The 72,089-nt window shown below is 44.4% G+C and overlaps 1 protein-coding gene across 1 annotated transcript; it reads right to left on the minus strand.

The window, feature by feature from the left end:
• Positions 1 to 6,117: 6,117 nt before the first annotated feature.
• On the minus strand, positions 6,118 to 51,531 carry tmem9 (transmembrane protein 9). The gene is made up of 5 exons (XM_055654832.1): positions 51,370 to 51,531; positions 45,332 to 45,423; positions 30,508 to 30,616; positions 29,425 to 29,556; positions 6,118 to 6,572 (listed from the first exon to the last, which is right to left on the minus strand). Exons 1-5 carry the CDS (start codon positions 51,436 to 51,438, stop codon positions 6,429 to 6,431), a joined length of 546 nt encoding a protein of 181 aa, XP_055510807.1. The 5' UTR covers positions 51,439 to 51,531; the 3' UTR covers positions 6,118 to 6,428.
• Between the last annotated feature and the right edge of the window lie 20,558 nt (positions 51,532 to 72,089).

Genomic DNA, 72,089 nt, shown 5'->3' on the forward strand with positions numbered 1-72,089 from the left:
GAACTGTTTTAGAAGAGCGGTGGTTAGACAAGTAATAATTAAAGAGTTATTGCACAAAGTCAACTAATTACAAAAAAAAACCTAACAAAGGCAAGTAAATCCTAAGTTTTTGTTTTACAATGTGTGTCGTTAAACTGGCTTTGAATTGGAGATAGCAATGAAGTGCTGTTTAATTTTGCTCCAGGTTTACTGAACACTTTCTGCAGATGAAGGATAATTTGATTTTCAGAGGCAAATGGGCAGTAGGAATTAAAACTGATCTCACAAATTCTGGTATGAAACAAAAAAAATTGTCACTTGACCCACATGTTAAACGGTTCTGAATGTACAGACTAGGTGCTGGGCTGCCCAGTGTTAGATTTGTTCAGCAACATCTGCAAGTGATGTAAAATAAAGGACCCACTGCATTTCCTCTCTCTCCACTCCCCCCCACCCTAGTCACCCTGCTAGTTCCACTGTTCGCAACCATATATCCATTTGTTATCACCTCTCCCACAGCCAAACCATGGTGCTTTGTGGGCTCCACCTTTCCTTAGTCATCGGTGCCGGCTCTGATTTGTCCTGAACTTTTTCATACCTTTGGTATCCCTTCCACCCCTAATTCTCAGTCTGAAGAAGGGTCTCAATCCGAAATGCCACCTTTTCCTTTCTCTCCAGAGATGCTGCTTGACTTGCGGAATTACTCCAGCATTTTGTGTCTATCTATCTGCAAATGGTGGTTCAGCATGTAACGTCAAAGACATCAGGATGTTTGGCTGTTTAGGTGTGTAATATTGACGGTCTCCAATTGATTTAAAAATATACAGTCATGAGATTGTAAATATAAATTTGGGTCAAAGTTCTCAGCTCATGTTAATCTTGCATTTGAACACAGAGATTCTAGAAGTTCTCACGCCTGCAGTTTTTCACAAAAAATAACAAAGTCCATATTTTAACACTGTGCTCTGAGATATTTTGTTGTAGAATTGAGGTATATGGAAAATAATGTGTGAGCTACCTTACCTTCTTCTTTGCAAAAACATAACAAGAGAAACCAATGATAGCTATGGTAAATAACATTGTCATGTTCACTCGTGTAGGAAGGAACTGCAGATTCTGGTTTACTCCGAAAATAGACACAAAATGCTGGAGTAACTCAGTGGACCAGGCAGCATTTCTGGAGAAAAGGAATAGGTGACGTTTTGGGTTGAGAGCCTTTTTCAGACATCCACCATCTAAAGAAAGGTCACCTATTCCTTTTCTCCAGAGATGCTGCCCGACCCGCTGAGTTATTCCAGCATTTTGAGTCTAGTCCTGATTACTTATTGGTTTTTATAAACAAAGAACAGACAGAACATTACAGCAATGAAGTAAACACATCTCATTTTAAAATGCTCAAAGCCTCTTTAGCGTACCAGCAATTACGCTACTTATTTACAAAGGATTCACCAGGCTCTACCTGGAAGAGTAGGGCTGTAATGTAGTTCAATGTCTTCCAGAATTAAAGTGAGTGCACTGGAAAAGGGTTGAAAATGATGCCTTTTACCTCTCCTTTCCCTTCCCTCACCTCAAAGCAGATTGAAAATGGAAATAGGTTGAAAACTGCCCACCGATTCCTTGGATTTGAATACATGACAAGTATGGTCACAAAACGTGCAACTTTAGCTCCGTGAACACCGTATGATCAAAGAGCTGGAGGATTTGAAGGAAGTAACATTACCAAATTGAGACGAGACTAAAAGATTTAACATATCAAAGTCCTTGGCCATCAGCTCCACAATTCCCCTTGTCAACTAGCTCAAAGGAAATTATTTTGAAAAGACTGAAAATCATTTAACTCACCAGGTTGCTGCCACCAGCATCACTTGTCCTCACCCATGGATCCCAGATCACTCCACTTTCTGCTGGATTACATGGCATGTACGCTACAGATGCAGGCCATTCCGTCTAATCAATCCCCGTCAGTATTTATACTCCACTCTAGCTCCACCTCCCTTTCTCTTTCTCATCTAAATAGTCTTCATTTATTCAAAATCAAACACATTTCTGATGAGTAAAATTATTCTGATGAGTATGAAGTACCTTTGTTGATTTCCAGCTAGGTCTTCGTAGCTAGAATTAACAACCCCACTGAAACTCCTCTCAACACACCAGCACTTTTGGCTTATAAGGGCTGATATGATATTAGATATGGAAACATATCTCCTCTATGTCGGAGTTGTCCATTGTCCATGCTGACCAATATACCCCATCTACGCCAGTTTCATCTATTTGCTTTTGTCCCATATTCCTCTGAACCTTTCTTATTCATGTACCTGTCCAAATGTCTTTTGATTGTTGTTATAGCAACTACTTGAACCATCTCCTCTGGCAGCTCGTTCCATAAACCCACCACCCTCTGCAGAAAATGTTGCCCCTCAAGTTTCCATTAAATCTTTTCCCTTTCACTTTAAACCAATATCCTCCAGTTCTTGATTTCTCTATCCTGGGGAAAATACCGTGCATTCACCTCTCTATTCCCCTCGTGATATTATACACCTCTATCACATGTTCATAAGTCCGAGCAGCAGAATTCGGCCATTTGGCCCATCAAGTCTATTCCACCATTCAATCATGGCTGATTTATCTTTCCCTCTCAACCCTATTCTCCTGCCATGGCCCCATAACCCCTGACATCCTTACTAATCAAGAATAATGACGATTACTCCTTAGCCTCCTGCGTTCCAAGGAATTAAGTCCTAGCCAGCCCAACCTCTCCCCATAGCTCAGGCCCTTGAGTCCTGGCAACATCCTCATAGTCTAGGTTGTCTGAGAGTGCCTTGTTCAACATGAATTATTGAGTTATTAGACTATCCCGTTAAAACGCATTTGGTTAGTTATTTCCCATAGATACTGGCAAGGGAAGACTCTAAAGGACGTGCAATTGAACATCAATAATAAGTGAGCTATTGATTACAATTTTTGCCTTATTTTGCTTATTGTTACAATATCTGCCTACGAATAGCAAATACTGACTATATTTCTCAAACTTTAACCAATAATACTCTATCCAAAACAAACTAACTATGCTGGGGATTCACTACTAACTATGCTGGGGATTCACTATGCTAGTGTGGTAGAAATAAATTGTGCAATAAATCTGCGTATCAAAGTGTGATAACATCAGTAGCGATCATCCACATTAATACACATTCAAAGTGCCACAAGGGGTGGGAGATTGCAACCTTCACGTGGCTCGACAAATGCAATCAACCTGGCGTGCACAATCAAATAAGATCAAATAGACCAAGTAGTCCGACAACTTTAGGCTGTGCACGCCATACGCAAGAAGAAGAAGAAAGTGCCACAAAGCAAAAACGATTGCCTGCTGTCAGGATCATTATAAATTCAGACCTTGTTCCTTGCAGTTTCCACATATTATAAAATAAAAATTAACTTCATCCTATGTTGCACTGGATGTTTGCCAGGAAGAGTATTAAGGCAGAAAGGTACTCGTGACAATAAACCAAACTAAACTAAATAGACCCAAAATGGCCTGGATAGAGTGGATGTGGAGAGGATGTTTCCACGAGTGGGACAGTCTAGGAACAGAGGCCATAGCTTCAGAATTAAAGGATGTTCCTTTGGGAAGGTAAATGAGGAGGAATTTCTTTAGTCAGAGGGTGATGAATCTGTGGAATTCTTTGCCATAGACAGCTGTGGAATAGTCAATAGATATTTTTAAGGCTGAGATTGACAGATTCTTGATTAGTTCGGGTGTCAAGGGTTATGGGGAGAAGGCAGGAGAATGTAGTTGAGAGGCAAAGATAGATTAGCCATGATTGAATGGCAGACTAGACTAGATGGACCGAATGGCCTAATTCTATTCCTTTAATTTATTTTAACGTGAACAGTTCCAAAATGCCTCTTAGTACAATTTCCAGAATGCCTCTTATCTACTATCACAAGGGAAGTCAGTTTGAATTAGCTGTAAAGCACTTAATGCTGTCACCAACACTTTCTCCGGAGGTGATGTTTCAGCAGCAGAACGCTGACAATCGAGCTTTGTGACAATATTATACACTGTATCTTTGTACATGATTGTTGATTGTTTTTATTCAGTTGGCCAATGTTTGGGAATATTTAGAGTTTGCTCGAGGTCAATAGTCCTTTAATCAAAGACAATGACATCTCGCACTGAATGTTGGAACAAAGAACTGCAGGTGGTGGCTTACACAAAAGGACACAAAGTGCTGGAGTACCTCAGCGGGTCTGGCAGCATCTCTGGAAACGTGGATAGGTGATGTTTCGAGGTCGGGACATTTCTTCAGATTTTATCAGTCTGAAGAAGGGTTCCGACTTGGAACGTCAGCTATCCATGTTCTCCAGAGATGCTGCCTGACCCGTTGAGTCACAGTAAGTGTTCATGGTTTGCACTTTAACACAATCAGCCTTGGTTCTCCAAGTTAAATTCCCAAAGAAGCAATATAGTTAAAACGTTTTGAAATCCAACGAATCGAGGATAAAACAAAAGGTTCAAGAGCTTTACAACTGTGCCTTACATTATTAGAAAGAAAATTGCAAGAGAAGCAGGATTGGAGTAAAACATGACCCAACCTGTGGCTTTCGGTTTTAGGGGAACCAGAACCTAGGCTGATGAACAATGGAATGTGAAATACAATTAGAAAACCATCATGGCGAAGGCATTCACTGCTCCAGAGTAAATGTAAACTAAACATTTGCATTATACAGCGATCCAGCTCATTTTCATTTTAGTTTTAGTTTACATAGAAACATAGAAAATAGGTGCAGGAGTAGGCCATTCGGCCCTTTGAGCCTGCACCGCCATTCAATATGATCATGGCTGATCATCCGACAGTATCCTGTACCTGCCTTCTCTCCTTACCCCCTGATCCCCTTAGCCACAAGGGCCACATCTAACTCCCTCTTAAATATAGCCAATGAACTGGCCTCAACTACCCTCTGTGGCAGAGAGTTCCACAGATTCACCACTCCCTGTGTGAAAAATGTTTTTCTCATCTTGGTCCTAAAAGATTTCCCCCTTATCCTTAAACTGTGACCCCTTGTTCTGGACTTCCCCAACATCGGGAACAATCTTCCTGCATCTAGCCTGTCCAACCCCTTAAGAATTTTGTAAGTTTCTATAAGATCCCCCCTCAATCTTCTTTGAGGGGGGGGGGGTTTAGTTTGGTTTAGAGAGTCAGCGCGGAAACAGGCCCTTCGGCCCATTGGGTCTGCGCTGACCAGCGATCCCCGCACACCAACACTGTCCTACACACACTACGGACAATTTTGCAAAGCTAATTAGCCTACAAACCTGTACGTTTTTGGAGTGTGGGAGGAAAGCGGAGCTCCCAGAGAAAACCCACATTGGTCACGGGGAGAACGCACAAACTCTGCACAGACAGCACCCGTTGTCAGGATCGAACCCATGTCTCTGGCGCTGTAAGGCAGCAACTCTACCGAGGCGCCACCGTGCTGCCCCATCTGATATAACCTTCAATTTACTTTAGTTAAGATATTTCCAGTGGGAAGACTAACTGCAATCACAAGTCATCTTACAATGATAACGTTATGGAAGAGAAAGTGGTTTCCCCATTAAAAGCTCCAGGATTATTGAACTGTTTCAAGCAAAACACAAAGTAACTCAGCAGGTCAGGCAGCATCTGTGGATGGAATGTACAGACAATATTTCAGACTGATCCCAACCCGAAGCATCGGCAGTCCATTCCCTCCACAGATGCTGCCTGCCCCGCTGAGTTCCTCCAGCACTTTTTGAGCTTTGCTGAAGGAGCCAGCATCTGCAGTTCTGTGAGTCTCCTCTTAACTGAACCGTTTAACTGGGAGGTGAGTAATATTGGACCAGCATAACATTAAATGAGTGAGTGAGTGGGAGAGATAGACAGATAGATAAAGAGAGATCTGTACACTTACTGCTGTACCTCAGGCCTTCCTTTCCCTGGTCATCGATTACTCTGAGATGTTGTAAGGAAGGACATTGGGAGACAAGATGAAGCAGCCTTCTGGTGGCAATGTGAATGAGTTGAGTGGTGTGGGCAGCACTGTCAGTAGACAGGGATTGCATCGAATAACTCACCCCTTCAGGAGAACAAAAATACAAGGGAGGACTTTGGCAGATTTGTCACTGAAGCTTTTATTCTATATTTTGCTGCCAAAGCTTTCTTATAGGTGCAGACCTTTAATCATTTGAACATTTAATTAGGGAGCCACATTTAAAAGGGTCATTAGGGGAATCACTTTTCAGAGACTCATCCTCAAAGGGAATATACTATGCAAATTATTTAATGCGTGACTTTGATGTTTGGTGCATACAACTGGACGATAAAGCTGGGAGAGAGCATTAAGTTTTCAGAATTAACACCAACTTTCATGCTTCAAAGCTGCGACATGATTAGGCCTGATTCAGAGTGAGTTGAAAGAGGCCCCGTCTAACTCAGCATCTTATGTCGGTCAAAGACGGTCTTCCGCTGCTCCTGCACCTGACGCTTCCATCGCTGCTGTGCTCCCTCCACCCTCTCGAGGACAGTGTTGGCACGAGCTTGTCCATGAGATGGAGTGAATGGCCGGGTGTCCTGGAAGATAGAAGCAAAAAAAAAAAAAATCACTCAGTCTATTTATAACGCTTGTCATTTTAGACGTATCCTTGACACGCTAGAGACCTTCCTTGGTTGTTTAGAAATGAGGAACTGCAGATGCTGGTTTACCAAAGGAAAGGTACAAAGTGCTGGAGTAACTCAGTGGCTCAGGCAGCATCCCTGGAGAACATGGATAGGGCACCAAAGATGGATACAATGTGTTGGAATAACTCAGCGGGTCAGGCAGCATCTCTGGAGAAAAAGGATGGGTGACTTTTCGAGTCGGGACCCATCTTCAAGATCACATACCCATGTTCTCCAGGGAGGCTGCCCGACCGGCTGAATTACTCCAGCTTTTTGTGTTTTCTTATTCCTTCTTTAACGATGAGGCTTATACATTTTAATCTTGTCAACAGATTTTATCTTTCCTATTTAGCTCATCACCTCACATACTTTTTCCCACTTATGTACCTCCATAATTATATAAAAACACAATTAATTGTGCACAATACCAGGATGAATGATAGAAGTGGGACATAGGTTTAAGGTGAGGGGGGAAAGATTTAATAGGAACCCGAGTGGTAACTTTTTTACACAATTTGTGGTGGGTGCATGCAATGAGCTGCCAGAGAAGGTAGTTGAGGCAGGTACTATCGTAAAGTTTAAGAAACATTTAGACCGGTATATGGATAGGATAGATTTAGAGGGATGTGGGCTAAATGCAGGCAGGTGGAACTAGTGTAGATGGGGCATGTTGGCTAGTGTAGGCAAGTTGGGACGAAGGGCCTGTTTCCATGCTTTATGACTCCATATAATTTTACTTTAGATACCCCTAATGAACCTTCCCCGCCCTCACTAAGGCCCTTCACATCAAATGAGAACACATAAAAAGATGTTTTAAGCAAAGGAGAAATGTAGGGAAGGGGTGCGTTTTGAGGGTTGAGAGGGTTGAGGTTATGATTGTGGCAGCTGAAGCACTGCCTCCAACAACTGCCTCCAACAACCAAATGAGGGAATTTGGCAATGAACTGGAACCGAGTGCAATACCCAAGAAAATAAATATTTGGTGTTTAGGGACAGATAGGTCAATCCTTTTGTGATAATTGCTAGAGATTTTTAAGCTCAGAACTACATCCAGTTTACTCATTACTCATTAGCACAGGGAGTGGGAAATACAGGGGCAGTGAAGACTGTATTAAGATACATGAGGCACAGAGCATCTCACATAGTATTTCCGTAGATGATCGGTGATGGTTATGGAATTTAAAATTAGTCATTGAGGAATATCCTGTTAAAGTTTGCGAAATGTCTTTTTTCCTCAAACTTGGCACAATGCTCATGGTCTACTGAGCAGCAGTGATCCTTGCCTTCCTGTAAGCTTTCCACACAAATGCTATCCAAAGAAGATACAAAATGTTGGAGTAACTCAGTGGGACAGGTAGCATCTCTGGAGAGAAGGTGTGGGTGAGGTTTCGGTTTGCGACCCTTCTTCAGACATTTCTTCTGAAGATGGGTCTCCACCCGAAATGTCACCCATTGAGTCTGAAGTCAACCATTGAGTCAGATGGCAAATTCGACATGCCCATCGGCGCCAAAGTCCCGATGAGGTCCAGATCGATTGCCTCTCCTGGCCTGGACACCACATTTTCGGGGAGACTTCCAGGGGGAATTTCAAGTGCGGTCTCGTAATTTTGTCCGGATTAATGGAAATATCGGACCACCGGTTGCCGGAAAATTGGTGCTGGACCTGTTTACAGCGGAGTCAGGGGATATGGGGAGAAGGCAGGAACGAGGTACTGATTGGAGATGATCAGCCATGATCACATTGAATGGCGGTGCTGGCTCGAAGGGCCGAATGGGCTACTCCTGCACCTATTGTCTATTGCCATTTGGGGGAACAGGTTTGTATGTTTCTAAATTCCCCAAGTGATATTTAACTTGGATTACTGACAAATAATATTCTGTTTACAGTTGAAGATCTTCAAGAACCTCCTATTTAAAATATATATATATTTTTTAATCTTTCAGCAAAGCGTGAAGCCAGCTGGCAGTGTAGTGTTTTCATCTTTCCGAATTTTTATTCATTGTGGTTTCCATGGTTTGATAATGTAGTACTCAAATTTCAACAGGCGTACAAAAAAAGGGAACAATATTGATTGTGGTTTGTTGTACTTGTGAAAACTTGCAGGCTTTGGGAATAAAGCTGACAGAGACAGACGTGTTACTGATGTGAAAATATTCAATATATATATGGATATGTACCAGTCTGTGAATGTATACTAACAATATGGACAAATATCGGCTTGTGACAAACTAGAAGGGTAATCAACACTCTGAAACAGAACACAGACGGCACTGGGCCTGTACTCGCTGGAGTTTAGAAGGACGAGGGGACACCTCATTGAAACTTACCAAATAGTGAAAGGCTTGGATAGAGTGGATGTGGAGAGGATGTTTCCACCAGTGGGAGAGTCTAGGACTAGAGGTCATAGCCTCAGATATAAAGGACATTCTTTTAGGAAGGAGATGAGGAGGAATTTCTTTAGAATAGGGTCTCTCTGCAACATTGGCACAGGTTCATGAGCAATGAGATCCTATTTTTCTGAAAGGTAATATCTAACTAAACATGCATTCATTTTAGTAATGTATGAATAGCTTGGAACAGTTACACACAAGTACATATTTTATTGCTTCTGAATGCTCCCTGCGGTATCAATGAGCTAAAAATTGTAATAAGGGACCAGCACAACAATACATAATTCTCTCTGAAATATTAGAACACAGAACAGTACGGCACAGTAACACGTCCTTCTTGTTTGTGCCGAGCATGATGCCGAGTTAAACTACTCTCCTCTGCCTGCATGCGATTCCATATCCCTCCCTTCCCTGCATATTCTTGCCATAGAGGGAATACAGAGAAGGTTCACCAGACTGATTCCTGGGATGTCAGGACTTTCATATGAAGAAAGACTGGATAGACTCGGCTTGTACTCGCTAGAACTTAGAAGATTGAGGGGGGGATCTTATAGAAACTTACAAAATTCTTAAGGGGTTGGACAGGCTAGATGCAGGAAGATTGCTCCCGATGTTGGGGAAGTCTAGAACAAGGGGTCACAGTTTAAGGATAAGGGGGAAATCTTTTAGGACCGAGATGAGGAAAACATTTTTCACACAGAGAGTGGTGAATCTCTGGAATTCTCTGCCACAGAAGGTAGTTGAGGCCAGTTCATTGGCTATATTTAAGAGGGAGTTAGATGTGGCCCTTGTGGCTAAAGGTATCAGGGGGTATGGAGAGAAGGCAGGTACAGGATACTGAGTTGGATGATCGGCCAGGATCATTTTGATTGGCGGTGCAGGCTCGAAGGGCCGAATGCCTCCACCACCACCTCCTACTCCTGCACCTATTTTTTCTATATTTCTATGTTTCTATATCACCATCAGGTGCCTCTCTGCTAAATGCCTCCATTGCATCTCCAAAGCTTCCTGTAATGGGGTGAAACCATCCAAATGCAGGCAAAGTAAATACGTCGTCTTCCTGACTCCTGCACTCAATGCTCTGACCGATGAAGGTAAGGATACAGTACACTTAAGGGCCTGTACCACAGGCTGTATAGTCGTGTGAGGTCTCCTATGGTCATGAGGGGTCTCCAAAGAGTCGTAACGTCTTTCTGGTCGCCGCTGAATTTTCACCATGTTGAAAATTTCGGCGACCTATCACGGGTGCCAGCAGTCGCCTGTAAAGGTCGCTAAGTGGGACAGGCCCTTAACTTTACATTCTATCTCCTTGTGTGGCCACTTTCAGGAAGCTATAGACTAGATCTTCTGCTGGGTTAGCAGTTCTTCTATTGAGAACACTGCATATTGCACGAGTCCTTTTAGGCTCTGGTAGCTAAGGCAATTTAAAATCAGTGAATGACTCAAAGTATTTAATGTAAAGCACCGCAGCATGTCACTGGGCCAAGTAACATTTCTTCAGGCATGGGTGTGGGGAAACAAATTATATGAGGCATCAGTTTCTGTTGCTTAATATCCTATTATCCCAGAGGATTCTGCTTAAGTCTTCACAAAAGAAACCATGTTCAGGTTTTCCCGGTCTCACTAAATTATTATATGAACATAACACAAAAAAACATAACTCTACTTAATGCATTGTTTCTTTCAAGAGTTGGAGCAACATTTACAATCTGAGGATGTCAGTGTGTTTCTTTGCCCAAGAAAATAACACTGCACATCTTTCAGGAATGGTTTAGTTTAGTTTAGAGATACAGCGTGGAACAGGCCCTTCGGCCCAACAAGTCCATGCCGACCAATGATCACCCGTTCACACTAGTTCCATGTTATCCCAGTTTCGCATCCTACACATTGGGGGCAATTTACAGAAGCCAATTAACTTACAAACCTGCACATTTTTGGAATGTGGGAGGAAACCAGAGCACCTGGAGGAAACCCACGCGGTCACAGGGAGAATGTACAAACTCCACATGTATGGCACCCACATACAGGATCGAACCCTCTGCCCCCTTATTCATCACAATTGAATAGCTCCTTTCTTGAAGATCGTCACAATTATAGGATCTTTGAAATCCCCTGGGGTATCTTCCCAGATGCCGATGATAGATCTGTGTGAGAGGTTCTTCACCACTCAGTTTTGGAACTTTATTGAAGATACCATCTGCTCCCAAGACTTTACATTTTAGTCGCACCTGGCCTTTTGTGACATTTTGCTCAAAAATGCAGCGAGTCTAAATCGAATAAACTGCCGTAGAATGGGGTCAAGGGCGCATATATCAGAAAGAACATTGCATTTAAGGAAGTCTTTAGTTTAGTTTAGTTTATTACGTACACGCGTGCACACACACACACACGCAATCCAAATTCCATTTGAAGACAAAGTACTGGAGTATCTGCGTGTCAGGAAGCATCTCTGAAGAACATAGGCAGGCGATGTTTCGGGGCGAGACTCCTCTTCAGACTACTTCTAGTCTACAGAAGGGTGCTGACTCGTAATTTCACCTCGCCATGTTCTCTCGAGCTTCTGCCTGACCCGCCGTGTTCCTCCAGCACTTTATTGTCTTGCTGGGAAACCAGCAATTGCAGTTTCTTATGTCTCCAAATTCCATTTTGCTGAATCGACAATTCCTTTATGAATAATGTCCACCATTTGTCTCTTGGTTCACTCGTTATCAATGCAGTCCATTATCTACGGTTGACTTTGGTCTCCCAAACATTGCTTTATTACTCCCAAGCCCTTTGTAAAAGTAACCTTATTTTGATATCATGAACTTTCTTCACCACAAGGTGCCTTACTGTCTGTTTTGGTCTGTTAGACATCACCAGACGGATTAAGATAGAGCAGCTTGTGTACAAATGACTGCCAATAGCAATAGGTTCAATTCATTGGCTTGCAACACTGCCAATTATTTGCATGTGGGTCAACAGATTAGTGTAGAGTTTCAATTAATTTGTACAAATCTATTAGGGCAGTTTTAGGGCTTTATCAATTGCAGAACTAAATTTATGCAACTGATATTTAATCTTTAGGAATTCTAACTGTAGATTCATATTTCAAATATGTCAAATATAATACATTGCGAATAAAAATGAAAAAAAGGCAAAAGGAGAAAACGTTTACATTTTGGTTTCATATGTTCCTAAGTGATCGGAGCAGGATTAGGCCATTTGGCCCATCAAGTCTACTCCTCCATTCAATCATGGCTGATCTATATCTCCCTCCTAACCCCATTCTCCTGCCTTCTCCCCATAACCCCTGACACCCGTACTAATCATGGCAGTTAGTAGTGTTGTGACACAGACATACAGCCAGTACAGATGCTGCTTCAAAGTTTCAACAATCTGTCTTCGAACCTGATCCCTTTGTGGAGTTTGCATGCTCTTAAAGGAAGAGTGCTTAAACTGCACTAGTTTCTACTCAGGAGTTCCGGCTCCCACCTGGATCCCAAAGACATGTGGGTTGGTAGGATATGTAGGAAAGTATCTCTAGTGCATAAATAAATGATAGAATCTGGGAAGAAGTTGATCAAGGTGTGGGGAGATTAAGTTGGATGGAACATCTGTGGGGTAATGGGATATGTCTTAGTGCTTCCTCCACTGGTGTCTTTGTGTAATTGTCTTTGAGATCTCAATGTTCTTGGCAAGGGCAGCATTTATTGCCTATTTATTGCAAGCTGCCTTTGGAATCAATGTTGTTTTTGCTGAAATCTTGGTGGAGAGTCTATGTAAGGTGGGAACAATGTGGAGAACTGCTGGAGGTAATCAACGAGGAGTCAAGGCACTCATCTCTCCTCCATTCATGCAGGGAGAACTTAGGCATCTCCTTGCATCCGGTTAGTGCAATGATTCAAAAGGTGCAGCGATAGAGTTGCTGCCTTACAGCGCCAGAGACCCGGGTTCGATCCTGACTTCAGGAGGTGTCTGTATGGAGCTTGTACGTTCTCCCTGTGGCGGTGCGGGTTTTCTGCAGGAGCTCTGGTTTCCTCCCACATTCCAAAGACGTGCAGGTTTGTAGGTTAGTTCATTGGCTATCTCCAGTGTGTAGATGTGAAACTGGGATAATATAGAACATGAGGTGATATACAGGTCGAAGGGTCTGTTTCCATGCTGTATCTTTTAACCAAACCAAGCTTTTTAAAGAAAAAGTGAGGTCTGAATCCATTTAAAACACTTCTTCCTTTATTCAGCTCAGTGATCCTCTATTCTTCATCATTCTTATCCCAATGAAAGTCAGAGATTACTACCTGTGATCAGACCTGTAACTGTACAGTTTTTATTTACTTTGGCCGTTATACTTTGTTTCCCTCCCAGTTGACAAGTAACCGAGTTCTTTGACTTCCCCACGCATCTCTGCTCAGCATCTCGGAAGCACCCTGAAACGGTTTCACAGTCACGTTAACGATGTTACATAACTGGAAACGGTTCTAATTTTTAATCATAATACTATAACTTCATTTAGAGACTGCAGAAGATGGAACAGCGAGCAAAAACAAACGCGTTGGAAGATCTCAGCTGGTCGGGCAGCATCTGTGGAGGGAAATGGATATTTTGGGTTGGAACCATTCATCTGACTGAAAGAGTTGAGAGGAGATGGGCAGTGTAGGGAGGTGATGGGGAGGGGTGGGTCAGGACTGGCAAGAGCTGGCCCTAGTCTTGCTGCATGTCTTCAGTCCATTCCCTCCTCAAAGGCTGCCCGACCCGTTGAGTTCCTTCAGCACTTTATGTTTTATCCAATTTCACTGGATTCACGTTCATAGTTCTTCTTAAATAGATTTTAAGATCTATTTAGGTTGCCAGAATCTAATATTAAGGATATTAATATAAGACCCATGCCTGCTCCTATTTTCTTATGTTTTTCAATGTGAACAGGGCTGCAGTTACTGAGCGAACACCATCAAAAATCTCCTTCTCTCTGCATTCACCTCACACGCTTACAGAGATGCAGAAAAAGAGCAATATAAACAAGGTCATTGTCAAGGAGGTGATTAAAACAACTACGCAATTAAAAAATGTCAAAGCCTCATTCAGCTCTGTCTGTGCAAAGCCTGTTGCAGTGTAGAAATGGCTAATACAACATGGTGATTTGTGAACAGCAAGGGTCAAAGATGTGCGGAGAAGGAAAGTAGGGAGGAATTTGTAGACCTCGACGCTTTGCAAAGATCAGAGGCATGTCCATCATTGGCAAGCGTTTCATGCCAAAAGTGTACATGGTGCAATTGCGGGAAAAACGGCTCTCAAACGCACTGCGAGACATGAAGCAGAGAGCGAGCGCGGAGGTTCTGTCAACAGTGACATTCGATAGGAAGTGACATGTGTCAAAGGAGGGGTTTCACGGAACTACATCAAAGGCTGCATTTGAACAGGGCTTTCAACAATGATCATCATACATGCAGTGCATCAATCAATCTAGAACACAGCAGCTTGAAGCTGAAGAAAGTAGTCATTAAATCTGAGACCTGTCATCCAATTTCACACGCAGAGGAACAGAATTCATGAGTCAGGGGAATAACATCACTTTTGAATAGGTACACTAATGGCATTTTTCTTTTTCTTCCCTTTCACAGATGAGTAACAGCGATTAATACCTTCATGGTCCTTCCAAAAACAATTCTTACTACATGGCACCTTAGACCATAAGGCATAGAAACAGAATTAGGCCATTTGGCCCATCCAGTCTCCTCCGCCATTCGATCATGGCTGATCTGTTTTTCCCTCACCACCTCATTTTCCTGCCACCTTCCCGTAATCTTTGAGGTCCTTACTAACCAACAACCTGTCAAACTCTGCTTCAGAAATACCCAATGTCTTGGCCTCCACAGACATTTATGGCAATGAATTCCACAGACTCACCAACCCTGAGAAACCCAGTCTTGAGAAGCTAGAAACGTTACGTGTAACAAAGTGTGGAGTCATACATTTTGGTCCCAGGAATGATTGCGTTACCATATGATGAGCGTTTGATGGTATTGGGCCTGTAATCATTGGGGTTTAGAAGGATGAAGTGGGACCTCATTGAAGCTTACCGAATAGTGAAAGGCCTGGATGGAGTGGAGAGGATGTTTCTAGTACTTTGAGAGTCTGGGAACAGAACCAGAGAATATTCCTTTTGATGGAATATTCAGAATGCAGAGGATAGAGGAAGCTAAAGAACTGTGGAAATAGCAGTATTTTCAAATTTGTGGGCGGCACGGTGGCGCAGCGGTAGAGTTGCTGCCTCACAGCGCCCGTGTTTGATACTGACTGTGGGCGCTGTCTGTACGGAATTTGTATGCGAATGGGCCGATTCAGCCCTTAGAAAGCGGCAAATAACGTCCAGATTACAAAACATGGGGGGGGGGGGGATGTGTCCCCCCTGTCCAACCCAGGATTTCCGCCCCCTGATCTGATCCAGTCATATACTTAGAAGAAATCCTATCGATGCAGCTGTCCAAGTACCAGAATACGTAGAAAACCAGAGCATGATAAGCTGGAACGAGTGTGCTTTTATGAAACAAAGTGATGTAACCACAGAGTAGGCGATGGGGAAAACCCTGGATGCAGTTTGTTTGGATTTTCAAAGAACTGTCAACAAGACACCACATAATAGGTTGCTTTATAAAATGAGACCTCAAAGATTTAATGTTTACATAACAGAGTGGACAGAGGATTGATTAAAGAGCGGAAAACAAAATGATAGGTCTTTTTAATGTGGCAGACTATTAACGGGGTGCCAAAGGAAGCAGTATTGGATTCTCTTATGAATAATTGATACGTTAAATGTGTGCATTGGCAGAATGTAACGTATCCAAGCTTTGTTGCAGGTACAATGCTGGGCGAGAGACCCAGCTGTAACAGGTTAAACATATGGGCAAAGTGACAGCAGAGGGAATAAAATATGGAAAAGTGCGAGTTTGTTGGCTGTAAAGAATGGACATTTTCATTTTTTTAAAGAAGTATATGGAACTGGTGAACATTTATATCCAGAGGGAATAAAATACAATTAAAAAAAAAAAATACTCAGCAGGTCAGGCAGCACCTGTGGAGAAAGGAAACAGTTGATGAAATTTTGTCAGAACTCAATCAGAACAATTTTTCGGCAGAGTTGTTCCAATTATAATGGGGCTGTCCCACTGTACAAGCTATTTCAAGAGTTCTCTCGGGTTTCCTCTGATTCGAACTCGGAGAATTACGGTAATAGCCACTCGTAGGTATTCGGGACTCTTGTGGACATTTTTCAACATGTTGAAAAAGCTTCACCCGTCTTCCCGAGCTTACCGCGTTTTCCGAGTACCTGCCGTTAGCGTTGCGATCCGCTAAGAGACGTCCCAAACTCCGACGTACCCGCAACATACATTCTTACGTGCTTCCACGAGTTTGATTTTTTTAAAACTCGGGAGAGCTCTTGAATGAGCTCGTACAGTGGGACAGCCCCATCAGTTCTGATGAACAATCATAAAACCTGAAATGTTAATTCTGATTCTTTCTTCCTAGATACTGCCTGACCTGCTGAGTCTCCCCCAGCAATTTCAATTTTGTTTCAGATTTTCAGTTGCTGCAGTATTTCTTTCTGATGTGCAAAGGAATCTAGATGTGCTTCAAGGAATAAAGTGTACACACAGGCAGGGCAAGTGAACAAACAGGCAAATAGAACATTTGGATTTAGACAGGCAGGGGGTAGTGTTAAAGGAAGACTTGCTGAGACCTTGTTGAGAGTTTGTTTGGATAATGGTGTGGTTCTGGTCTGTGTAAGTGACAAAGCATGAACTGGCCTTGGAGTCAGTGCAACATAAATTTGTACTATTGATCACAGGGAAGGAGAGTTCTTGAAGATGAGGGAACGGAGAAGATTGTACCTGGCTCACTGTAGTTTGGAGGAATGATAGATGATCTCGTTCCGACAGGGAATGACAAAATAAATGCTGAGAGATTTAATTTTCACCCTCAAAGCTCATTCATTATAAACGCAAACCCATTATTTCATTAGTGCTTCTGCCTATTAGGGTCTGGAAGCTTTGGAGGGTACAGCTGCTGCCTTACAGCCCCAGAGACCCGGGTTGTATCTTGACCTCGGGTGCTGTCTTTACGGAGTTTGCCCCTTCTCCCTGTGACCGTGTGGGTTTTTCTCTGGGTGCCCCAGTTTCCTCCCACACTCCAAAGACGTACAGGTTTGTGGGCTAATTGGCTTCTGTCAATTATCCCTAGTGTGTCGGATAGCGTTAGCAGTCGCTGGTTGGAGCGGACTCGGTGGGCTGACGGGCCTGTGTCTGCACTGTATCTCTAAACAAAACTTTAATTTGGAGCAAAATATTAGCAGCAAGGAAGATTTCAAAACAAAACCAGAGTCCTGCAAATATCCAGTGTGAGATTGAGGCATGAAGCTGCCCGGGCTTGATTTGACTTCTGAGGTTGGTTCCAGACAGGTATAGGGTATTTAAAATGTTTTCTCCATTCTGATTTTGGCATGTTATTATTTATTGCAAAACATGCAATTAGCAATAATTGATACTTTTTGAGTTTGTTTAATATCTGTAATTTGTTTTATCCAGTTGCAACTTCGATATTAACCATTTAATTCAGGAGAAGCTTCATGTTGCCCACTCTGTACATTAGTGTTTCAAAAAAAAATCCAAAGCAGTGTTTAAAAGAAGGAGAAATAAACAAGTTTTTTTATTACCGCCCTGTTTAATCCACTTTTATTTGTCTAGAATGATTTTGGCGATCATGCCTGAAGATGATAAAAGTTGGGAGGGTATTGTAGGATTGGTGTAAATGCGGACTTGATGTTTGGCCTGAACCTGATGGGCCGAAGGGCCTGCTCCTTACTGCATGACTCTTTCAACGCTCGCAACAAAAAAATCCTATTGACTTTCCTGTAATGCCCCGTATATGTCTGTCCTTTCCTCCATTCCTTGAACGTGCAACCAGCTCCCAAATCCAGCGTCAAATACAGGAACCCAGTTCCAATGGCGTCACCATCATCACTGCAGGACCATAACACAGCTCCTGCCAAAATTTAAAAGTGAACCATATGTGGGAAGGAACTGCAGATGCTGGTTTAAACCGAAGATAGACACAAAACATTTTTCATACAGAGAGTGGTGAATCTCTGGAATTCTCTGCCACAGAAGGTAGTTGAGGCCACAGTTCATTGGCTATATTTAAGAGGGTGTTAGATGTGGCCCTTGTGGCTAAAGGGATCAGGGGGTATGGAGAGAAGGCAGGTACAGGATACTGAGCTTGGATGATCAGCCATGATCATATTGAATGGCGGTGCAGGCTCGAAGGGCCGAATGGCCTACTCCTGCACCTATTTTCTATGTTTCTATGTAAAAGCTGGAGTAACTCAGCGGGACAGGCAGCATCTCTGGAGAGGAGGAATGGGTGACATTTCAGATCGAGATCCTTCTTCAGACTGGATCCGATCCGAAACTTCCTCCAATAACAGTGAACCACCCTGTCTCATCAATCTCAACCTCCCCGCAACCTTTGGCATCGTTGACTGCATTAGTTTAGTTTATGTTTGTCACGTGTACTGAGGTACAGTGAAAAGGTTTTGTTTGCGTGCTATCCAGTCAAAGGAAAGACTACACATGACTACAATTAGGCCGTCCACACTGAACACATAACGGGTACAGCATGTGTTGTTCAAATAAAGATTTGACAGAGTGGAACGTTCGTAATGGATGATAGCAGATCCTCTTCTGGGACTGACAAGCGAAGAGTTGCCATGCTTGGGCGCCATCTTGGATCAATCTTTCTTCGCTCGTACATTATTTACCTTTGAGACGCCCCGTAAAATCTATCTCCTGTCAAGCTAATCGGTAGCTGCAATAATATCTCTTTGTCTATCTCAGAGTCCCAACTTTTGTTTTGTTCTTGCAAAGTGCCCGAGGACATTTCAACACATTAAATATACTTAATAAGCAAGAGTTCAATCCGAACTTAATGGAACATTTTGACAGGTTTCACAGACAGGAAGTGTGTGCAGATATTACTTTACTCAGATTAAAATACTTTTTTGTCCTCATGCCCTGCTGGAAACCGCGACATAGATACTTCCTAACATCATGTTCCATGTCTCTGTGCCCATGCTATTTGTCCACAATAATCTGTTACATTTTGGTTTGTCACCAGGAGGAAGCTGTTGGAAGACTTGCCCCAACCCCATAATTCCTTCTTGTCCCTGCTCCTGTCGGGCAACAGGTACCGAAGCTTGAAAGCGCGCACCACCAGACCCAGGTACATCTTCCTCCCCTCTGTAATGAAGCTTCTGAACAGTTCCTTTCATCGGCTTGGGCACTGTTCAATTTACCTCCACCCCATTATGGACATTGGACTTTGTCTCTGGAACTGATGCGCTACAATGCGGAAAGCTCCATATCCTGCACCCTGTATCTTCACCTTTGCTCTACCTATTGTACTTGTGTGTTTGACTTGTGTATTTATGTATATTAATTATCTGCTCCGATTTGATAGCATGCAGAGCATATTTTCTGTACCTCGGTACACAAGACGATAATAATTCTAAACTGGGGACTGAACTGAACTGAATAATTCTAAACAGTGGGAGAGTACCTTGTGTACTCTCAATAAGGGGCATACTTCTTGCGATAACTTCCCCATTACCTTTTGTTGACAATACCCCATTAGTTTATTTTATTTTATTTGGTTTGCTGAGAGCAACACCATTACATAGTTGTAATATATATAAACAGCCCAGAGGGGGAGCTTGTCTGAAGAAGGGTCTCGACCCGAAACGTCACCCATTCCTTCTCCCACTGAGTTACTCCAGCATTTTGTGTCTAACACAGTACAGTTAAGCTTCAAGGTGGAAGTGTGTGGCAGAGATGTGTCAATCTGTCGTTATTCATGCAGAAATACTTGAAGGTGCGTAGGTCAGATTACACTGCCCTATGTTTGGGGTTGTTTGATGTTAGCTTCCGAAGAAAAGCGCAGCAGAGCGGATACAACACGTCCGCTTTTGAACAGTCGTGATCACAAGGCCATCTCCAAACCACATCAACCTGGCACTTGCTTCTGCAAGCTTTCACACTCTCAAAGCACCCATTCTTCCTGCGACCAGGAACTTGCGCAGGATCAGCGCAGCAGAGAACTGTCATTCAAAGGGCAAAACATAATCGCTTTTCAAATTAGGAAACCTCGTTTGGAGTCATCTTCATTGGAGTCAGCCTCATTGGTGACGCTCGGACTATCCTTGATCTGGCTTCACCTTGCACTAAGCGTTATTACTGTGTCATATTACACTGTAAATGGCTCGATGGTAATCATGTATTGTCTTTCTGCTGCCTGGATATCACACAACAAAAGCTGTTCATTGTACCTTGGTACACTGACAATAAACGGAATAGATCTTCAAGCTTGCTATATGCTCATTCATAATTCCTGCCTGCCCATAAAAGGGTCATATAACACTATTCCAAATAACTCCATCTGTGAGATGAAGCCTGGTAGAGTGACGGCTTCACACCTCCAGCCACTTTTTGAGTTTTTCTCAGATCTGTGTGGGATTTGTGTATTCTCCCTGCGATCATGTGACCGGTGTAAATGTATACGATCACAAGGAGAATTCGCCAACCCCACACATCTCCACTCCAGGAATGAGTGGGTTAGCATATGATGAGCGCCTGACAGCACTGGGCCTCTGCTCACTGGAGTTTAGAAGGTTGAGGGGGGACTTTGGCGAAACTTACGGAATAATGAAAGACTGTTTCCACTGGTGGGAGAGTCTAGACACAGAATTAAAGGGAGCTCTTTTAGAAAGGAGGTGAAGAGGGATTTCTTTAGTCAGAGGGAGGTGAAACTGTGGAATTATTTGCCACAGTGGAGGCCCAGTCAGTGGATATTTTTAAGGCAGAGATAGACAAATTTTTGATTAGAACGGGTGTCAAGGGTTATGGGGCGAAGACAGGAAAATGGGATCAGTAGGCAGAGTTCAGCCATGATTGAATGGTGGAGTAGATGCGATGGGCCGAATGGCCTAATGCTACTCCTATAGCTTGTAAACTTGTGATGATAGACACAAAGTGCTGGAGTAACTCGGTGGGTTAGGCAGCTTCTCTGGAGATAAAGGATGGGTGATGTTTCGGGTCGGGACCTTTCTTCAGACTCTCCGAATGTCCATAGTAAAGATGAGGGAACGGGGGCCTGGAAACTGTAGGTCATTACAGAGTCGAAGGGCCTTTGAGATTTCATGAATGTGTCAAAGGACTTGTGAGGTTTGAGAGTTTCATGACGTTGGGATTCTGGGCCTCCATTCCCTCACCTTCATTATGGTCATTCAAAGTCTGAAGAAAGGTCCCGACACGAAACATAGAAAATGGGTGCAGGAGTAGGTGACCTGATGGTGGTGTATACAATTATGAGATGTATAGATACGATACAGTCAGAACCTTTTTTCCCCAGAGTGGAAATGTCAAAGACCAGAGGGCATAGCTTTGAGGTGAGAGAGTAAAAGTTCAAATGAGGATGTACAGGGGAAGTTTCTTTTCAGCAATATAGAAACATAGAAATTAGGTGCAGGAGTAGGCCATTCGGCCCTTCGAGCCTGCACCGCCATTCAATATGATCATGGCTGATCATCCAACTCAGTATCCTGTACCTGCCTTCTCTCCATACCCCCTGATCCCTTTAGCCACAAGTGCCACATCTAACTCCCTCTTAAATATAGCCAATGAACTGGCCTCGACTACCTTCTGTGGCAGAGAATTCCAGAGATTCACCACTCTCTGTGTGAAAAATGTTTTCCTCATCTCGGTCCTAAAGGATTTCCCCCTTATCCTTAAACTGTGACCCCTTGTTCTGGACTTCCCCAACATCGGGAACAATCTTCCTGCATCTAGCCTGTCCAACCCCTTAAGAATTTTGTAAGTTTCTATAAGATCCTCCCTCAATCTTCTAAATTCTAGCGAGTACAAGCCGAGTCTATCCAGTCTTTCTTCATATGAAACGTCCCCATCCTTTTTCTCCAGAGAAGCTGCCTGACCCGCTGAGTTACTCCAGCACTTTTGCATTTATCTTCGGTGTAAACCAGCATCTGCAGTTCCTTCCTCCTCACTGAATGCATTTCCTCATTGGTATAGACTGGCCCACTGATCATTTATCTATGCCACAAAATATTTTCTTTTACACAAAACCCTCATTCTCTCCTTTCTTTCCGATTCACCATGAAACATTAATCTCTAAAGTAAAGTTTCATATTTCCTTCGGAGTTTTTCCGTTGAATAAACAGGAAACACGAACAGTTTTGTCCGTGAATTTGCTCATCTTCACTATTTTAAAAGCTAGTTAAAAAGGTTTTGCATTTGCTCTGTGGTGTTTTGGTTTAGGTCCAGGCTTGAATCTGGAGGTATTCGCAACCTTCACAACAAAAGATGATAAAAGGGAAGACAGTGATCAAAGTGTCAGCGCACCCAAGTAGCAGAAAACTACAAAGGATAGCTGACCGTGAAGATATTAAAACAGTGTTGTAAGGCCGAGTCAAGTCTCCTATGACAAAGGCAAACCGTCAAGACACATTTAGATCTCCGCCCAGCACTCAAGGGATTAATTCGCATCTCATGGCAGGAATGCAATTGTATGATTGAAAATAAACATCCTTCCTCCAATCTGACAGCTCCACAGTTACTCAAGTAGATGTAAACCCCAAAATAATAGAGTTAAAAACGCAACAGTAATTCAATCTCAAAAATACAGAGGAGATGGAAACTGTACAAAGCACTCATCGCATGTTTGTAGCATGCAAGGCTGAGTATACACAGTTAATCATTTAGCAATTATGATTTATGTCACAATTCAAAGAAAGGAGATTTCTGCCTTGAAACCTATTCTCAAGTATCAAGCGGTGCTGGCTCGAAGGGCCGAATGGCCTACTCCTGCACCTATTGTCTATTGTCTATTAGCTACTCACCTGATATGCTACAACTATGCCACTGGACAAGAGACACAATGCACCTTAATATCAGTAGCCTGTTGTCTACTGCTGTTGGGACATGACTGTAAACTGAGTAAAGGGGGAATCAGACACTCAGGGAAACATTGTTTTTATGACAGACCACCCATGCACTTAGACAGCTAGCTTCAAGGCAACATTACACCAAGAATCCAGAAATCAGAGCAGGAAGATTATTAAAGGATTGGACACGCCAGATGTAGGAAACATGTTCCCCATGTTTGGGGAGTCCAGAACCAGGGGCCACAGTTTAAGAATAAGGGGTAGGGCATTTGGAACTGAGATGAGGAAAAAACATTTTTACACAGAAAGTTGTGAATTTGTGGAATTCTCTACCACAGAAGGCAATGGAGGCCGATTCACTGGATGCATTCAAAAGAGAGTTAGATAGAGCTCTTAGGGCTAGCAGAATCAAGAGATATGGGCAGAAGGCAGGAACGGGGTACTGATTGTGGATGATCAGCAATGGTCACATTGAATGGCAGAGCTGGCTTGAATGGCCTACTCCTGCAAGTATTGTCTATGTATCTATGAATCTAGGAGGAGGCCATTTGGCCCCTTGAACCTGTTCTGACAGGCAAAATGATCTGTCTTGATCTGCCCCAGGCCTCACCTCAATAATTCAATCAATGATACTTTATTTGTCATACTTTACCATATTAAACTAAATGTTATCTAAATAATAATTTTATCACGCTAAACTAAATTAAATTAAACATTGATCATTTACCTCCTCTTCTGTGCCAGTTCCACATAGCCCTCAACTCCCCATCTTTCAAAAATATGTTTGTTCTCACTTACAATGCCACCCTCCACAATGATTTAAGTTCCACACCCTCTGAGGTAGGACATTCCAAAGATTCACCACCCTCTGCATTGATTTGAAATAACTTCAATAACTCGAAACAGCGGGGTGATCGGTGCTGGTCGGTGCGTACTAGGTGGGCCGAAGGGCCTGTTTCCGTGCTGTATCTCTAGAGTCTAAAGACATCGCATCTTGAGACCTTTGGTTTTCTCCCCCACTCCAAAGACGTACAGGTTCGTAGGTTAATTGGCTTGGTGTATGTGTAAATTTTTTTTCCTATTGTGTGTATGATAGCGTTAGTGTGCGGGGATCGCTGTTCGGCACGGACTCGGTGGGCCGAAGGGCCTGTTTCCGTCTCTAAACTAATATATTAAACTAAACTAAACCCTACACACAGGCCTAGAACGTCCTCTTGAGCCCCAGACCAATGTTTACATACTCTTCCTCCCACTTCCTGCATCCGTTTTAGATTATCATCAAGAACTCACAGCATATAATTAAAGGCGAGTCTTATAAAATGCTGTGGTTTTCCAGGTAAATAAAGTTTACCATCACTTTAGATGGTTTCTGACATCGGATTATGCTTCTCAGAACAGAGACTATACTGGCACTCAGACTAGTTCTACCTCTTTGAGAAAGTATTTGGAACTTAACTAAGGAAAGCTTTACCCTACATCTTATGAGACAATCTGAAGATTGTAATAAAAAGACTGTTAGGTCCAGTCAGATGTGTTACACACAGTTACGTAGCTTCATGACCTAATGTCAAAATTAAAATTCTATTTATTTTCTAATTGTGATTACTCTCTCCTCTGAATTAATGATAGGAATGCTTCTAATACCATCTTAACACAGGAGTTACGGAGCCAGGCTGTGATCTGTGCACAGTGACTTGTCGATAGGGTTGCCAGCCGTCCCGTATTAGCCGGGACATCCTGTATTTTGGGCTAAATTGGTTTGTCCCATACGGGACCGCCCTTGTCCCGTATTTGGCTGCTACTACTCGGGTCTAGGGGACTGTCGGGTCGGAGCACCGCGTCTGGCCCCGCCTCACCCGTCCCGACGTAGTGCAGCCCATGGAGTGCAGCAGCAGCACCTCGCCCGTGGCCCCGTCGGTCGGCAGCCCGGCCAGCTGTCCGACCTTCGGACCTTCGCTTACCGCTGACACCACCACCTCCAGTTTAAATTCCATTTCGAATATTTTGGAGGACCAAGAAACCAACAACCCCCCCTTCTCATGGCCGATCATCAGGTCATGAGTTGCATGCGGCGCCGGGCTTTGCATGCTACGTTGCGTGCCCGGACCAAAACTCCTCAGCTGGCCCGCCGGCTGGGCTTTGTGTGCAGTCCAGCACCCGGGCCAACTCATCATTCACCCAGACACGGCCAAGTCGGGCAACGAATTTCCGTCGGGAATTTGTCCCTTATTTTGACCTTTGGGAGGGAGAACATTGGCAACCCTACTTGTCAGTGAAAGTTCATGTCTCTTGCCTAACGAGGACACATAGACCTGTTTTTATAGTAACAGAGAGTTTCATGTGTGTATAGTGGAAAATGCTGGAGGCACTCAGTTGGTCAGGCAAGGGCGGCACGGTGGCGCAGCGGTAGAATTGCTGCCTTACAACGCCACAGGCCCGGGTTCGATCCTGACTACGGGTGCTGTCTGCATGGAGTTTGCACGTTCTCCCCTTGACCGCGAGGGTTTGCCCGGGTGTTCCAGCTTCCTCCTCCACTCCAAAGACATACTGGTTTGCAGGTTTATATGGCTTTGGTACCAAAGCCAAATTGTCCCTAGTCTGTAGGATAGTGCTATTGTACGGGGATCGTTGGTCGGCACGGATTCGATGGGCCGAAGGGACTATCTCCGCGCTGTATCTCTAAAACTAAAACTAAAGTAAAACTGCGGAGAACAAATTAGAAGTAATATTTTCTCCACAGATGCTGAATATCTCCAGCATTTTCTATCATTGTTTTAATTTCCAGCATCTGTAGCTATTTACTTTTCAGTCACAAGTGTATAAACCAAGCCATTTCAAAGCAATTCCAAGACTTTGGGTCCATTCTTACCTAATTTTAGTTTAAACTTGGTTTGTAGTTACAGCGTGGAACCAGGCCTCATCGCCGCGACCCTATAGTTCACACTATAGTTCTCTGTTATCCCATTTTCAATTCATACACACTAAGGGCAATTTACAGACGCTAATTAACACATAAACCTGCACGTCTTTGTGGTGCGATAGGAAACTGAATATCCCAGAAAAAAAACCCCATATGGCCACAGGGAGAAGGTGCAAACTCTGCCCAGCCAGCACCTGTAGTCAGGATCAACACTGGATCAATGGCGCTGTGAGCCAAGTTAAACTAATCTCTGCCTTCACGTGATCCACCTCTCTCCGTTATCGGAATATCCATGTTCCTAACTCAAAGTCTTTAAAACCCATTATCTTTGAGTTGAGTTGAGTTCAGTTTGTCACACATACTGAGGTACTGTGAAAAGCTTTTGTTGCGTGCTAACCAGTCAGCAGAAAGACAATACATGATTACAATCGAGCTATTTACAGCGTATAGATGCATGATAAGGGAATAACATTTAGTGTAAGGTAAAGTTCTATCAAAGATAGTCCGAGGGTCTCCAATGAGCTAGATAGTAGTTCAGGATGGCTCTCTGGTTGTTGTTCAGGATGGTAGTTCAGGATGGTTCAGTTGCCTGATGACGGCTCGGAAGGAAGTTCCAGAATTCATTTGCTACCTAAAGGCAAGGCGTCGCCACGGGACCTACCTGTTTTGACAACCTGATGGTTTCTCTTTATGTCCTGAGATCATCCTTAAACAAAGACCTGCAAAGGTTTTTGTTGCCAGTAATGATATCCTGAAATGTCTGACCAAGCGCTGCTCACCGACACCAGACCAGCCTCACACACTGTCATTTCTTACCCCATAATAAGCACTTTGTACTATTTTACATTTCCTCTCAATATCATTAGACCACCTACATTGGCTCTCATCAGCCCTCACACAGACTGGCAGGGATTATTTCACTTAACCTAGTGTTAGAAGCATCCCTACACTGTCACCAGGTAGGAAATAACTGCAATAAATCTATTAAAACAGGAGTGGCAGGAAATGGGGGTAAGCTTTTTAAAAAGTCGTTTGATCTTAACTACACGTTATATTTTTAGATTACACAGTGAATGAACTTGAAGGGATAATTTTAAAAGCTTGAACTATCAACAAGAAAATTCTCAAAGTAAAACTAAAAACAAAATCTCAAAGGCATAGGTGAGCTTTGGGACAATGAGCAAATGTTGCCCAGTTTTGGCAAGTTACACCCATCGGGGAAAAAAAATAGATTAGTACATAAACTCACTTTTATTTGGTGGGCTATCACTTGATCAAAATATTTTTTAATGGCTTTGTGTGATAAATTATGCTTTGTAAGCAAGAGTATGTTGGCAGAGATTTTGCCCCTGGAAAGTGAAGGAGGGTCTCGACCCGAAACGTCATCTATTCCTTTTCTCCAGAGATGCTGCCTGACCCGCTGAGTTACTCCAGCTTTTTGTGCCTGTCTTCACCACAAATATCAACAGGATAAGCATAAGTCATGTTGGTAGATGGAAGAAAGTTATGCCCCTGTCCCACTGAGGAAACCTGAACGGAAACCTCTGGAGACTTTGCACCCCACCCAAGGTTTCAGTGCGGTTCCCGGAGGTTTTTATCAGTCTCCCTACCTGCTTCCACTGCCTGCAGCCTCCGGCAACCACCTGCAACCTCCGGGAACCGCACGGAAACCTTGGGTGGGGCGCAAAGTCTCCAGAGGTTTCTGTTCAGGTTTCCTAAGTGGGACAGGGGCATTAGCTGGGACATTGAAATACTCGATACTTTTTGAATAATGGAAAATGACTCTTAACATTCATTTAGAGTCATAAAGTTCTACGGTGTGGAAAGAGGCCCTTTTGGCCCAACTTACTCAGACACAGACCAACTTGTCCCATCTTCACCTGTCCCATGTCCCACTAAACCTGCCCTATCCATATACTTGTCTAAATGTTTAAGAAGGAACTGCAGATGCTGGAAAATCGAAGGTACACAAAAAAGCTGGAGAAACTCAGCGGGTGCAGCAGCATCTATGGAGCGAAGGAAATAGGCAACGTTTCGGCCCGAAATAGCACAACAGATAGTGTCTCTGCCACATAGCTCCAGCTAGTCAGAGAAAATTGAGAATTAGGGTGAGAGAGACTGGGTTAAGGGGGAATGTGGGGAGAGAGAATACTTTGAGAGGTAAAATGTGCTGAATGCCTCCCCCCAGTGTCACAGAAAAGATGTTGCAATGAGAATACTGTATATAAAGTTACAATCTTTGTCCTGATACTCTGAGGCTGTGCCCTCTTGTCCGAGACTCTGCCACTAGTGGAAATATCCTTTCCACATTCACTATATCCAGGCCTTTTATTACTTTGATAAGTTTCAATGAGATTCGCCCCTCATCCTTCCAAACTCAAGCGAGTACAGACCCAGACCCATCAAACGCTCATCATATGTTAACCCAATCATCTCCGGGACCATATGTAAACCCTTCTCAGGTATATGGCCCAAAACTGCTCACAATACTGCAAATGCAGTTTGATCAGTGCCCTAAAATGCCTCAGCATTACATCCCTGCTTTTATATTCTAGTCCTTTTGAAATGAGTGCTAACATTGCATTTGCCTTCCTTACCACCAATTACCAACCTGCAAGTTAACCTTTTGGGAGTCCTGCACCAGCACTCCCAGGTCCTTTTGCACCTCCAACTTCTGAATCCTCTTCCCATTAACAAAATAGTTTATAACTTATTTCTACGACCAAAGTGCATGTTTGTACACTTTGCTATGCTGTATTCCATCTGCCACATCTTTGCATGAAGAAGTTGCCAGATGAAGTGGTAGAGCTCGGTACAAATCCGATATTTAATAATAATAATAATAATAAACACTTTATTGATCCCCTCAGGGAAATTCAGATGTCCAGAAGCCCTCAACCACCAAAACCCACACATTCAAAACAAACGCAGACAGAAAATACATAAAATACAATGTGGACACGACCTGAGAGCAATAAATACTTAAAAAGATCAATAATTACCAATTAAAAATGCAAAAATGCATCCCCTTACAGCCTAGCGGTCCGAATTATAAAATCTAATGGCTGCAGGGGTGTAGGATCTCCTGAACCGCTCAGTTCTACAGCACAGGGAGAGGAGCCGGTTGTTGTTCCGAGTGCTCTTTTGACTCTTTGACACTTTTGGACAAGAACATGCAAAGTAAAGGCTGAGAGGGATATGGGCCAAATCTGGGCAGGTGGGAGTTGTGTAGATGTGGCATCTCGGTCAGCATGGGCGAGATGGGCTGAAGGGCCTGATTCCCTGCTGCATGACTGTTAACGTTACAAAATTGGATATTAAAATTGTGTTATTAATACTCAGCACAAGGCATTAAAAACCAACCATGGTTACAAATTGAAACACAGGCTCATTTGCAATACTGCATATTAACAGGTATCTGCACATTTGATACAAATCCACCCAACGTTTCCATGCACTTTCCATACCTCAGTGTCTTCTTCATTGTGCAGTGGCTGAGTGTACGAGTCCGGTTTCCGTATTAGTGGATCCACGATCATCAGGAATGCCATGTAGACCAGGAGAGCTCCAACAACAGTCAGGTAGATGATGATTGTTACCTGTGAAATGACAATCGCAGACACATTCCTCATTGGGTTGTAATTATCTGCCTAGTATTTGCTTATTTTATCATTACTTTCTATGAAACAAATGCAACTTCTTTATTTGAAAGTGTTGAAGTACAGGGGCAGAATTAGCTTCCGTTAGAAAATCAGAATATCTGGAACTTTTAAAAGCAATCTTAAGAACAAAAAAAAGTTATATTCTACAGAGATATTATTCTGCATCAGACTCCATTATGCAAGGCTCCAAACACCATCGACCAAATTACTTTTTTTTTAATGCATTTAGTATTTTTTTAAGTGAAGACAGGTTAAAAAAAATGTTTATTTGATTAATATTTTTCCATTTCGGGTTCCTTATTTTTAATGCTCTGGCTCAACTTTTGAAGAGCCAACACTTTCCTTTGCTCAGATCCTCCACTTTATGTATCCCAGAAGTGTTTATATATTTTTTTATTAAGTACTTCTTTTGGGCGGCACGGTGGCGCAGCGGTCGAGTTGCTGCCTTACAGCGCGAGAGACCCGGGTTCGATCCTGACTACGGGTGCTGTCTGTACGGAGTTTGTGCGTTCTCCCGTGACCGCGTGGGTTTTCCCCGGGTGCTCAAGTTTCCTCCCACACTCCAATGGTGTACAGGTTTGCAGGTTAAATGGTTTTGGTCATTATAAAATTGTCCCTAGTATGTAGGATAGTGTGAGAGTATGGAGTGATTGCTGGTCGGTGAGTGAAGGAGAGTTTCATTCAGCCAGCAAAGGTCTGGAGTGTGCTGATAAATTCCTACCCCACTACACACTGTGATTGAAAGCACAAAATATATTCTTAATGCATTCTCACAATCAGCTCAATGTCACCCAAAACAAGTCACATTCATTAGCTACTCTCAGAGTTTCGGGTGGACATTGCATCGATGTTGGAGATGCATCAGAGGGCATCGAGGATTAGGTGTACCTTGATTGTAGTAGTGCTTCTTTCTTCATATTTACACTCGCACAGTAGACAGTAAGCCTCCACATCACGGCCAGGTACTGGCATGGGCTCCACCACGTGCAGGCAGTTACTGAAAACAAACGACACTCAACATGAACGAGTGAGCGTGACTCTCAATAAAGCGCATAACTTTTATAATGCAGTAAGTTCAAAAGGAATCTGTTAAATTGCAAAGTTTCTGTAAATGCAAGGACTTTGGACAGTCATAGACAATAGACAATAGACAATAGGTGCAGGAGTAGGCCATTTGGCCCTTCGAGCCAGCACCGCCATTCAATGTGATCATGGCTGATCATCCCCAATCAGTACCCCGTTCCTGCCTTCTCCCCATATCCCCTGACTCCGCTATATTTAAGAGCCCTATCTAGCTCTCTCTTGAAAGCATCCAGAGAACCTGCCTCCACCGCCCTCTGAGGCAGCGAATTCCACAGACTCACCACTCTCTGTGAGAAAAAGTGTTTCCTCGTCTCCGTTCTAAATGGCTTACTCCCTATTCTTAAACTGTGGCCCCTGGCTCTGGACTCCCCCAACATCGGGAACATGTTTCCTGCCTCCAGCGTGTCCAAGCCCTTAACAATCTTATATGTTTCATAACATTAGATTATTGGTACATGAGTGATAGTGTCCGTTTTGTCGAACATTTGAGCTTGGTCTGCCAAGGGCTACCTGATCTCCTGGTCGCTAACCATTTTAACTCCTCTACAGATTCTCATAGTGACCTTTCTGTCCAGGGACTCCTCCACTGCCAGAGTGAGGCCACACAGCACGTCTTATTCCACTTGGGCAACTTACGATGGCGGGGGGTGGGTGGAGGAAACTGTAACTTCCCTGCACGGGGACCCGACCTTTTCCCTGTCGGGTCTCCGTTGTCGTTGGGGCCTAGCACCCTAGCACCGATTCACTGTGATGGATGTTTGTGTACATTGTGTTGGTGCGTGTCTTGGTTCTTTTCTTGTATGACTGCAGAAACCAAATTTCGTTTGAACCTCATGTAAGGTTCAAATGACAAATAAATGGTATTGTATTGACCAACCGAGTGCCTGTAACAAAAGTCTTGCCTGTGTTCACCGATTACCTGCCACGTTTTATCCTGTCCCTCCTCTCTTCTTGATTTCTTCTACCCTCTTCCCACAACCAGTCTGAAGAATGGTCCCAACCCAAAATGTTACCTATCCATGTTCCCCAGGGATACTGCCAGACATGCCGAGTTACTCAGCACTTTCTGTATTTTCTTTTGTAAACCAACATCTGCAGTTCCTTGTTTCCGTATCAATGGTAGAGGAGATTTCCCCTTATTTCTCCAGTTCTTTTGCAGTGAGTGAAAGTGGATGTGCAAGAGGCTGAGGGGAAGGGATGTGCAATGTGGAGGACTAGAAGAATGTATTGCAACCCATCTTATTCGGCAGCAAACATGGCTGAAGTTAAGGGGCAAAAGCTAAGGGCAAATAGATAAAATAAATGCAATTGAAACCAAAACCAAAGGACCATTCAGTAGGTCAGGCATAATCTATGGATGACTCTATATTAACACATGCTTCTGTTTTCTCCAGAACTGTTGTCTATTCTGCACTGTATATCGCTTGCAATCTCATTTTGCTTTTAAACCAGGTAGGTTGGGAACATAAACCAGGTTCCAAATGCTCCAGAGAATCGTTTCAACTAACTATTGTTTAATAATGAACGTAAAGGATATGGTGCATTAAGTAAACTAAATAACAAAATAAAAGCCAGATATACAATTGATTGTTATAGAAGATCACTTATTTTATGGCTTAATGAAAAATGAAATTATAACCCTGCACTGAAAGAAATAACTACACAAAGGCACTCTCTATCTGCGCCCTGTGGTCACCATATACCCCATATCATCGGCTTGATATTTATGAGAAATTGACTGATTCAATCAAATTCATGAATTATAGGACCATAAGTAGGCCATTTGGCCCATCGAGTCTACTCCGTCAGTCAAACATGGCTGATCTCTCTTTCTCACTCAACCCCATTTTCTTGCCTTCTCCCCATAACCCCTGACACTGGTACTAATCAAGAATCAATCTCCGCCTTAAAAATATCAGTCAACCTGGCCTTCGGTAATGATATATTATTATGCATGAATTAAAATGACAACTTGCACTAAATGGCGCTTGCACCTGTCGAAGATGTTCCACAGGATCATAAGAAATGAAATACTACAGGGTATAAAGAGATGGGAGGGCAAGATGCTTGGTCAAGGTGGGAGTGTCTAAGGCTACCTTAACGGAGGGAAATGGGGGAGCGAAGTAAAGGGATTTAAATTTAAGAGTTGAAGTCCAAGGCAGACAAATAAATAGCTGCCAACAGTGGAGCAGGGAAATTGAGGGCCACTCAAGAATTGGTGCAGGGCATGTCTTGTGAATATAAGTCCCATTCTCTTTAGGCATCATGGTGGCATAACGGTAGAGCTACTGCCTTACAGCGCCAGAGACCCAGGTTCAATCCTGACCATGGGTGCTTGTCTGCACGCAGTTTGTACGTTCTCTCGGTGACCTCTGTGGGTTTTCTTTGAGATCTTCGGTTTCCCCCCTCACTCCAAAGATGTACAGGTTTGTAGGTTAATTGGATTGGTATAAAATGTAAACATTGTCCCTAGTGTTTGTAGGATAGTGTTAGTGTGCGGGGATCGCTGGTCAGTGCAGACTCAGTGAGCCAAAGGGCCTGTTTCCATGCTGTATCTCTAAACTAAACAAAACTAAATATGCTCCAATAAACAAGTCAGTCACTTCCTACACATCCATGCATACATGTTGCCCACATACAACAATTTGATTATTGAAGTTGGGGTGGCCTTGGTTCTGGAGTCGACCCAGGTCATAGGGTCATAGAGTGAAACAGTGTGGCAACAGACCCTCCTTCCCACTTGCCCACACCGGCCAACATGTCCCAGCTACACTAGTCCCACCTGCCCGTGTTTGGTCCATATCCCTCCTAACCTGTGCTATCCATGTACCTTGCGAACTGTTTCTTATATGTTGGGATAGCCCCTGCCTCGACTACCTCCTCTGGCAGCTTGTTCCATACAGCCACCCCCCATTGTATGAAAAGGTTACCCCTCAGATTCCTATTAAATCATTTCCCCTTCACCTTAAACCTATGCCCTATAGTCCTCGACTCACCTACTCTGGGCAAGAGACTCTGTGTATCTATCCGATCTATTCCTATCATGATTTTATACACCGCTATAAAATCACCCCTCAGCCTCCTGCATTCCAAGGAATAGAGTCCCAGCCTACTCAACCTCTCCCTATAGCTCAGACCCTCTAGTCCCGGCAACATCCTCATAAATAGGTCGAACTGTTTTCCATCCAGTCTGCAGATTAACTCCACCTTATTGGGGAATTTGTTGGTGATTAGAGGCATCACGGCATTGAGAAAGATTGAAAGAAGAATTTGGACAATGACTGAGATCAGATTACAATTGTTACGGACCCCATTGATTAGGATCGCACTTTGCTGGCCATCAGTTTAGTTTGTTTATTGCCACGTGTACCAAAGTACAGTGAAAGGCTTTTTGTTGCGTGCTAACCAGTCAGCGGAAAGACTATGCATGATTACAATCGAGCCATCGACATAGTACAGATACATGATCAAGGGAGTAATGCAAATAATGTTTAGTGCAAGGTAAAGCCAGTAAAGTCCGATCAAAGATAGTCCGAGGGTCTCCAATGAGGTAGATAATAGCTCAGGGCTGCTTTTTAGTTGTGGTCAAACAGCAAACTTAAGAATGGAGACCAATTTCTGTGGGCAGCCTCATTTTAAAAGAATGATCCACCATGTATCTTGATTACGTCGACATATATACATCCTGCAGAACAGGACAGAGTTAACGTGCATAGTTTAGTATCGATGGGGACCTGATAGTTTGCATGGACATGGTGTATCATAGGGTCTGTCAAACTCTTCAACTCCACCCACCATTTTGAAGACCCAATCATTTGGAAAGTCAGGTAGACCTCACTCCACAGAACCATCAGGCTCTTGGATACGACACAACACCAACTTTCACCATGAACTTCCATAGACTGTCCTGGGTTGCATGAAGGACTTTGTGTTATGGTGTTCAGTAATTTATTGAATTTTGTTTATTTTATATGATCTGTGTGTATTCCGTTTACAGGCCTTTTATGCTGCAGCAAGTAGGAATTACATTGTTCCGTTGTCGGTGCACCTGGCAATTAAACACTCTTTACTCTTGCTATAATATAGTTGAGTGTTGTGAGTTCCCCTGTGTGTTCTAGACTGCAGCTGGGAAAAGTAGACCCAGGATTCACAAATTGCTCTTGTGCACCATCTACTGGTTGGTAATCGATTAACATACTTGGAGAAGTCATAAATAAAATGTAATACATTTCTCACAAGCATCACTGCAGCTGAAAGTTCAGCCATCTAATGCTGTCGAGCAAGAGCTGGGACTGAAAGCTCAGAAATAATCATCTTGTTTTTAATAATCCATCCCCATTCTATGATCAGCACAGCTCTAAACAATGTACAATACAGGGCCCTCCATAATGTCTGGCACAAAGGCCCTTCATTTATTTATTTGCCTCTGTACTCCACCATTTGAGATTTGTAATAGAAAAGATCACATGTGGTTAAAGTGCACATTGTCAGATTTTATTAAAGGGTATTTTTATACATTTTGGTTTTACCATGTAGAAATTACAGCTGTGTTTATACTTAGTCGCGGCGCTGTTGAATGGCTGCGGCTCGCCTGCAGTCCGTCTGTTTTTATTTTTTTGTGTTATTTATTTTGTCTTGTTTAGTCAAATGTTTGGTTATTAGGTTGTGTTATGTGTGGGGGGCTGAAACAGGGCTCTCTGTCTCTTCCTTCGGGGGAATGCGACTTTTTCTTGTTGTATCCCCCTTCTCTGCCTCCGTCTGCACTGAGGCCTAATGGCAGAGCTGGCTGCCTCCAACCTGCGACCGACCTCGAGGCTCCGGAGGTAGAGCCAGCCAGGACTCACCAACTGTGCCGTCTTCGAGCTGTGGCGGCGTTCGGGCAGCAGCACGGCTCGGCGCTCCGGTGAGGGCAGCCCGGCGCGGGGCTGGAACGGCGCTCCCGTGAGGGCGGCCCGGCTCGGGGCTGGAACGGCGCTCTGGTGGCTGTGGCGGCCTGGCTCGGGGCTGGAATGGAGCTCCCGTGAGGGCGGCCCGGCACGGGGTGGAGACGGTGCTCCGGTGGCTGAGGCGGCGTTCTGGCAGCGGCGACCTGAATCCGGGGCTCGGCCGCGGGCCAGTAGGCGACATCGTTGGAGCTCGCAGGTCACAGGCTGGTGCCTGTTTTCAGCTGTGTCTGCTGGACTGGAGGGCGGCAGCTTCGACCGCCCCGGGCTGCGGAGCTTGAACCGGCCCGTTCGCGGAGCTCGGTGAGCCGCGGGACTAACTTACCATCGCCCGGTGGGGTATCGCCTCAGCGCAGAGGGAGAAGAGGAGGGAAGAGACAGTGAGGAGGTGCCTGGTGAACTCACTGTGGTGGATGTTAATTTGTGTTTATTGTGTGTTTTGTTGTTTAATATTACATGTATGGCTGCAGGCAACGACATTTCGTTCAGACCGAAAGGTCTGAATGACAAATAAAGGATCTAACTCTAAGTCGAAGTCTAAGTCTAGACAGATGGCTTCACAGGCATGTGTAATTGCTCAGATGTGTTTAAATGCAGGTATAAGAAAGCTCTCAGCACCTAGTCTTTCCTCCAGTCTTTCCATCACCTTTTGAAACTTTTATTGCTGTTTATCAACATGAGGACCAGAGTTGTGCCAATGAAAGTCAAAGAAGCCATTATGAGACTGAGAAACAAGAATAAAACTGTTAGAGACATCAGCCAAACCTTAGGCTTACCAAATTCAACTGTTTGGAGCATCATTAAGAAGAAAGAGAGCACTGGTGAGCTTACTAATCGCAAAGGGACTGGCAGGCCAAGGAAGACCTTCACAGCTGATGACAGAAGAATTATCTCTATAATAAAGAAACATCTTTATTATATTGAGTATTATAGAGAGAATTATTAAAGAAAGAACTTTTACTTCTTTAAATTTGTCACTTAGAGTTTTTAAACTGCTGCGCGCTTCGCAGGGCTCCTTGAATTTCTCGAACATGGCGGTGGCGGCGGCAATCGTTATCGGCACACAGGCGCGGGTGAAGGTGTGGGGCAGCGCGGTGGGAAGGTGGCTGTGGCGGCCATTACTCCCTCTGGTAGAGGCCATCTTTGGAGACCTGCCATTCCTCTGTCGATCATGGGGACTCGTGTAATCGTGACGCCTTTTCCTCGCTGTTGATCCCGATCCCACCTGGCAATCTCTGGCCATCATGGGGGGGGGACCTCCTCTCCGTCTCCCCTGCCCGATCGTCTGTCATGCGGGTGGATAGGCATCGCCTCGCGGAAGCCACGATCGGCCGGCCCTCCGAACGGGACATCTATCTATCCATCCATCCATCCATCCATCCATCCATCCATCCATCCATCCATCCATCTATCTATCTATCTATCTATCCATCTATCTATCTATCTATCTATCTATCTATCTATCTATCTATCTATCCATCCATCCATCCATCCATCCATCCATCCATCCATCCATCTATCTATCTATCTATCCATTTTTAGATATTTAATTTATTGGAAGCAATTGTGCAAAGAAACTTGACAGTTTTATAGCTTTGTAACAACTTCAATTTTAACATTTCCAAAAAGTTAAATTGAAAAGCGAGAGGAGAAGAGAGAGAAAAAAGAAGAAGGGAGATATACCCATCAACCCACTCATACGCCTGCTCACTCAGCCCTACGAGTAATTTCCGAATTTGTATTCAACTATTGTGCTGTTCGAGAAAATCAATAAAAGGTGACCATACTTAACAAAATTGTTCCGGTTTATCATTCAAGATAAACCTAATTCTCTCTAGATGTAATGTGTCTGTCTTTTCTGTAATGCACATCTTCGTAGAAGGAACTGCAGCCTTTTTCCAGAATTTAAGTATGAGTTTTTTTGCTGATATTAGACCGTAGCCAACAAAGCATCCCTGAAAAACAGTCAATTTGCTACATGCCTCTGATATTCCCAGTATTATCAGTTTTGAGTCTGGCTCTAATGTGATTTTCAATATATTGGAGAGGATGCTGAATACTTCCGTCCAAAAACTTTCTATTTTTGTACAAAATACAAAACTGTGGGTTTCTGTGGCTTCTTGAAACTGACACTTATCGCAAAGAGGGGAGACGCTGGAGAATATTTTGTTCAGTTTTGTTTTTGAGTAGTATAACCTGTGCAGCACTTTGAACTGCACTAGGCAGTGTCTGGCATTTAAAGGGCAAGTATGGATATATTGTAAGCTTTCGTTCCATAAATCATTTGAGATTGGTTGACCCATCTGATCTTCCCATGCATGCCTGTAATCCGCAGATGATGGGGTGTTGATATTTTGAAATACATTGTAAGTGTAGGATATCAACTTCTCTGTATCTGCTTGTCTATTCAAACACTCACTGAGTTGATCTGGATTTGCAGTGGTGTAGTCTCGCATGCATGTTTTCACATAGTCCCTAACCTGGAGATATCTGAAGAAATTATTAGTATTCAAATCGTATTTCTCCCGCAACTCTTGGAAGGAGGTTGATGTCGGTTTCCAGACATAGAATTTCCCCTCTCAGGTTCACGGTTACTCTGACACCATGTAATGTCTGCTGTATTTTTTTATTTTTTATTTTTTTTTATACACACTTGCACTTCACGACTCTTGCGCACTTTCTTTACTTTCTTTACTTCGATCATTTTCTTAAAGCTCAAAAAAAAAATGAAGCGGTACAAAAAATGTATTAAGATATATGTGTTGTGTAGTATTGTAATTTACCGTACTTCTAATAAAAATAAAATTAAAAAAAAAAAAGTAATGTCTGCTGTATGTCCCTGTTGTGACTAGCACAATGAATACACGTCCGACACTGACGCCATCTTGTAAGAAGCGTTTTATTTCCATCATTGGAATGGGGTTGAGAGGAAATTATAGATCAGCCATGATTGAATGGCAGAGTATACTTGATGGGCCGAACGGCCTAATTCCGCTCCTATAACTTATGAACTTATAATACAGTCAGTGCTGAATAATCATGTCTAAAACATGTCTAAAATAATCATGTCTAAACACAAGGGTAATGCTATAGCATGCAGAATAGTCAGGGGGAGTGCTGTGTCAGATGAAGTATGCAGGGCCAGCATGGTACCCTGCAGAATACCTGTTGACAGGGGGTACTGCATGGAAGTATTCCGGCATACTTTATAATGCAAGAAAAGGACTTTATCACACAGAGTGCAGAGTGCTTGTGGTGAATCAGGGAATATTTAGTTTGACATTTCTGTGTGTAGAGGTTGGCACACAGTAAATATATTCTCCCGGTGATAATATCCATGATCTCTCAGTGGATCAATGCTGGAAGCTGTGATCAGCCAGTGTCCACGCCAGCTTTTTTTACATGGACTGCACAATAACTGTATTGCAAGTTTTACTTCAAGTGTCATAATGTCATTGAAAATACTTAACGAGCAGCAGACAGTTAATTTTGCAGCGATGCTGTGAAAGGTCATCAGGCTGAACCACGAACCTCTCTGCATGGATGTTACCTGACCCGCTGAGTATTTTCAGCCTCAGACAGGCACAAAATGCTGGAGTAACTCCGCAGGTCAGGCAACATCTCTGGGTCGAGACCCGTCTTCAGACCGATGATCAGACTGAAGCATCACCGATTCCTTTTCTCCAGAGGTGCTGCCTGACCTGCTGAGATACTCCAGCATTTTGTGCCGATCTTTGGTGCAGTTCCTTCCTGCACAGAGTATGTTCAGCCTGTCTTGTTGTTATTTTTCATATCCAACATCTGCAGTTTTCACATTTCATCAATTCTTCATTTTTGAAAACAAGAACCAAGGTTTCCATCCAGTTCATTAAAAACAGCTCAATTCATAAATAGTTTGCTGTATGCCTGTTTCAAAGATTCAGTCCAAGCAGAAATTCACCACAAGGGGCGGGACGGTGGTGCAGCGGGTAGAGCTGCTGCTGCGTCACAGTGCCAGAGACACGGGCCCGATCCTGAGCTCAGGTGCTGTCTGTGTGGCATTTGCACGCACGTTCTCTCTGTGAATGCATGGGTTTCCTCCCACCTCTAATGAACTCCGGGTGTGTAGGTTAATGGGCTTCTGTAAATTCCTAGTGTGTAGGAAGTGGATGAGAAAGTGCGACAACATAGAACTAATGTGAATGGGTGATCGATGGTCAGCATGGACTCAGTGGGCCAAAGGGCCTGTTTCCATGCTGTATCTCTAAACTCCAAACATTGGACTGTTCTTTGCATTTAATAATTTGTGATTACAGGTGCACAACCTTTTATCCGAAAGCCTTGGGACCAGACACTTGTCGGATTTCGGACATTTTCGGATTTCAGAATGGAAGATTTTTAGCGTAGATTAGGTAGGTAGCGCGGGCGGCTTGAAAAGTCTGGAGCTGCTGCCTCCTTCCCGGTGACCGGCAGAATCATTGCATAAATGTTAGTCAGTTAGTTTGGAGGGATTTTATGTGGTGGTGGTGGAGTCGGGGTGAAGGGGGAAACTTTAATTCTTAGTCCCCTACCTGGTCGGCGACTCCCAACCTCGCGGAGCTGGGGGCTCCGTCCGGCCGCGGGCGGCGCCGGTTGGAGCTCCGACGCCGGCAACTCTACCCCTGGCTGCGCGGCTCCAAATCCAGCGACGCTCCGCGAACGTTGGGAGTCGGCGGCCACAGCGCTCCGGAGCTTGCCGCACGGCGACCCGGTAAGGCATTGCCCGCACCCCGCTGGTATCCCAGCGCTGCGAAGCCGGCGACTCCCGACATTCGCGGAGCTGGGGCGTCCGGCCGCAGGCCGCGCTGGATTTGGAGCGCCTCGCAGCCAGGGGTAGAGTTGCCGGGGTCGGAGCTACAACCGGCGTCGCCCACAGCCCCACCGGCCACAGCGCTGCGGAGCTTACTGCACAGCGACCCGGTAAGGCATTGACCGCTCCCCGCCTCTCCGACCAGGTAGGGGACTAAGAATTAAAGTTTACCCCTTCACCCCCCTTCACATAAAAGCCCTCCAAACTAACTGACTAACATTTAAGCAATGGTTTACAGATGTTTAAGCGTCTCCCGGTCTCCAGGGAGGAGGCAGCCGCTACAGTAGTACAGACCTGGGTTGACCGTGGGTCGTTTTGGGTCAAGTTTGGCGCCAAACGCGAGCTTTGGTGCGCAGACGACATCTGGAAAAAATAGCCGGTTTTCGGAGCTTTTCGGTTTCTGGAACACCGGATAAAAGGTTGTGCACCTGTATAACGAAACTGTAGTTTATCCATAGAGTGTCTGCATCTGCAAGTAACCACAAATACCCTATAGGAACATACTAATTAGGAAAGTGCTGATGGGGGGAACACAACCTTCTTGATACATGAGAACAGACTGCCCCAGTAACTAGTGTTCATTGATGTGACAGCTTTGAAGTCTAAGGTGGATGAAAACAGATTTTTTTTTAATTAGCTTTAGAGATGCAGCACGGAAACAGGCCCATCGGCCCACCGATTCTGTGCTGGCCAGCAATTACTGTACACTAGCGCTTTCCTACACACTAGGGACAATTTACAATTCTTTCTGAAGCCAATGAACCTACAAACCTGTTCTTCTTTGGAATGTGGGAGGAAACTGGAGCAGCCAGGGAAAACCTACACGGTCCTTTCCAGAGATGCTGACTGGCCCGCTGAGTTACTCTGGCATTTTGTGTCTATCTTAGGTGTAAACCAGCATCTGGAGTTCCTTCCTGCACATTTATACTGGTACGATATGATACAATATAACGTTATTTATAAGTGAGATTGGTCTGCCAATAGTCAAAAGATACAGTTACAAGGCATTGAAAGTGTAATGTACGTTATAATAATGTTAATAGTATTTAAGTGACCAGTTATTGCATCGCACAACTTGTCTGGTACGTCAGGCAAATTGGTAGTACCCAAAACATGTAGAAAGTGTGGAATCATTGATAATGAGTGGCTAATTGATTAAAGTATGAAGGGTCTCAACCCAAAACGTCACCCATTCCTTCTCTCCTCAGATGCTGCCTGTCCCGCTGAGTTAAGGGCCTGTCCCACGAGCATGCGCCTGCATGCGGCAAGCGCGACCTAACGTGGTCGCTTGAGCCGTACGGCCTCGCGGGGCCGGTCCCACTTTGATCGCCGGAGCCGTATGGAGTTGTGCGGAGCTGGTCCCGACATCGCGCGGGGCTCCGAAAAACTGACAGTGTTCAAAAATTCCGCGCGGCAACGGCAACGGCCCGCAGCCGCCTCGACGCCGCAGCCGCCTCGACGGGCGTGCGCAGCGTCTCGACGACGGACGCAGCGTCTTGACGCCGTACGTCTTGACTTCCCGCGGACTTCGCTCGAACTTCATATCACTCACTCGACCTCCGTGTGGCTCCCGCTTCCGGTTTGGTCGCGCTCTCCGCATGCGGTCGCATGCTCGTGGGACCGGCCCTGTACTCCAGCTTCTTGTGTCTATCCGAGGTTTACACCTTGCAGGCCCTAATAACAATCGGCTTTTTCAGTAGAAATTGGAAAATAATATTCTGGGAATAGAATAGTGTTGCTTTGGACAGATGTCTATTGCACTCTGGTGCGCTGCACTGGTTTCATCCGTCAGACCACACGCAGGGAACTTTAAAAAAAAACGTAAAAACATCAATTAAATGCAAACAAATACAAAACTGTCAGTAAGGAGACCCTTTTATTTTGTTTTTTAAAGACTTTTACGTGTCTGATGTAATGTCATCATTATCTGTGTGATTTACTTCGGCAGCTGCCTGAAGCACTTCAATCAGAAACATGTCAAGTTACAACTGTTTCTGTGGTGTGGTGTAGTTTATGCAGCTTTAATGATTTTACAATGTGAACACCTTTATGTCTTGGACGTTTGTCCAAATAAATGAATGGTATGTATGCTCACACGCAGTATTGGAAATGATCCATGTGATGATATCAAATGGCTCAAACTGGCATGTTGGCCTTCATGTGTCGAAAGGAACTGCAAAGGCTGGTATACACTGTAAATAGACACATAGAGTAACTCAGCGGGTCAGGCAGAACCTCTGGAGAAAAAGTATCGGTGACGTTTCGGGTCTGGACCCTTCTTCAAAGTAGAGGGGTAGGAACCGGAGATAAGAAACGGCCAGAACGATGACCAGTTACTCCTGCACCTTCAGGCTATCGTTGGGGTGGAAGATTGCAACCTTCACGTGGTCCACCCTGTTTCAACTAATGTAATCAACACAACATGCACAAACAAGATAGAAACATAGAAACATAGGTGCAGGAGTAGGCCATTCGGCCCTTCGAGCCTGCACCGCCATTCAATATGATCATGGCTGATCATCCAACTCAGTATCCTGTACCTGCCTTCTCTCCATACCCCCTGATCCCTTTAGCCACAAGGGCCACATCTAACTCCCTCTTAAATATAGCCAATGAACTGGCCTCAACTACCTTCTGTGGCAGAGAGTTCCAGAGATTCACCACTCTCTGTGTGAAAAATGTTTTTCTCATCTCGGTCCTAAAGGATTTCCCCCATATCCTTAAACTGTGATCCCTCGTCCTGGACTTCCCCAACATCGGGAACAATCTTCCTGCATCTAGCCTGTCCAGCCCCTTAAGAATTTTGTAAGTTTCTATAAGATCCCCCCTCAATCTTCTAAATTCTAGCGAGTACAAGCCGAGTCTATCCAGATCAGATAGAACAAGTTGACCTGCAACTTTTGGCTGTGCACGCCATTCGTAAGAAGAAGAAGTCTATCGTTGGTCTTCATATTCTCTTTGGAGATTCCGGTCGTACTTCAGTTTAGCTCATTGGTCAGTACACCTAACCCACTGTAATAGGAGACTACAGGGCTTTTAGCAAAATGGCAGGAATAATTGTTAGTCAGTGGTCTCAAGGAAGGAAACAAAGTGTGTGATGTGCAGACATTCCTCAAAGTTCTGTCTCTGGATCATGGAAAGGCCTAGATAGAGTTGATGTGGAGAGGATGTTTCCACTGTGTTCAAGAAGGAACTGCAGATGCTGGAAAATCGAAGGTACACAAAATTGCTGGAGAAACTCAGCGGGTGCAAACGTTGCCTATTTCCTTCGCTCCATAGATGCTGCTGCACCCGCTGAGTTTCTCCAGCAATTTTGTGTACCTAGGATGTTTCCACTAGTGGGAAGGTCTAAAACCAGAGGGCACAGCATCAGAATGAGAGGGACGCACCTTTAGAAAGATGAGGAGGAATTTCTTTGGTCAGAGGGTGGTGATTTGCCACAGACGGCTTCGGAGGCCAAGACGTTGGGTATTTTTAAAGTGGAGATTGGAAGGGTTTTTGATTAGGAAAGGTGACAAAGGTTATGAGGAGAAGGCAGGTGAATGGGTTTGAGAGGGAAAGATAGATCAGTCGTGATTGAACTTGATGGGCCGAATGGCCTAATTCTGCTCCTATGACGTATTGACATGACTACACTCTACATGCAAGGTCACCCCAGCATATAGAATATGGAATATTACAGGATATAAAAAGGTGTGAGGAAGTATATTGATCCGAAACGTCACTTATCCATGCTGGCCCGAGATGCGGACTGACTTGCTGGGGTACTCCAACACATTGGAGCCTTTTTTTTGTATGGAACAGTAAAGCACATGGACAGGCCCTTCGGTCCACAATGTTTGTGCCAACATAATGCTGCAATAAACCAATCTCACTGGCCTGCGTATCATCCACATCCCTACATTCCCGGCATATCCACGTGATTTCCAGGCAATCTCTGGATTGTAAATCCTCAGAGTGGAAAAGATGCATTTGGGATGGCACTAAACCACTGAGATCATGAGACCAGGAGCATTGTGAACCATTCAGGAACATTAGCAACCTCCGGGAACCGCACGGAAACCTTGGGTGGGGCGCAAAGTCTCCAGAGGTTTCCGTTCAGGTTTCCTAAGTGGGACAGGGGCATTAGACGGCACCTGCGGCTAAATCTTTCACTTTAGATTCAGAACTGTGTTGTCACATGAATCCTCTGTGTCTTTTTTATTTAAAAAAAAATAAAAGATACAATTTTGGGAACTTGGTGTCCCTGCAGCTTGTAGAACCTCGAAACCTTGGGCAATTGAATTGTTACTGTCTTTATTTTTATTTTTAATTTTTACGGAGAGAACAATCTGCGCATGCATGGTATATGTTTTTTTTAAAAAAGCCGACTGACTGCCTACCCTGAGTAATCACTCGTGTCACGTGCCTGGTAACAATAAACCATTGCCATCAGGTTTCATTGTACTTCATGTAGCCCCGTGCTTAAGTTGCCTTCCAACTATCCATCGACAGTCTGCTTCAAGACCATAAGCACCATACTACTCTCTCTGTTTAGATAACTTACAACCCAACGGTATAAGCATTGAATTCCACAATTTTAGATAAACTCTAACAATCCCGCCCTCTCCTTCCCTCCCCTGAACCCCATCCAGACTCACACCTATCTCGCCTCTCCCCCTCGACTCCTTCCTCTAGCTTCACAAATTTCAACTCTTCAATCCTTTTGTCTCACGCCTTCTGTTTTTTTCATCTCTGGCTTATACTTCATCAATCTGCTTCCAGTCAAAAAGCAATAGAATATTTTTGAAATTGTGCTATTTAGAAGCCTGTTCATTTGAAGCATGCAACTTTACTGAGATATTAAGACCAATCTTACCAGTCTTTTTGGGAGATGTTCTTGTTGTAGATGTGGCCGGTCAGGTTCCTGTACGGAGGACAAATGCACTTGCACCTCACATCTCCCGAGCTCTGGAGAAACAAACAGAAATCGTAAGCATTTCCCAACGCTACTCAAACATGACTACTTTCTACATTCCTTAACACTGTCAAAACAGAATCAAGGAAGGATAAACTGCATCGCATGTATGCTACACCTCCAAAGCAGCAACACATACAATAGAATACGGCAGCAACACTAATATAAAGTCCAAGACGAAAGCTCGCAGAAACTTACAAAAATCAAAAGCAAACTTTGTGCGGTGTTTCACTTTTGCATCACCTGATGTATTCACGTATGGCATGATTTGTCTGGATAGCAAACCCAAGTTTGTCCATTGCCTCTAGGTACACGCATGAATAATAAACTGATATCACATCCTCAGTCATTTCACCTCATGGAGGTGGTGGCGGCAGGGAAGTGTGTCTGCTCAGTTCATAACAATAACATGATTGAATTCCATAAGCAATCCAGCGTGGACAGAATGGACAGTGGCTACATTCAAGAATAAACTGGTGGGTGACTGAAGAATCAGTCTGAAGAAGGGCCCTGACCCGAAACGTCACCTATCCATCATCTCCAGAGATGCTGCCTGACCCGCTGAGTTACTCCAGCGCTTTGTGTCTATATCTGGTGGGTGACTCCCATTCTGTGCAACATATCTTTAAGCCCCTTTCCTGGTCTCGTTAACCTAAACTCATGCATGAGGAGAACATTGAAGAGTAAGTACAACCTGACAGTATGTTATGGACACACTCCATCACTTTGCTGATGATTAACAGGAGGCCGACTAGGATTTTACTTCGGAGTCACGTGAGTGATGGGGAGAAGGCAGGAGAAAGGGGTTAGGAGGGAGAGATAGATCGGCCATGATTCAATGGCAGAGTAGACTTGATGGGCCAAATGGTCTAATTCTCCTCCTATTACTGATGACCTTATGGCCAGTGCTCAAGATTAACCCTTAAAAGATTTAAAAAAAAACATCACACTTAATTTTGGGCTGGCTTAGTTTGCCTTTTTGTATACCTTTTATTCATTTGTCCCATGTACCTTTTTCATATCTCTAGTTTCCCTCGCCCCTGCCTCTGAAGAAGAGTTCCGCCCCGAAACATCACCTATTCCTTTTGTCCAAAGATGCTGCCTGACCCGTTGAGTTACTCCAGCATTTAGTGTCTATCAAAATGGTAAAGCCAAAACTCACAGCACATTCCATTAGCCTGGAGAAGGCAGGAACGGGGTACTGATTGTGGATGATCAGCCATGATCACAGTGAATGGCGGTGCTGACTCGAAGGGCCGAATGGCCTACTCCTGCATCTATTGTCTAATAGTGAGACAAGAGAACGTAAACTATACATAAACAAGATAGTGATATGCATGCTCTCCCTTAAAGAAACGCAGTCTAACTTGCAAACATTGGATAAACTGGTTCTCTGTTCCATCATGTAGGTACAGTGAGTCTTTGAAATTGAAGAGTATGCAGAAATTCTTCAATTGTGTTTGGTCTCTGTAGGAGCCATAAGAAGAAAATGTCATATGATTTATATGACATGAATGGAACAGCGATTAAGAACGGTAAGTGATGGATTATTTCTTTGCTAAGTAATACTTCAATAAAAGACTAATTCATCAAGAAACAACGTTTGGAAGATTTGTTTTTACTATCGTAAGTGTGTCGTGAGTGCGTAAGCTATACCTCCAACCCATCCCCGAGGAGTAATGGCTATCAAAGTTGGACTTTGAGAACATATAGAAACTGCCATTACAGTCTCTCTCTTAGCTCTGTGATATTTTGCAGAGTTCCCAATCTCTCTTAGTTTCCATCACTTATTTTATAAAGAGGAAAAGATTGGACGTTATTGTTTTCCATCACAGTGAGGAATGTGGGGAATCGCTGTGGTGGATGTTTATGTCAACTTATATGTAGTTATGTGCATTGTTGCTTTTTTATTAGTATGGCTGTGTGATAATTCGCATATCACTGTACCTTAATTGGCACACGTGACAATAAAAGACCTTTGAAACCCTTGACACCTCTGAAACCATTGAAACATTTTTCTGCATCTTTCCTTGCGTACTTTCCCTTTCATCCTCTCTCTGCTCTCTCAGTGTCTTTCTGCCTTTTAAGGACAGCCCAGACCATCACGCAAAGCAACCTTCCTTCCATTGACTACACCCACAACACGCAGCCTAGGCAAGACTACCAGGATAATCAAGGACTAGTCTCACCCCGCTCACTCTTTCTTCTCCCTTCTTCCATCAGGCAAGAGGAACAGAGGAAAACGCATACCTCCATATTTAGGGACAGTTTCTTCCCAGATGTGATCAGGCAACTGAATTGTCCTCTCGCCAACTAGAGAGCGGTCCTGACCTCCCATCTACCTCATTGGAGACCTTCAAACTATCTTTAATCGGACTTTATCTTGCACTAAACGTTATATCCTTTATCGTGTATCTGTACACTGTGGACGTCTAGACTGTAATCATGTATAGTCTTTTCACTGACTGGATAGGGTGCAATGCCAAAGCTTCTCACTGTACCTCAGTGCACATGACGGGGTGGGAGATTGCAACCTTCACGTGGTCCGCCCTGTTTCGACAAATGCAATCAACCCGGCGTGCACAATCAAATAAGATCAAATAGAACAAGTTGTCCGACAACTTTAGGCTGTGCACGCCATACACAAGAAGAAGAAGTGCACATGACCATAATAAAGGAAACTTTGCAGATGGTTGACTATTGCGCGTGCTAATAGCTACATAACCTTCATTTGGGCAGGTGATGATTGTGTAAATATAGCCATCCTTTCTATCCACTCCCTTTCACTGAACTCTTCCCCCCTTCATCATTACCACTTTCCCCCTCCATCTCCCCCACCTATGTCTATCCTAAATCATTGACACTTTCCCTCTTCTCTCCGGTTGCAACTGACATACAAGAGGCAACCATTGGTACCACATGCTTAGTTTTAGTTTAGTTTAGTTTAGAGATACAGCGCGGAAACACCGGGTCCGCACCGGCCAGAGACCCTCGCACATTAACACCACCCTACACCCACTCGGGACAATGTTTACATTTACCAAGCCAATGAACCTACAAACCCATACGCTTTTAGAGTGTGGGAGGGAACCGAAGATCTCGGCGAAAACCCACGTGGTTAACGTACAAACTCCATGCAGACAGCACCCATAGTCAGGATCGAACCCGGGTCTCCAGCGCTGCATTCACTGTAAGGCAACAACTCTCCCGCTGAGCCACTGTGCTTCATTGGTTACATTGCCTCTACAGAAGCTGGATCTGCTTTCATAATTCTGATGGGTTTTATTTTAAAATCAAATCAAATTGAAACAAGATTAAAATATTCCATCCACCGTTCTCTCGATTGGTATTCGCCCGTCTGTCCATTCCCTTATCAGTTTACAGATATTACACATTAGAATTAAGCACAGATTAGACAGGGAGAGGCTGGATAGGAAATTGGATATAAATAGACTTTTCACTTTAAGCTGCACCAGTTTAGTTTTGTTTAGTGTCATCACTGGAGCAAGACAGATATGGCAGATAATATATGTAGATCATTTATGGCAGATATATATGGGGCATATGATTTATAATACATGGCAGATAATTTATGTAGCAACAAGTCCCACAAATAAAAGTGAGATAATGATATGTTAAGTGGAGTTTTTGATGAACCCATATTTGGAAGGATTTTCTTACCTCCAGTTCCCTCCCCTCTACCTTCAGTCTGAAGAAGAGTCCCGGAAGGGGCCGAGGAAGCTGGGTGGGCCAGTGGTGATATTGGCGTAAACTGAAGGGGGAGGGGGGGGGGGGGGGGGGGACACGGGGGCAGCTAAAGGCACCAAGCGGCTGGGACAGGCAGCTGTCTGTCAGACAGTCCGTTATAACTGAAATCCATTATAAATATATAAATTATAAATCTATATCGGTGAGACCAAGCGGAGGTTGGGCGATCGTTTCGCCGAACACCTCCGCTCGGTCCGCAATAACCAAGCTGACCTCCCGGTGGCTCAGCACTTCAACTCCCCCTCCCACTCCGCCTCCGACCTCTCTGTCCTGGGTCTCCTCCATGGCCACAGCGAGCAGCACCGGAAATTGGAGGAACAGCACCTCATATTCCGTTTGGGGAGTCTGCACCCCCGGGGGCATGAACATCGACTTCTCCCAATTCTGTTAGTCCTTGCTGTCTCCTCCCCTTCCTCAGCTCCCTTGCTGTCTCCTCCCACCCTCCAGCCTTCCGGCTACTCCTCCTTTTCCCTTTCTTGTCCCCACCCACCCCCACCCCTGATCAGTCTGAAGAAGGGTTTCGGCCCGAAACGTTGCCTATTTCCTTCGCTCCATAGATGCTGCTGCACCCGCTGAGTTTCTCCAGCTTTTCTGTGTAACCTTCGATTCTCCAGCATCTGCAGTTCCCTCTTAAACTCCATTATAAAGAGGTCCACTAGCACAAGGATTTACTGTACTGAGGTTAATTTCTTGAATCTTTCCAGCATATGGAACTTCAGTCATGATAAAATATTAGTAAAGTTACTGCTATTTTGCTCAGTAAAAGCTAGTAAAGTTAGTACTATTTGCCTCGGCTTAGAGCAGGTGAACATATGAAGTACAGGTATTAGCGATTTTAAAGACATTGATAAGATTCACAAGAGGTAAATCTCGACTGTCTGGTGAGAGCAACAACACTATGGGGGTCTCAAAATTATCAATGAGACAAGACAAAGAAACTATTTCAAGCAGTTCTGGTCGCCCTGATACAGGAAGCATGTGGAGGCTTTGGAAAAGGTACAGAAGAGGTTGGCCAGAAAGCTGAATGGATTGGAAGGTATTGCAGTAGCTATAAGGAGAGGCTGGACAAACTTGGATTATGTTTTTCAAGAACACCAGAGGTTGGGGAGAAACCTGATAGAAGCATATAAAATTATAAGAGGCTTAGCTAGGGTCGACAGTCGGAACCCAGGGTGGAACTATCAAATATACGAGGGTGTAGCCGTCTGACAAGGGCAACATTTGAAGGAGATGTGCAGTGCAAGTCTTTTTTAACAAAGAGATTGGTGGGTGCCTGGAACAAGTTATTGAGGGTGGTGATGAAGGTGCACAAAAATGCTGGAGAAACTCAGTGGGCAACACTGAATCTATGGAGCAAAGGAATAGGCGACGTTTCGGGTCGAGACCCTTCTTCAGACCAGTAATCAGGTGGTGGTGAAGGCAGCGACAATAATGACATTTATGAGGCTTTTGAATCAGTGCATGGCCATGGTGAGATTGGATTATGTATAAGGAGATGAGATTAATTTATTTGGGCATTATTTGGGAATTAAGAATTTAGTGGGGTGATAGATAACGTGAAAATGCTCCGCAGATCTGGTCTTTTAAATAATGAATAGAGGCCAGGAAGACAAAATGACCCGAAATATCACCCATTCCTTCTCTCCAGAGATGCTGCCCGTCCCACTGAGTTACTCCAGCATTTTGAGTCTATGCAAGGCCAAATGACTCTGAATGAAGATAGGTGCACAAATGCATGTTTGAACGTGTCATTTATGTAATAGGGCAGAGTTATTTTATGATATCTTACAGATATAAACCGTCATGCCTGGTGATGGTATTATAATTAAGGTGGTGGTTATGTTCATCTCTAGGTATAAATAGTGAAGGCTGTACGTACTGATCTATGTGTATAATACATGTTTGAACGTGTCATAGGGCAGAATTGTGTAATGGTATCATATTTAAAAAATCATCATACGCAGTGTTACAGCGTTGTTGTCACAGTGGCGGTTGTGTTCATCTCTCGGTATACACAGTGAAGTATGTAGGAAGCAACTGTGGTACAAAGAGTGGAGGCTGTGCTGATGTATAATCACAGAAGGCTGCGTGTGTGTGGGTGTGTGTGTATATATAATTCAGCATCAGTGGGTGACCTGAATCGGGACCTGCGTCTGTTTACTCGGCCTTACCTTTGAGGAATCAGTCACGACCAACACGACCAGCAGGTACAGCACGGTGAGGGAGCTGCTGACCGCCATGGGCTCGGGTCTTGAGGCAGGAGCTGGGGAGAATGGATGGGTGGATAGATGGGGATGGATGGACGTCCACAGCGCAGCAGCTCCTCTCCTCCCGCCCCCTCTCTCCCTCTATTGGTGCCATCCGCTCCACCTGCTCCCTAGATCCGCCTCCTGATTCATCCCCGGAGCTGCCCTTCATCCCTGTGCTTGCTGCACCAACGCCAGCATCTCTGCCGAAGGTAGACGCACAATATAGCTGGAGTCACTCCGCGGGACAGGCAGCATCTCCGGAGAGAAGGGACGGGCGACGTTTCGGGTCGAGACCCTTCTTCAGAATTTATGTCTATGTTTGGTATAAACCGGCAACCCACATTCCTTCTCTCCAGAGATGCTGCCTGTCCCGCTGAGTTACTCTAGCATGTTGTGTCTATCTGCAGTGTAAACCAGCATCTGCAGTTCCTTACCATCAATATCTCTACTTGCGGCCACAAAGAAGCAGGAAATGTTTCACCTATTTGGTCTTTTCTCTAAGATACATCCAACATAAATGCAGATCCACCACACGTCCTTCATTGGAAAAGTCCATTTGTTAGAGGATTATAAATCCATAAGTCCTGGGAGCAGAATTAGGCCCCTGAGGCCCATCGAGTCTAAAGAATAGCCCCCAAATTCTTGAATTGTGGCTTCATTTCTCCTGGCTGAGTTCCTCCAGCTCTTTGTGCCTTTTGCTCAAGATTCCAGGGTCTGCAGTTCCTCGCCTCTCCAAAGTGCAGAATACTGTCGCAGCTACAGAGAAAGTGCAGATAGATCAAAGTGCAAGGTCCATGGCAAGGTAGGTTGGAAGATCGAGAATTCATCCTTTGTGCATGAAGTCCGTTCAAAGCTTGATAATAGACGGCACGGGACGGTAGAGTTGCTGCCTCACAGCGCCAGAGACTTTGGCTTGATACTGACTAGGGTGCTGGCTGTACTGAGTTTGTACTGACTAGAGTGCTAGCATTACTGAGTTGGGATCAAACTAACTATCCTGTCACTTAACACATGTGCATTTGGTTGGGGTGGAGGCAATGTTGGTCAAACAATTTCCTTTACCTGTTCCTAAAGTGCAAAGTAATTGGCAACAACCTTGTTGTACAGAGGGATCCTGGTGTACATACCCATTGCTCCCTGAAAGAGGAAATATGGGTGAATAGGGTGGTAAAGAAGGTGTATAGCATGCTTGCCTTCATCATTCAGGGCAGTGAGTGTACAAGTTGGCAAGTCATGTTGGAGTATCGATTCCAGTTGCCGCTTTACGGAAAGGATAGAAACATAGAAACATAGATAATAGGTGCAGGAGTAGGCCATTCGGCCCTTCGAGCCTGCACCGCCATTCGATATGATCATGGCTGATCATCCAACTCAGTATCCTGTACCTGCCTTCTCTTCATACCCCTTGATCCCTTTAACAACAAGGGCCACATCTAACTTCCTCTTAAATATAGCCAATGAACTGGCCTCAACTACCTTCTGTGGCAGAGAATTCCAGAGATTCACCACTCTCTGTGTGAAAAATGTTTTCCTCATCTCGGTCCTAAAAGATTTCCCCCTTATCCTTAAACCGTGACCCCTTGTTCTGGACTTCCCCAACATCGGGAACAATCTTCCTGCATCTAGCCTGTCCAACCCCTTAAGAATTTTGTAAGTTTCTATAAGATCCCCCCTCAATCTTCTAAATTCTAGCGAGTACAAGCCGAGTCTATCCAGTCTTTCTTCATATGAAAGTCCTGACATCCCAGGAATCAGTCTGGTGAACCGTCTCTGCACTCCCTCTATGGCAAGAATGTCCTTCCTCAGATTAGGAGACCAAAACTGTACGCAATACTCCAGGTGTGGTCTCACCAAGACCCTGTACAACTGCAGTAGAATCTCCCTGTTCCTATACTCAAATCCTTTTGCTATGAATGCTAACATACCATTCGCCTTCTTCACTGCCTGTTGCACCTGCATGCCTACTTTTAATGACTGGTGTACCATGACACCCAGGTCTCGTTGCATCTCCCCCTTTCCTAATCGGCCACCATTCAGATAATAATCTACTTTCCTGTTTTTGCCAACAAAGTGGATAACCTCACATTTATCCACATTATACTGCATCTGCCATGCATTTGCCCACTCACCCAGCCTATCCAAGTCACCTTGCAGCCTCCTAGCATCCTCCTCACAGCTAACACTGCCCCCCAGCTTCGTGTCATCCGCAAACTTGGACATGTTGCATTCAATTCCCTCGTCCAAATCATTAATATATATCGTAAATAGCTGGGTCCCAGCACTGAGCCTTGCGGTACCCCACTAGTCACTGCCTGCCATTGTGAAAAGGACCCATTTACTCCTACTCTTTGCTTCCTGTCTGCCAGCCAGTTCTCTATCCACATCAATACTGAACCCCCAATACCGTGTGCTTTAAATTTGTATACTAATCTCTTATGTGGAACCTTGTCGAAAGCCTTCTGAAAGTCCAGATATAACACATCCACTGGTTCTCCCATATCCACTCTACTAGTTACATCCTCGAAAAATTCTATAAGATTCGTCAGACATGATTCACCTTTCATAAATCCATGCTGACTTTGTCCAATGATTTCACCACTTTCCAAATGTGCTGCTATCCCTTCTTTAATAACTGATTCTAGCAGTTTCCCCACTACCGACGTTACACTAACTGGTCTGTAATTTCCTGTTTTCTCTCTCCCTCCCTTTTTAAAAAGTGGTGTTACATTAGCTACCCTCCAATCCTCAGGAACTACTCCAGAATCTAAAGAGTTTTGAAAAATTATCACTAATAACATATAACATATAACATATAACAATTACAGCACGGAAACAGGCCATCTCGGCCCTACAAGTCCGTTCCGAACAAATGTTTTTTCCCCTTAGTCCCACTTGCCTGCACTCATACCATAACCCTCCATTCCCTTCTCATCCATATGCCTATCCAATTTATTTTTAAATGATACCAATGAACCTGCCTCCACCACTTCCACTGGAAGCTCATTCCACACCGCTACCACTCTCTGAGTAATGCATCCACTATTTCTGGGGCTACTTCCTTAAGTACTCTGGGATGCAGCCTATCTGGCCCTGGGGATTTATCGGCCTTTAATCCATTCAATTTACCTAACACCACTTCCCGGCTAACCTGGATTTCACTTAGTTCCTCCATCTCATTTGACCCCCGGTCCCCTGCTATTTCCGGGAGATTATTTATGTCTTCCTTAGTGAAGACAGAACCAAAGTAGTTATTCAATTGGTCTGCCATGTCCTTGTTCCCCATGATCAATTCACCGGTTTCTGACTGCAAGGGACCTACATTTTTTTAAACTATTTTTTCTCTTCACATATCTATAAAAGCTTTTGCAGTCAGTTTTTATGTTCCCTGCCAGTTTTCTTTCATAATCTATTTTCCCTTTCCTAATTAAGCCCTTTGTCCTCCTCTGCTGGACTCTGAATTTCTCCCAGTTCTCTGGTAGGCTGCTTTTTCTGGTTAATTTGTATGCTTCATCTTTTGTTTTGATACTATCCCTGATTTCCCTTGTTATCCACGGATGCACTACCTTCCCTGATTTATTTTTTTGCCAAACTGGGATGAACAATTGTAGTAGTTCATCCATGCAGTCTTTAAATGCCTTCCATTGCATATCCACCGTCAACCCATTAAGAATCAATTGCCAGTCTATCTTGGCCAATTCACGTCTCATACCCTCAAAGTTACCTTTCTTTAAGTTCAGGACTCTTGTTTCTGAATTAACAATGTCACTCTCCATCCTAATGAAGAACTCAACCATATTATGGTCACTCTTGCCCAAGGGGCCTCGCACAACAAGACTGCTAACTAACCCTTCCTCATTACTCAATACCCAATCTAGAATAGCCTGCTCTCTCGTTGGTTCCTCTACATGTTGGTTTAGAAAACTATCCCGCATACATTCCAAGAAATCCTTTTCCTCAGCACCCTTGCCAATTTGATTCACCCAATCTATATGTAGATTGAAGTCACCCATTATAACTGTTTTACCTTTGTTGCACGCATTTTAATTTCCTGTTTGATGCCATCCTCAACTCCACTACTACTGTTAGGTGGCCTGTACACAACTCCCACTAGCGTTTTCTGCCCCTTAGTGTTTCGCAGCTCTACCCATATCGATTCCACATCCTCCAAGCTAATGTCCTTCCTTTCTATTGCGTTAATCTGCTCTCTAATCAGTAACGCTACCCCACCTCCTTTCCCTTTCTGTCTATCCCTCCTGAATATTGAATATCCCTGGATGTTCAGCTCCCAGCCTTGGTCACCCTGGAGCCATGTCTCCGTGATCCCAACTATATCATAGTCATCAATATCTATCTGCACATTCAACTCATCCACCTTATTACGAATGCTCCTTGCATTGAGACACAAAGCCTTCAGGCTTGTTTTTACAACACTCTTACCCCTTATACAATTATGTTGCAAAGTGGCCCTTTTTGATTTTTGCCCTGGATTTGTCTGCCTGCCACTTTTACTTTTAACCTATTGATGTGGAAGCTTTTGAGAGGGTACACAATATGTCCACCAGGATGTTAGCTGCATTGGAGGGTATCAGCTATAAGAAGAGATTGGAAAAACTTGGATAGACACAAAATGCTGCAGTAATTCAGGGGAACAGGTAGCACCTCTGGAGAGAAGGAATTGGTGATGTTTCGGGTCGAGACCCTTCTTCAGATCATTTTCTTTGGACCAGATGACAGGCGACTTGATAGAAGTTTTAATCAGTAGTTATATGGGGAAGCAGCCTGTAATGTAAACAAAACCAGTCTTCAAACTGTACTCGTGTATCTTCAAGCAGTATGTTGATGGGGTGAACTGTGACAAAGATCCTTGTATCCTTCTCCAGAACCTCTTCGCAGATCCACACTCTGCATAGGGTGGGCAACGGTCTCCTTTCTATGCATGCATCAGTAAAGGCCAGGCTGTATGTGGTGCATGGATCGGTAAAGGCCAAGCAGTAGGTGGTACATGCATTAGTAAAGGCCAGGCAGTATGTGGCCCAATACATTGTAACCTCTCTAACCTATTCCCCATTTTGGCAAAAAGTGAGGCCTCGTCCACAGATGAGAGTGGATCTCAAATCAATTGCTTTCCTTTCCATGGATCAGAGTTTCTCCAGCATTTTTGTGTACCTTCGATTTTCCAGCATCTGCAGTTCCTTCTTAAACATTCATGTCATTATACTGCTTTGCAGGATGAGATTGGACCTTCACTGTTGTCTATAGCCATCAAAGTCAAAACAACAGTGCTTGCCTGATTCTTTCTTTCAAGACTTTTCTTTGAAGGCTGTGATCTTATTTGCCATTTCAAACATGATATACACTTCTCTGCATAGGCATATTTGTCATTGAAGCGGTCAAATATATCAGCAAGATATGCAAACTGCAGTCCGTAGTAAATCCCAAAAGAATTCCATGAAATTAGACTTCTTCTGGGATAGAAAGGAATCAAGTTCACGTCAATAGTCAATAGTCAGATTTATTCGCCACATACACAATATAATAATAATAATAATAATAAGTTTATTTATATAGCACATTTATAGTCAATTTTCATTGACCCCAAAGTGCTTTACATAATTTAAAAATCAGTTCCATACAAAGCATACAATGAAGTGCCGTGGAATGAACTTGCCAGCAGCGGTACAATAAAAAAGAACACACAATAAAAAATGTAACACAAAACATCCACCACAGCATTCATCACTGTTGGAAGGCACAAAGTTCAGTCGGTCCTCCTCCATTTTCCCCCGTGGTCGGGACCATAAACCTTCGCATTCGCCGCTGCGGGCGGCCAGATGTACAGGCAAGTTAAGCCCCGAATCGGCGCTTCCCTACCGGAGACTGCGGCTTGAAGATGGCGTAGGCCTAAGTTGCGATTCATGAGCTGAGTTCCAGCGTCACCACATTCAGCCGCCGCATGTCAAAGTAGGTATTTGGTGGTCGTCTCTCATCCCTTCACTCATGGCAACAGCGATACGAGATCTGATGCCACTTGCTTTCACAAAATTCATGATCTTAATTACAACAGTGACATTGTTAAGCTCCAGAAATAAACTCCCCACTGTCAATATCTCCATAAGAATGAGGCAATTATGACATTACATACACGTGGAAACTGGCCATCCAGCCCAACTTGCCCATTCGGACCAACATGCCCCATCTCCACTAGTCCCACCAGCTTGTGTTTGGTGCGTATCCTTCTAAGCCTACCCTATCCTCGTACCTGTCCGAATATATTTTAAATGCTGTGATAGTATGTGCTTCAACTATCTCCTCTGGCAGCGAGCTGAGCCCCATGATCATCATCAATAGTCAAGGGTCAAGAATGTTTAATCATCATATGTAACAACAACAGAACAATATCAGTCTTACTTGCAGCAGCTTAACAGGGCAATTCACACGGATAATATACAATAATAAAAAAATTCAATAAACCAATTAATGAAATGGTTGCATTTAAGTAGACGCAAGCAGTCTGAAGGAGGGGTTCGGCCTGAAACATTGCCTATTTTTTCACCTTCATAGATGCTGCTGCACCTACTGAGTTTTTCCAGCACTTTTGTCTACCTGCAAGGAACTGCAGATGCTTTTTTTTTACAAAATAAAACACAAAGTGCAGGAGTAACTCAGCGGGCCAGGCAGCATCTCCCAGGAGGACATGGAGAGGTGACATTTCGAATCGTGACCTTTCTTCAGACTCATGAAGAGGTCAGAAGTTCAGAGGTTCCTGACTCTAATCCCTAATCCATGCCCTCCAGAGATAGACACAAAGCGCTGGAGTAACTCAGCGGGTCAGGCGGCATCTCTGGAGAAAAAGGATGGGGAACGTTTCGGATCGGGACCCTTGTTCATCCTCCTGAGATGCTGCCTGACCCATCGAGTTACCCCAGCACTTAGTGTTTTTGTTTTGGTTGCAATTAAGTGTTACTGTGTTAACATCCCTCATTTTGGAAGTAGAATAAACAGATTTACATGAAGATAAATAATCTTGTTTTATGATGGATCACTCAATGCTTGCTGCAGAAAGTTAACAGTCTTCACCACACGGTAAGTTGCGTGTGCCTGCACATGCTACAGGCCGGCAGTAGGTGGCATGTAAGTATAAATCTTTGCTTTATTCCCACGTGTATTTTGAACTCTGCAGCTGATTCAGTTGCTAAGTCAAAGCCAAGAGCAAACCGCGCACAACATGTTTATGTGGTGAAGCTTTTGACGGTGGAACAAATGGGACCACGAAGGGCAATCGGAGGACCTGCATACTTTTCCACCTCACTTTTTGTTTCTGCTTATTTATCCATTTTGTTCTTCAAACCCAGTGAATGCTGGAGGGATGCACCTGGATAATGGGTAAGAGTCCCATCAGAAATGGGCCAAACCTTTTGGGCGGCACAGTGGCGCAGCGGTAGAGTTGCTGCCTTACAATGCTAGGGACCCGGGTTCGATCCTGACCACGGGTGCTGTCTGCACGGAGTTTGTACGTTCTCCCGATGATCACACGTATTTTCTCCGGGCGTCTCCAGTTTCCTCCCACATTCCAAGGACGTATAGGTTTGTAGCTTAATTGGCTTCTGAAAATTGTTCCTAGTGTGTAGGATAGAACTAATGTATGGGTGATCGCTGGTCAGCGCGGAATCGGTCGGCTGAAAGGACCTGTATCCACGCTGTATCACTAAACTAAATTAAATGCCAGATAATGAATTATCTGTTCGTGAGCAAATAAATCCCCATTTCCACCCCCTCAGACCTCCCCATCAACATCATCACTCTGAAGAAGGGTCCCGACCCAAAACGGCATCTATCCATTCCATCCACAGATGCTGTCTGACCTGCTGAGTTACTCCAGCACCTTGTGTTTGAGTTTTGTTCATTGATACGTGTACCGAGGTGCAGTGAAGAGCCTTTGTTGCGTGCTAACCAGTCTGCAGAAAGACAATGCATGATTACAATCGAGCCAACCACAGTGTACAGATACACGATAAAGGGAATTTTGCTTAAGATTCCAGTTTCAGCAGTTCCTCATCATCCTATCAACATCATAATTCCCCTGTGGAGGTATCGATAGGATAGACAGTCATAAACATTTCCCTAGGAATGAAACGTCAATGACTTGAGGGCGCAGCTTTAGTGATAGAGGAACGACAGTTTAAAGGAGATGTGTGAGATGTTGTTTTCTGTAGACAGTGGTAGTGCCTGCAATGGGCTGCTGGAAAGAGGAGGTGGTGGAAATAGATACAATAGTGCCCATTAAAGTGCATTTAGATTGTTTCAGGGATATTTAGTTTAGCTTAGTGTAGTTTAGAGATACAGCGCGGAAACAGGCCCTTTGGCCCACCAAATCCGTGCCGACCAGCGATCCCTGCACACTAACACTATCCTACACACACTAAGGACAATTTACAATTTTACCAAAGCCAATTAACCTACATCTTTGAGATGTGGTAGGTTTGCCAAGAGTTGCTGCCTTGCAGCACCAGAGACCCGGGTTCGATCCTGACTTAGGGTGCTGTCTGTACGGAGTTTGCACGTTTTCCCCCTGACCTGCGTGGGTTTTCTCCGGGTGCTCCGGTTTCCTTCCACACTCGAAAGACGTACAGGTTTGTAGCTTCGATAAGTTATAAAATTGTCCCTAGTGTGTGTGGGTTAGTGTACGGGGTGATCGCTGGTCAGCACGGACTTAGTGGGCCAAAGGGCCTGTTTCCACGCTGTTTATCTAAAATCTAAAGTAAGGGCATTAATGTACATTCTTGACTCTGGTTGGGCAAGGACCAATTGTTGATGATATTTACACCTAGGAACATGAAGCTCTCGACCATCTCCACTTCAGCAGCATTGATGAAGACCGGGGTATGTACTCCACTAGTGTTAGTGCCGACTCGACGGGCTGAAGGGCCTGTTTCTGCGTTGGATCTCTAAACTAAACTAAACAAAACGAAAATAAACCAAAAATAGACACAAAATGCTGGAATAACTCAGCAGGTCAGACAGCATCTCTGGAGAAAAGGAATGGGTGAAGTTTTGTGTTGAGATCCTTCTTCAGAGAGTCTCGACCCGAAACGTCATCTATTCATTTTCTCTGGAGATGCTGTCTGACCCGCTGAGTTACTCCAGCATTTTGTGTCTATCTTTGGTCTAAACCAGCATCTGCAGTTCCCTCCTGAACAAAACTAAACCAAACCCCAGTGTGATACAACTAATGCCACGGGGTGCACCCAAACATGTACCTGCTCCCGAGATCCCCTCACAGCCTGGAAAGTTGGGAGAAATATGCCTTGCAGCAGACTCCTGGGAGCTGTGAGAAGCAGGTCCAAGACAGAAGACGGATAGTATTAATGCAAGATTTCATTCCCAGCTCCCCGCACACTTCTGGCTCAGACTGTCTCCTCTCTGCCTTTCCCAGCTGACCCTGGCAGCAGCTGCAGCTTATTATCGCTCGTTGCAGTCCGCACTAACAACTCATTATCGACAGACCTGAACTAATACTGCTGTAAAACGTGAATTCCAAGTCCCATTATCAACTCGTTTGATTTAAAGCATCAGCAACTTGAAAAGAAAACCTTGGACATTGGGTCCTTGTGTTTCTCCGCCAGATTAGGTTGAGTTCCGGCTTCATGCCATGAGATGGTGCTTGCATTAAAGTCAAAGGAGACCATGTTGTGGTGTTGTTTCATTCCTGGGAATTTAGGCTTCGATGGGGATGGGAGGTGATGAAGTGGTTAGACGTGGAGATGAGGGGAAAGTTCATTACATACCCTGGGGATGATATCAGCTGAATTTAGATCAGTTTAGTTTTAATTTTATTGATGCAGCATGGAAACAGGCCCTTTGATCCATCAGGTCCGTGCCAACCAGCGATCACCCGTACGTTAGTTCTATTCTACACACTGGGGACAATTTACAGACCTGCAGATCTTTGGAATGTGGGAGGAAACTGGAGCACCTGGAGAAAACCCATGGGGTCACAGGGAGAACGAACAAACTGTGCACAGATAGTCCGGATCAAACATGGGTCTCCAGCGCTGTAATGTCCCTGTCCCACTTAGGAAACCTGAACGGAAACATCTGGAGACTTTGCGCCCCACCCAAGGTTTCCGTGCGGTTCCCGGAGGTTGCAGGTGGTTGCCGGAGGTTGCAGGTAGTGGAAGCAGGTAGGGAGACTGACAAAAACCTCCGGGAACCGCACGGAAACCTTAGATGGGGCGCAAAGTCTCCAGTGGTTTCTGTTCAGGTTTCCTAAGTGGGACAGGGGCATAAGGCAGCAACCTCTAGTGTTGCGCCACCATGTCGCACTTGCAGATTTGTGATATAGGAACCATGGTGGATAGTAAATGTGTTTGTACAATAGCAAGTTTCTCATGGATTTCTACAGGTGTATGATAGAGAGCATATTGACTGGTTGCATCGTGGCCTGGTTCGGCAACTACGAACGCCCAGAAATGAAAGAGATTACAAAAAGTGCCTGGCCCAACAGGGGTACCGACCTCCCCACCATCGAAGGGATCAACAGGAGGCGTTGCCTCAAAATAGCAGCCAGCATCATCAAGGACCCACACCACACCAAGGTCCCTTGGATTATATTTGATCGGATTTTACTGGCTTTACATTGCACTAAATGGTATTCTCTTATCATGTGTCTGTACACTGCAAATGGCTAGATTGTAATCATGTATTATTTTTCCGCTAGCTGGTTAGCACGCAACAAAACCTCAGTACATATGACAATAAACTAAACTGAAACGCCCTGGCCACGCTCTCGTTTCACTCCTGTGATAAGAAAGTATAGGAGCATGAAAACTCAAATGTCCAGGTTCAGGAACAGCTCTTTCCCATCAACCATCAGGTTATTCAACACTACGACATCCAACTGAACTACAAACTGCCCTGATTTCACTAAGGACTTTGAGCTTCGTTTTACTTTTTTTGACAAATTGTGTTTTTTAAATTTATTGAACTTTTTTCTAATGTTTGGTTATTATATTATCTACTCAGTACTGTCATTATAAATCTGTTGTGTTGCCGCAAGTAAGAATTTCATTCTTCCGATTCAGTACGTACAGCAATAGTCATACAATGACAATGACCTTAAGGTTAGGAGGGAGAGGTAGATCAGCCATGACTGAATGGCGGAGAATACAATGGGCCGAATGGCCTAATTCTGCCCCTATCACTTATGACCTTGTGACCTTAAAACACTTTGGACTCTTGACAAAACCCAGACTACTTTGACCCATTGTATCATGAAGAAGAAATTGGTCTTGGAGGAAGTGCAGTGTAGATTTACCAAAACGATGAAACACTGTTGACATAAAACACTAATTTTGTTTTTCGTTCCGCAGATGCTACCTAATCCGCGGAGAATTTCCAGTATTTACGTTCCCCGAAACGATACCTCAACTCATGGTATTTGATGTCGTGGAGAGACCTCACAAACTCTCCTGTGGAATTTCAAATGCGAAAGGGATGATTTGATCAGCGATTTCAGCCAAGATTCTCACGGGGCTTAATGTTTCCACTCCTAATCCTTCCTTCCTTCCTACGTCATTTGCATTTGGAGCTCTGCAGCTGTTATTTGACTCCATTATAATCGAGTAGTGGAAGCATTCTCTGCCTGTGCTTGGGTGACGATAGATGGTTTGAGTGTTTGACAGCACTGGGCCTCTACTCGCTGGAGTTTAGAAAAATGAGGGGGGACCTCATTGAAACTTACTGAATAGTGCAATGCCTGGATAGGGTGGATGTGGAGAGGATGTTTCCACCAGTGGGAAAGTCAAGGACAACAGGCCATAGACTCCGAATAAAAGGACATACCTTGACAAAGGAGATGAGGATGAATTTCTTTAGTCAGAATATGGTGAACCTGTGGAATTCATTTCTACAGATGGCTGTGGAGGCCAAGTGAATGGCTGTTTTTAAGGAAGAGATAGATAGATTCTTGATTATTATGGGTGTTAAGGGTTATGGGGAGAAGGCAGGAGAATGGGGTTGAGAGGGAAAGATAAATCAGCCATGATTGAATGGCGGAGTAGACTTGATGGGTCGAATGGCGCATCAATTGGTGGTGGCAAGTGCCATCTTCTACACTGTCATGTGCTGGGGCAACAGGGCGAAGGCTGCGGGCACCAACAGAATCAATAAGCTCATCAGGAAGGCCGGCTCCGTCCTGGGAGTGGAGTTGGATTCATTGGAGGTTGGTCTTGGAGGAGAGGATGCTCCTCAAACTGTGGAGCATCCTGGACAATACAGCTCACCCCCTCCATGACACACTGGTCAACCTGAGGAGCACCTTCAGCAACAGACTGGTTCCACCAAGATGCAGCACAGAACGCCACAGGAGATCCTTTTTCCTTGTGCCTGTCAAACTGTACAACTCCTCCCCCTTCTGTCGTGGGGTAGACTGACTTCCCCCCCCCCCCCCCCCCCCTTCCCCCCAAATCTTTGCACATCCCCAATCCTAGACTTTCCACTTGTCACATTAATTTCATATTTCATGTATCTTGTTGTGTTTTATAACTGTTGGCAGATCAATTTCCCTCCTGGGATGAATAAAGTTCTATAGTAACGTATCGTATCTTCATCATATGGCCTAATTCTGCTCCTAGAATTGATGAACATGTAGAAATCATAGCTAGCCTTTAATGATATTAATGGAAAGTTCCTGGTAAAAATTGAAGTGTAGAAGTTTTTTTCTGCTGCAAAATGCTTTAATGTGCAGCCACATGGGACATCATCAAAGCTCAATTGCATTCCTGGTACGCTAATAACTCACTTCTGGGATTTATCTCTGAATCTTCAATATGCACGATACACCTGTGCTTTGGCATCACGGAATACAGACTATAATATGAAATGAGGAACTGAGCACATTTTGACAATCAGTCTGAAGAAGGGTTTCGACCCGAAACATTGCCTATTTCCTTCGCTCCATAGATGCTGCCTCACCCGCTGAGTTTCTCCAGCATTTTTGTCTACCTTCGATTTCCTTGCTTCTGCAATTCCTTCGTAAACATTTTGACATTGTTTGGGCAAAATTGATCGTTGTTTTATCAGACTCACATATGACACAAGCCTAAAGTGGCTTTAACAAAAGAGTTTTGCTGAAACATTGGCTTCAATAAAAAGGACCCAAACTCACTGAGACAATCGCTGGGGAGTTTGAGGCATATTTTTTCTCTCTTAAAGAGATTCTCTTTAAGTCTTCATTTGTAATGACTGTCCTACTGTGATTGTAGACCCCTCCTCATCCTGTCCCAAACCTCCTGTATTCCTTGATCATCTTTGCAAATAATTCCCCAATTGTCTACTGGATCAAACTCAATCTACCACCTAACCTGTCCCACTCAATCCATCAAGTCAACTGTGGCGCAGCGGTAGAGTTGCTGCCTTCCAGCGCTTATAGAGCCAGAAACACGGGTTCGATCCCGACTACGGGTGCTGTCTGTACGAAGTTTGTACGTTCTCCCCGTGACCGCGTGGGTTTTCTCCGAGACCTTCGGTTTCTTCCCATACTCCAAAAACGTACAGGTTTGTAAGTTAGTTGGCTTGGTATGAATGTAAATTGTCCCTAGTCTGAGTGGGATAGTGTTAATGTGCGGGGATCACTGGCCAGTGTGGACTCGGTGACCGAAGGGTTTGTTTCTGTGCTGTGTCTCTAAACTAAGCATCTCCTAGCCGTTCCGCTTGCTATTTATTGCCAACTGCTGCCCTGCGACTGATATCTCCAGATCACGATCCCTCCACTCGCATGGGCCTCAACATCCCAACTCACCAGCCAATCACTCATATCCCATGTTCAATCCTCTTTGCTTGGGCTATTCCCCCACCATAATCCTCACAGTTGTATTCTCCCTATCCATTTGCCACTGATCAATTGATCCCCAATCATTTTTTATTTCTTCAGACGATCACTCTTGTAACCTGCCGAGAGCCACCGCCAAGCTAATTCGTCTTGTAACCATATAACCATATACAATTACAGCACAGAAACAGGCCAACTCGGCCCTTCTAGTCTGTGCCGAACACTTATTCTCCCCTAGTCCCATCTACCTGCACTCAGAACATAACCCTCCATTCCTTTCCTGTCCATATACCTATCCAATTTTTTTTTAAATTATAAAATCGAACCTGCCTCCACCACTTCCACTGGAAGCTCATTGCACACAGCTACCACTCTCCGAGTAAAGAAGTTCCCCCTCATGTTACCCCTAAACTTCTGTCCCTTAATTCTCAGGTCATGTCTTGTGTTCCATATGCTTGATTTAAACATGCCAGGGCAATGAAACCAACTACTTGAGGATGACGAAGGGTCCCGACCCAAAACGTCACCCATTCCTTCTCTCCAGAGATGCGGCCTGTCCCGCTGAGTTACTCCAGCTTTTTGTGTCTACACTGGAGGAACTCAGCGGGTCAGGCAACATCGGAGGAGGGAAAAGAAGTGCCCTTTTCATTCACGGGTGCTGCCTAACCTGCCGAGTTCCTCCAACAATCTGTTTCTTTTTGCTCCAAATGAAAGCATCTGCATTCTTTTCAACTGGAAATGGTGATTAAATGTTTTTTATGCAGATGTTACCAGGTCTGGAGGAGGGGTTGGATCAGCTAGGGTTTCTTTCCTCAAAGGAAGAGGTAGAGGAGTGACCTTATAGAGGTTTATAGGATTAAGAGGAGCAGAGATAAGCTGAATAGATACAGTTTTTCCCCCAGTGTAGGCGAGTCTAAAACTAAACGTAATAGGTTTAAGATGAGAGGGAGGGTATAAAAGGGGACCCATTGGGGGAGCTTTTCCACACAGAGGGTAGTACGTGTATGGAGCTGCTAGAGGAAGTAGTCAAGGTGGGTAAATTATGACGTTAAAAAGACACTTGGAAAAGTGCATGGATAGGAAGGTGTTTGAGGGAGATGGTACAGGCAAGAGGGACTAGTTTGTTTAGGTAACTTGGTCACTATGACAAACTGGTCAGAAGGCTCTGCTTCTTTGCTGTCTATGCTACTATGACTCGTGTATGAAGGAACTGCAGATGCTGGTTTAAACTGGAAATCGACACAAAAAGCTGGAGCAACTCAGCGGGACAGGCAACATCTCTGGAAAGAAGGAATGGGTCTGAAGAAGGGTCAATCGACCCAAAACGTCACCCATTCCTTCTCTGCAGAGATGCTGCCTGTCCCGCTGAGTTACTCCAGCATTTGGTGTCCATCTTAACTCGATGACTCTTATCTGAAAGCATGCAGGAGTTGTTTTGCTGTACATGCTGTACTGTTCATGCTGATGGGTTGTGCATGTCTGATGTGGATGTTTTGCAAGTTGCTGCTTTAATTTGCCTTTTGAAATGGTTTACCACATCAAGTCCAGATTATTTTTAAATGATCATGGCCAATAACGAATCATAGTCAGGCTGATGTGAGAATACATAGAATGAATGCATGTGATGAATAAAATTAACTTTGACTTTGAATGGGCGCCGCGAGGCAGCAACTCTACGGTGCGCTACTGTGCCACACCTACTGCTGTTACTTGTCGCAACCTCCAGATCTTAAAATGATCCAGTTATCCCAATTCTCTGTTCCTGTCCAATTTTTAAAAATAACAATAGCAGCTGTGTAGTGTTAGAACGTTGGGTAAGCTTATATACCTTCAGTTGAATGAATGTGAGTGTTATTTCTTATTTTGCATTATGTCACGTATGGCTATGGGGTAGAATGTATCTGAGTCTGTTTGTGCGAGTTTTGAAAGACCTGTACCGCTGCCAGAGGGCAGCTGGAACAGGTTGTTATAGGGTAAGGGTCCTTCAGGATGTTTTCTGTTGAATGAAGATGTTCAGGGCAGCAGCGGGCAGCCAGTGGTGATTTTTTGTGCGGTGTTGATGACCCTTTGAAGGCTCTCCTGTCCGCTGCAGAAGCTGGCATACCATGTGGTTATACAGTACACACTCTCGATGGAGCAGCAGAAGGACACCCCACTTCTAACACAGGTTGTTTTTCCTGAGGATCCTCAGAAAGTAGAGTCGCTGCTGGGCCTTCTTGACTGCTGTGGTGGTGTTTGTCGTCCAGGAGAGATCCTCCGTAATTTGTGTGCCCAGGAATCTGAAGTCTGAGACCCTTTCTACACAGTCCCCATTGATGAATAGGGGTTTGAGGGCTGCACTGTTCTTACGAAAGTCTCTGATAATTTCCTTTGTTTTTGTGGTGTTTAGGATGAGGTTGTTGTCTGAACACCACGCTGCCAGTCTTTGGACTTCCTCCCTGTAGGCTGTCTCATCTCCTCCTGAGATGCGTCCAACCACAGTCCAACCACAGTCGTGTCGTCCGAATAACCTTTCATGTGGTATCTTGTTGTAGGCTTCTGAATGCCCAAATACACAGTGCCCAAATGACTCCCACTTATAACACTGGAAACTTCCTGGCAGAAATACCCAGCTACAGCCTTGGAGAATCACTGTGATCCCATAAATCCCATTATAGAGGAGCATAAAATCAGGAGAAGCGGGGATCTGGTCCACAGTCCGTTTAGCAGGGTTGGGGAATGCCAGAATGAGAGGGCATAGGTTTAAGGTGAGAGGGAAAAGATTTAATAGGAACCTAAGCTGTATTTTTTCTCACACAGAGTGTGGTAGAGATATGCAACAGGAGGCTGCCACAGGAGGTGCTACAGGTGGCTACAATTGGAGCATTTAAAATATATTTAAGACAGATACAAGGACAGCAGTTGGTTCGTGGGCGATGGATCAAATGAGGGCAAATGTGACTAATTTAGATGGGCACCTTGTCTCCATGCTGCAAGACTCCGGAAAGCTTCCAGGGGTAGTGGTGTTCCCACCCTCCTATCTTCACAGATACTTCCATTCAGTATCAACCCTCCCCAGTAGCTGGAGGAGTGTTGATGTAATGTGGCATATGCCGTTAAGGCTGGCAGCGAAGATCAGTAAAAGACGGCAAGAGTTTGCGGCATATTGATAAGGAACTTAGGAAGACCCCAGTTCCATCCTGACCATGGACGCTGCCTGTGTGGAGTTTGCATCTTCTCCCTGTGACCGTATGAGTTTCCTGATCCGGTTTCCTCCCACATCCCAAAGACATTCTGGTTTGTAGGTGATTGGGCGATAGATTGTAGGTACCAAAGTGGGATAACGTGGAACTGTGGTGAATGGGAGATCGCTGGTCAGTGTGGACTCTGTGGGCCGAAGGGCCTGTTTGCATGCTGTATCTCCAAACTAAATGAAGCTGCCTTACAAAGGTTTAGCTTGGCATTACATGCAAAATCTCAAGGCAATGTGCTGGGAACCTCTCTCTTTATGTGTCATTCTTTAGGTGACCCACAGCAATATTCTAATGGCTATAATGGTGCAATGGATCCATTTTTTTTGACAGTGCAAATATTTTAAATCAAAACAAAGTGAGCACTTTGAAAGTGAGCACAAATAAATCCCCTTCCTTAGCCCTCGAGCTGTCTCCTCCCAACCCCCAGCCCTCGGGCTCCTCCTCCTCTCCTTTTCCTTCCTTCTCCCCGCCACCCCCTATCAGTCTGAAGAAGGGTTTTGGCCCGAAACATTACCTATCTCCTTCGCTCCATAGATGCTGCTGCACCCGCTGAGTTTCTCCAGCATTTTTGTGTACCTTCGATTTTCCAGCATCTGCAGTTCCTTTTTGAACACCATCTCTCTACAATTGCTGGAAAAGTGTTCGATGGTACTTTGTGCTTGCATGTTTAAGGGTTGGCTCATGAACTACCAGATGTACTGTGTGTGCAGTTGTGTCGAGGTAGCCATGGTTAATGGTGGACACGTGGAATTGCATTAGTTATGTTACAATATGGAGAATAGTCACATGCCATGTTGCAGAATGAGAACTGACCAGATTCTGACCACCTAAATATATTCCATTTCACTGGTCTCACAGACAGAAATCATTAGTTGGGGCTCTGATTCTTAGCACAAGCTGAATAGACAAGGATATTGAATACCAGGACCATTGTTCTAACTTAGAGACAATGAACAGGGTATCTGGTAACCATCATGGAATGACCCAGAGCTGTCTATAAGTTGTCCATGAGATGGTAAAACTGTCCACTGGTTCCTTATTAGACATCTAGTTAGGTAGCATGTAATGTACTGTATGTGATCATAGAAACATAGAAATTAGGTGCAGGAGTAGGACATTCGGCCCTTCGAGCCTGCACCGCCATTCAATATGATCATGGCTGATCATCCAACTCCAATTAATATCAATCGTTAATATTATTGATTCATTGAAGAAAGCAGTGATGCAGCTGTAGTGTTGCAGCCTCACAGCGCCAGAGACCCGGGTGTGATGCTGATTACGGGTGCTGTCAGTATGAAGTTTGTAGATTCTCCCTGTGACCCTGTGGGTTTTCTCTGGGTGCTAAGATTTCCTCCAAGATCCCATAGTCATGCAGGTTTGCAGGTTGGAGGAGCAGCACCTCATATTTCGCTCGGGCAGTCTGCACCCCAGCGGTATGAACATTGCCTTCTCTAATTTCAGGTAGTCCCTACTTTCTCCTCCCCTTCTCAGCTCTCCCTCAGTCCACTGGCTCCTCCTCTTCCTTTCTTCTTCCCGCCCCCCCCCACCCCCACATCAGTCTGAAGAAGAGTTTCGACCCGAAACGTTGCCTATTTCCTTCACTCCATAGATGCTGCCGCACCCGCTGAGTTTCTCCAGCATTTTTGTCGACCTATAGAAGGTATATATTGCTTTCTGTTTTCATTAGAACCTTTACCATTGAATCTCAACCTGGTTTTGACAAATGGCTTCCTTTCACTTTTCCCTCTATCTCTTTTAGATCCCTCTTGTGATATGAACATTCTGTTGTGCCTCACCCTCCTGTCATCATCTTATCAATGCCTAGATTGTGTGCAGATGTTGGAAACAACATGTGGCCACACCTGATCCTGTTGCCATTCCTCTCATTGTCATAGTGCAAGATATATAGTCTGCGGCTTAACATCTTTTGCACAGTGGGTGGTTGATATTTGGAACACCATGCCAGAGAAGGTGGTGGAATCAGATATAACACTGTCTGATGGAGCGGCACAGTGGTGCAGCAGTAGAGTTGTTGCCTTGCAGCGCCAGAGACCCGAGTTCAATCCTGACTACAGGCGCTGCCTGTACGGAGCTTGTACATTCTCCCTGTGTCCTGCGTGGGTTTTCCCCGGGTGCTCCGGTTTCTTCCCACACTCCAAAGAAGCCAGGTGTGTAGGTTAATTGGCTTTTGTAAATTGTCCCTGATGTGTAGAATAGAACTAGTGTACAACTGATAGCGGGTCGGCGTGGGCTTGTTGCATTGAAGGGCCTGTTTCCATGCTGTATCTCTAAACTAAACTCAAGACTACATTTAAGAGGCATTTAGACAGATGCTTAAATGGAGCGATATGTGCTCCGAATGTGGGCAGATGTTAGATGGGGAAAACGAACAGCAGGGAAATGGTGGGCCGAAGGGCCCGTCCTGTGCTGTACGGATCTATGATGCAAAAAATGTATTAAGTGGGTCCAGCAGATGCCTGAATTTGCACGTTAGAACAATCTTTAATAGTTGAATTCTTCCGCCCCCAGTTTAAACCTTGGGTGCGATGGCCTGAAGCATCGGGTTGCCGTAGTGGCAACTGCAGGGGCCTCAGTAGGCCCGACCATGGGTGAACAGGGGTTAGGGCTGGACTTTGTGCCTTCCCTCACAGTGGGAACCATTGTGGGGGGATGTTTTTATGTTTATTGTTAAATTGGTGTGCTGCAAATGGCAAGTCAAATTTCACTACACCAATTGGTGTATGTGATAATAAATGTCCTCTGTCCTTAAAAAGTGAGAGACAAGATGTGGTTGCTTCTGGAATCTGGAAGTTTCATTTATTAAAGTAAAACCTTGAAATCTTGTCTTTGTTTTGGGTAACTTGGCGAAGGATGTTTTTGTGGCGATGAGCAGCAAGAAAGGTCTGGGGGAAACGCGGAAAACCAAACGTTTAGTTTCAAATTCACAGTGAGGTGAATAGTCCTGCCCAGGGTATGGGCCGCACGCTCAAAGCAGATGTACGTTTAGTTTAGAGATGCAGCGTGGAAACGGGCACCACTGCCCACCGAGTCCACGCCAACCAACAATCACCCATTCACACTGGTTTAGTTTAGTTTAGAAATACAGCGCGGAAACAGGCCCTTCGGCCCACCGAGTCCACCCCGCACATCGACACCATCCTACACACACTAGGGACAATTTACACACACACCAAGCCCATTAACCTACAAACCTGTACGTCTTTGGAGTGTGGGAGGAAACCGAAGATCTTGGAGAAATCCCATGCGTTTACGAGGAGAACGTACAAACTCTATACAGATAAGCACTCATGGTTAGGATCGTACCCGGGTCTCTGTTGTTGTAAGGCAGCAACTCTACCGCTGCTCAACAGTGCCGCCCTGAGTCGCCCTTGGCAACAATTTGATCTGTTGCAATCTGTAGTACCTGTACCAACAAATTTGCTGGTGCTGTTAAATGTGGGAGCTTCCCTATAGAAGGGTTTCGACCCAAAACGTCACCTATCCATGTTCTCCAGAGAAGCTGCATGTCCCGCTGAGTTACTCCAGCACTTTGTGTCCTTTCGTAATATAACATGGCTCTT

This window comes from Leucoraja erinacea, chromosome 24, assembly GCF_028641065.1.
Source record: "Leucoraja erinacea ecotype New England chromosome 24, Leri_hhj_1, whole genome shotgun sequence".
Taxonomy (NCBI): Eukaryota; Metazoa; Chordata; class Chondrichthyes; order Rajiformes; family Rajidae; genus Leucoraja; species Leucoraja erinaceus.

What these genes read in the sequence shown, in the direction of transcription:
- tmem9 (XM_055654832.1), bottom strand. Translation starts at nt 51,438, where the DNA reads ATGGCGGTCAGCAGCTCCCTCACCGTGCTGTACCTGCTGGTCGTGTTG. An exon ending in TCGTGACTGATTCCTCAAAG is followed by an intron (nt 45,424 to 51,369) that starts GTAAGGCCGAGT and finishes TTGTTTCTCCAG; the next exon opens with AGCTCGGGAGATGTGAGGTG. An exon ending in GAAGCACTACTACAATCAAG is followed by an intron (nt 29,557 to 30,507) that starts GTACACCTAATC and finishes GTCATTTCACAG; the next exon opens with GTAACAATCATCATCTACCT.